Source organism: Zingiber officinale, chromosome 6A (genome assembly GCF_018446385.1).
Source record: "Zingiber officinale cultivar Zhangliang chromosome 6A, Zo_v1.1, whole genome shotgun sequence".
NCBI lineage: Eukaryota > Viridiplantae > Streptophyta > Magnoliopsida > Zingiberales > Zingiberaceae > Zingiber > Zingiber officinale.
The window spans coordinates 111,549,422-111,621,510 of record NC_055997.1 but is presented as its reverse complement, the minus strand read 5'-3'; the positions used below and the strand labels follow the sequence as shown (position 1 = coordinate 111,621,510).

The 72,089-nt window shown below is 39.4% G+C and overlaps 3 protein-coding genes across 3 annotated transcripts; 2 read left to right on the top strand and 1 right to left on the bottom strand.

Moving 5' to 3' along the window:
• Window positions 1–15,891: 15,891 nt before the first annotated feature.
• On the top strand, window positions 15,892–33,774 carry LOC121995158 (endoglucanase 8-like). The gene is made up of 9 exons (XM_042548975.1): window positions 15,892–16,101; window positions 16,193–16,609; window positions 17,134–17,226; window positions 17,547–17,732; window positions 17,866–17,950; window positions 19,034–19,197; window positions 19,311–19,621; window positions 21,020–21,056; window positions 33,709–33,774. Exons 1-9 carry the CDS (start codon window positions 15,892–15,894, stop codon window positions 33,772–33,774), a joined length of 1,569 nt encoding a protein of 522 aa, XP_042404909.1.
• A 1,621-nt stretch (window positions 33,775–35,395) lies between these two features.
• LOC121995157 (subtilisin-like protease 4) lies at window positions 35,396–35,857 on the bottom strand. Its single transcript, XM_042548974.1, has one exon. The coding sequence runs from the start codon at window positions 35,855–35,857 to the stop codon at window positions 35,396–35,398; it is 462 nt and encodes a 153-aa protein (XP_042404908.1).
• Window positions 35,858–51,785: 15,928 nt separating this feature from the next.
• Window positions 51,786–62,332, top strand: LOC121995156 (endoglucanase 8-like; the record flags this gene model as incomplete). Its single annotated transcript, XM_042548973.1, has 8 exons — window positions 51,786–51,989; window positions 52,075–52,491; window positions 52,773–52,865; window positions 52,938–53,120; window positions 53,265–53,349; window positions 53,482–53,645; window positions 53,722–54,033; window positions 62,324–62,332. Coding segments are annotated over exons 1-8 (1,467 nt in total), but the record flags the coding sequence as incomplete, so codon positions are not given.
• Window positions 62,333–72,089: the final 9,757 nt, after the last annotated feature.

Genomic DNA, 72,089 nt, shown 5'->3' with positions numbered 1-72,089 from the left:
TGAAATCACAAGTTGATGATCGTAGATGTGCTCTAGTAAAATTTACTTCAAGCTCAAAATACTTAGATATGATTCTAGGAGCTCAAAGAGGCGTGTACAATAAAGCGGGACTAGGTTTCAAATCTCAAGATAAGGAAGTTAAATTCATGTCCCTAATTAGTAGAAACCATGCTTCAAGGGTTAAGGTTGTTCAAGCTTGGGTACCCAAGCAATTTGTTATTGATGCTACCGGACCCAAAGTGTGGGTACCAAAATATTTGGTTCATCGTGTTTAAACAGGCATGCGCAAAGGGGGAGCATCCAACAACATGGTTCGTAGATAGTGGATGCTCTAAGCATATGACGGGAGACTCATCAAAATTTTCATCATTTAGACACAAAAGTAAAGGTACCGTTTCTTTTGGTAATAGTGGTGAGCTAAAAGTTATAGGAATTGGAGATATTAGAATTTCCGAGAAATTTGTAATAAAAATGTGTTACTAGTAAAAGGCATGGCTTTTAATCTCTTGAGTGTTAGTCAACTATGTGACTCGGGGTATAGAGTTGAGTTCAACTCATCTCAATGCCTAGTCAAACATAGTGAACTAAACACCAATGTTCTCATAGGCCATAGAAAAGAAAATATTTATCAAGTTGAACTATTTGGTGCTACTAATGTGTTTGCTAAGTGTCTCATGTCCAAAGAAGAGGAGACGTGGCTTTGGCACCGGAGACTCGCTCACACCAACATGAAGAATATCAAAAATCTCTCAAGGAAGGAGTTGGTGCACGGATTGCCAAAGTTGAAGTTTCAAAAGGACAAAATATGTGATGCATGTCAAATGGGTAAGCAAACCAAAGCTACTCATAAAGGTAAAAATGTTGTAAGTACTTCAAATGCTTTAGAGCTCATTCACATGGATTTATTTGATAGTAGCAAATATATTTCTTTAAACGGTAGTAGATATTGCTTTGTGATTGTGGATGATTACACTAGATATACATGGGTGTTTTTCTTGAAACATAAGGATCAAACTCTAGATACCTTGATTGCTTTTTGTAATAGAGTAGAAAATGAAAAGGCTCATAAGATAAACAAAATAAGAAGTGATCATGGAGGTGAGTTTGAAAATGATAGATTCACAAGTTTTTGTATGGAAAAAGGCTACAAACATGAGTTTTCAACCCCTAGAACACCTCAACAAAATGAAGTTGTTGAGAGGAAAAATAGGGTGTTACAAGAGGCCGCTAGGAGCATGTTAAATGAATATTCACTACATAGTTTCCTATGGGCCGAAGCAATCAATACGGCTTGTTATGTCCAAAATCGAACTTTAATACATAGGTTTCTAGGAAAAACACCTCATGAATTGTGGTTTGGTAAACAACCTACAATTAAGCATCTTAGAGTATTTGGGTGTAAGGTCTATATTCTAAACACCAAGGATCACTTGGGAAAGTTTTCCGCTAAGGCGGATGAGGGGATTCTTGTAGGATACTCAAGTCATAGCAAGGCATACCGAATTTACAACAAAAGATCAAAACTAGTTGAAGAATCACTAAATGTTGTATTTGAAGAAAATCCCTCTTTAAACGCTATAAGAACAAACAATGAAGGATTACAATTTGAGTTAGAGAAACTAACACTAAATGAGGTAAATCATCAAGGAGAAGAAAATCAAGAAAGTGATGGTGAGAAAAATGAACCTTTGCCACTTGAACCTGAAATTACAACAAATCAAGACTCAAGACCTATTAGGACTCATGTAAATCATCCCTTAGATCAAGTAGTAGGAGACATTACTCAAGGAGTGAGAACTCGATCTTACTTTAGAAATGAAGGAAGTCAAGTTGCCCTAATATCTCAAATAGAACCAAAAACCATTGATGATGCCTTGTTTGATCCGGATTGGATTTTAGCAATGCAAGATGAATTATCTCAATTTGAGAGAAGTCAAGTTTGGGATTTAGTTCCTAGGCCTAACAACAAATCAATTATTGATACAAAATGGGTTTTTAGGAACAAACTTGATGATAAAGGAATAGTGGTGAGAAACAAAGCTAGATTGGTCGCTAGGGGTTTCAATCAAGTAGAAGGGTTGGACTATGATGAAACTTATGCACCCGTAGCAAGATTGGAGTCAATTAGAATGATGCTGGCCTTTGCCGCCCACAAGGGCTTCAAATTGTACCAAATGGATGTAAAATCAGCATTTTTAAATGGTGTGATAAAGGAAGAAGTATATGTTGAGCAACCACCGGGATTTGAAAATTTGGAGTGTCCAACCCATGTATATAAACTTAAAAAGGCCTTATATGGACTAAAACAAGCTCCTCGGGATTGGTATGAACGATTGTCAACATTTCTAGTATCAAAAGGGTTTCATAGAGGCAAAATTGATCCTACTTTATTCTTGAAAAATAATGGTAATGATTTGTTTGTGGCCCAAGTATATGTAGATGACATTATTTGTGGTTCCACAAATAAAGATTTTTTAAATGAATTCATTAATCACATGGAGAGTGAATTCGAAATGAGTTTGGTTGGTGAGTTGACATTTTTCCTAGGATTACAAATTAAGCAAACAAAAGAGGGCATTTACATTCATCAATCCAAATATGTCAAAGAGCTATTTAAGAAATTTGGAATGGAAAATGCAAATGAAATATCTACCCCCATGGCCACAAATACTAAGTTGGATAAAGACATTGAGGGGAAAGAAGTTGACTCCAAAGTGTATCGTAGTGCTATAGGAAGTCTTCTCTATCTCACGGCTAGTAGACCGGATATACTTTTCGCCGTAGGTATATGTGCTAGGTATCAATCTTGTGCCAAGGAGTCACATTTGAGTGCCGTTAAGCGAATTCTTCGTTATCTCAAGGGGACTCAAAATGTTGGTCTTTGGTATCCTAGAACCGAAACTTTTGACCTAGTGGGCTATACCGATTCCGATTATGCCGGATGCAAGTTGGATCGCAAAAGCACTAGTGGTAGTTGTCAATTTCTAGGGTCCTCTTTAGTAAGTTGGTCAAGTAGAAAACAACATTGTGTAGCTCTCTCCACAACCGAAGCGGAATATATTGCCATGGGAGAGTGTGTATCGCAATTATTGTGGATGACTCATACTCTAGAAGACTATAAACTTACCTATAACAATGTTCAAGTACTTTGTGATAATGTGAGTACAATCAATTTAACAAAAAATCCCGTTCATCATTCAAGAACGAAACACATAGAGGTTAAGCATCATTTTATCCGTGATCATGTAACTCGAGGTGATATCATTTTAAATTATGTTGGATCAAAATCTAACTTAGCCGATATCTTCACCAAACCTCTTCCCGAAGTTGAATTTAGCTTTCTTAGAAGAGAATTGGGAATGTGTTATATTGATTAAATCAAATCCTCCATGGTCACTTTATAGATAGAGCCTTTGGGTTCTTCACCTTATTTTTTTTGCCTCTCACAAACACATAGGGTTATCTTCTTTGTGTGATTTAGATGGGGGTGAGAGGTTAGGAACATTTATCTTGGTCATAATGCTTGTTATGATGCATTAAGTTGGCCAAGAAAAATGATTTTCACATGAAACATTCATTTGTCCAATCATAGGGAAAGCAAGTGTACAACTCATGTGCCCGTTGCCCTACGATTATGATTGGAAATTTCCAATTGATCATGTCACAACTCACTTCTGAAACATTGGTTGAAGTGTGTTATTGGATGGGGATTATTATGAAAAAGATAGATACAAACTTCCTCATATCTTTGAAGTTTTCAATAATTTGTGGTTTTGTGTAAGTTTTCACTAAGACGAGTTTATTTTTATTAAAATTTATTTTTCCTTGATAATATGGGACATATATAGTGTCTATGCAAAATTTCGTGATTTTTGGAGTAGTGTACAATTAGTTGTGCTTTTCCAAATCTTGGTTCTGAAAGTTTTTCAGACATGCACAACTATCAGGCTTCCCAATCGATTGGTCAATCGATTGGGAGGCTCGCACTTGGCCTCAGAAGGCACCTGAATCGATCAATGGATCGATTCAGAGTACCTCGATCGATCAATGGATCGATTGAGACGCTCGTCGGTTTTCACAGAAGGCATCTGAATCGATCAATGGATCGATTCAGAGAACCTCAATCGATCAATGGATCGATTGAGACGCCTTTTCGGCTTTCCACAGAAGGCGTCTGAATCGATCTATGGATCGATTCAGACGTTTGTTCGATTTTCACAGAAGCATTGTGAATCGATCGACCGATCGATTCAATTACTCTCAATCGATCGGTCGATCGATCGAAGCCCTAAAACCCGTCTTAAACCTGTGGATCCGAATCGATCCCTTACCTTTTCCTTTTCTCTTTCTCTCTCTCGACGCGGCTTTTGCCCTAGGCGATTTTCCAGGCGACGGCTCTGCCTGTCTCGATCGTCACTCCGGCGTGCTTCTCCGGCGAAGAGGAGCTATCCCACTTCTCTTCCAGTCCTCTCTCGACACACTGGGCAGCTCCTTTCCTCTTCTCCGCGTCCTCACACAAAATGCGGACTCAAAACCCTAAACCTAGGTAAAACTCGTTGCTCTACTCCTTGTTGTTCCTTTTTGCTGCTATTCTTGACCTAATCTGTATTTTTGTATGTCTTTGTGCATTGCATTATCCCTCATTGCACTTATTGCATTACCCTTAAATCTTTGCATTACTGTCAAACCATTCACTGTCCTTTTCTCACGCACTTTGTATTCCTTCCCGTTCACTGTCAACCCTGGGCATCTCGTGCATTTGTTTTCTATCCCACAGAAAGAAACAAAAGGTCCGTGAATCGGGCGAAGGGTCGTCTGTTCCTTCCTCACGCCCTCAACCTCCCACTGACCCTAGGTTTCCAAATGCTGCAATGCAACAATCTTTCACCAAAAACACCTTCAAACTTATTCCCCCTCGATCAGTGAATTTGCAATATTATAGATCTTCTTGTTTTGATACCTATAATAGGTTCAAGCATTATAAACTTGACCCTTTGTTGACTTGTGAGAGGGACATCAATATAGGTCTTGTCTCCGAATTCTATAATAATTTACACACTTCAGATGGTGTAAATTATCGCACTCGTGTTGCCAAACGGAGCCTGGACTTCTCTTATGAGATTCTTCAATCTTATCTCGAATGTCTTCCCTCAAACAATGACTTTGTCTTTTATCCGAATCTTCCCGATGAGTTGCCTCCACCTTTTGAGCATATTAGCATTGACTCCATGCATCAGTTCTTCTTTGGTCGTCCTCGTCCGGATGGGCCAGATGCTCATATCACTAAGTTTTCTTCTCTTGAGTTATCGGCTGAAAATGCCGCTTTGTTTAAAGTGATCATCAACTGTCTTTTCCCCATTGCCTCTCGTGCCCTAGCCATTCTACGACCGCCTCATATGTTTGCTCTTTACGCCATTCGTCATTCCCTTGACATCAACATCACTCTGAATATCTTTCATTGCATCATCCATTTCACCCAGCCCGTGCAGCAGACGATCCATATGCCTTTCGGGCATCTTATCACCGATTGGCTGGCGTCCCAGAAGGTTGATGTCTCCCGGGGACGGCTGGAGCACATGACAGTGGCTTATTCGCGGATTTCTTCCCGCTCTTTCAAGAAGTCGGGTCTGATTGGTGGTCCAGCTGGAGTTCGATGGTTCGATGGCCGTGCTTTTGGGGAGGGACCCCGGGCTCACCAAAGGGGGGATGCACAGGCCTTGGCTCCTGCGGAGGATGAGGCTGAGGAGGAGTTCCACGGGCCAGCTTCTCCGACTCTTGAGGAGACGGTTTCCACTCGTCTTGAGGAGCTGACCTTGGAGGTAGCCAGCCTGCGTACCACGTTGGATACTGTGGTCCAGCAGCAGACTTCGATGCAGGCGACTATGACTTCGATGCAGCGGACTCTGGATACACTGGTGGACTTAGTGGGCTCGTGGGTGACGGTTCACCCGTCTCAGTCTGGTCCATCCCCCGCCCCTGTTCCTCCTGCTGAGGATGCCCCTGATCCTGACTCTGCGGCGGTTCCTGCTCCGGCTACTACGTCTGCTCCAGCTGCTGATCCTGATCCTCCTCCTCCTGGCAACAAGCTTATCGAGTTTTATGTTCCTATATGATATGTTTTTATTTGTTGTATGGATGGTTATTCTGGAGTCCTTTTTGTGAACTCTATTTTATTTTGAATGTATGATATTTTTTTGCTACACTCTCCTTTTGATTCTACATTTCAGTGTTGTTATGTTCTGTTGATATATGTGTTTTAGGGGGAGCATTCCTTGGATGTATCATATTTGCCTTGTGCACTTATTGAGGGGGAGTTATTCGCTTTTGATTTTTGACAAAGGGGGAGATCTATGTTGAAGTTCATGCTTATTGCTTATGCCTATCGTAGTAAATTAAAATCAAGCTTACTGCAATTATGCAATTATTATTTCAGCAAGCTACAATCATTATTTATCGTTGTATTGGAAATTAGCCTAAACTTAAATAGATTGTCAAACATCAAAAAGGGGAAGATTGTTGGTGCAATCATGCCCTGGAAGTTTCAATGTGTTGACATTTATTTAAGTTTAGGTTAATACGGTGGAACTAACATGCATTGTGAGTTTGCAGGGGAAGTTTCTTGCAGGTCGGAAGACCAGATGCAAGAGAAGACCAAGAAGGTCGAGGACCGGATTCTTGGCAAAAGAGTTCTTGCAGGTCAGAAGACCGAATGCAAGGCAAGAGAAGTCCAAGAAGGTCGGTGACCGGATTCTTGGCAAGAGAAACTCCTGCAAGTCACAAGATTATGTGTGATAGGCTCACTTAGCAAGATCGATCGGAAATCAATTCAGACATGGTTGAGGCAAATGCCTCGAATCGATCAGCGATCGATTGGAAGTAAGCCAATCGATCGGCCGATCGATCGGGAAGATTTTTTGCGAAGCACAGAATGCTTCTGGATCGATCAGCCGATCGATTGGGGTAATCCAATCGATCGAGCGATCGATCCAAGAAGGTTCTGTGCGAAGCACAGAATGCTTCTAGATCGATCAACCGATCGATTAGGTGAAGCATAGAATCGTTCTGAATCGATCAGCCGATCGATTCAAGTTATTGAATCGATCGGCCGATCGATTCACGCAACTGCTAAATTCATGAGCAAGCGCTTGAATCGATTCAAACGCTGCCTCCAATCGATCCAAGTCAAATGAAAGAATCTGCACCGTCGATCTTGACGCGATGGCTTCCAACGGATAGTTGTGAATCGATTGGAATATGACCTCAATCGATCCACGGCGACGGCGGCGTGAGAAACGGCTAGTTTTCTCAACGTATAAAGCACGGAAAGAAACGGGAAAACAAATACAACAAAACATATACTGTTCCATTGCTCTCCAAGCCTTTTGAAAGCTCTCAAGTGATAAAGATTCAAAGCAAAGGGTTCAAGCTCCTCTCTACTACGTACTGAAATCTCACCTGCAAAGAAGAAGCTGGTTAAATCTTGTAATCCTTCTCTACTTCTTCTTTGTAGCTTTTGTGATATTTATTTTGAAGAAAAGGGAGAGGTGTATTTCTGTTAAGGTTTCTCCACCTTCGGTGTGATTCCGAGAAGGAGGGTTTTTGATAGTGAAAGAGTGTGAGTGGTGTGGATCCTTGGATTAGTCACCTCCTTGAGGAGGTGGATACCAAGTAAATAACGGTGTTAGCATTGCCTTCAGATTTCCGCTGTGCAAAACAAAGTTAATCAGAAAAAGAAGTGAGCCATTCCCCCCCCCCCCCCTCTAGCTCAACCGATCCTAACATATCCATCCCCCACTGGTCGAACGGACATGAGACGGTAGCTGCTTTCATTTCCTCCGCCGGTCGGTGGGAGAAGTTGTGATACTTCTGGCAAGAAAGGCATGTCGCGAAGGTCCGAGCGGCATCTGCTTGCAAGGTTGACCAGAAGTATCCGGCCAACAGAATCTTCTTAGCCAACGATCGTCCGCCTGGATGCCCTCTGCACGATCCTTGATGCACTTCTTGGAGAATGTACGCCGCGTCTTCCAAGCTCACACATTTTAAAAGCGGACGGGAGAAAGCCTTCTTATAGAGTTGGTCTCCGATGAGCGTGAACCGACCGGCTCTCCTCCTTAATTGCTGGGCCGCTTCCCGATCGAATGGTGTTGCCCCCGATCGAAGAAACTCCATGATGGCTGTTCTCCAATCGCTCGGAAACTCGAGGCCCTCCATCCGATCGACGTGCGCCACCAAAGATACTTGTTCAATTGGCTGCTGGATGACGACCGACGTTATTGAACTTGCAAGTTTGACTAACTCATCTGCCGTCTGGTTTTCTGCTCGGGGTATCTTCTGGATAATGACTTCTCTGAAATTGGCCTTGAGCTTTTCGAAGGCTTCAACGTAGAGTTTGAGCCGAGCATTGTTAATCTCAAAAGTTCCAGCGAGCTGCTGAGCGGCCAACTGAGAATCTGAATGCGGCGTCACCCGACCGGCCCCCACATGCCGGGCGGCCTGTAAGCAGGCTATAAGGGCCTCATACTCCGTTTCGTTGTTTGTGGCTCTGTAATCCAGCCGAACGGACAGATGCATTCGTTCTTCTTGTGGAGAGAGCAATAATACCCCAATTCCGCTTCTGAGCCGAGTAGATGATCCATCCACAAATATTTTCCACATGGCTTCGGGCTCTGGCCTTTGTACTTCGGTGACAAAATCCGCTAAGGACTGCGCCTTTATCACCGAGCGGGGTTGATACTGAATATCAAATTCGCTCAACTCCGTTGTCCATTTGATGAGCCGTCCGGACGCTTCTGGGTTCAGCAGCACTCTTCCCAAAGGGCTATTCGTCCGGACGATGATAGTATGCGCCAAGAAATACGGGCGAAGTCTCCGAGCGGCGAGGACCAAGGCAAAAGCTAGTTTCTCGAGCCCAGTGTAGCGAGATTTAGCGTCTTTTAAAATATGACTTAAGAAATATACGGGTTCTTCTCCGCTCGCCCTCACTAATGCCGAGCCTACTGCTTGCTCAGTTGAAGATAAGTAAATACAGAGCAGCTCCCCCACAACTGGCTTGGCTAGTACAGACAGAGAGTTCAGATATGCCTTCAGTTCTTCGAACGCCCGATCGCACTCTTCATCCCAATGAAATTTGGTAGCCTTGCGCAAGATTTTGAAAAACGGGAGACTCCGGTCGGCGGTCTTCGAGATGAATCTAGACAATGCTGTTATCCGACCGGTCAAACGCTGTACTTCCCTTAAATTTCTTGGGGGCGGCATGTCTTGTAATGCCTTCACCTTGCTGGGATTTACCTCGATGCCCCGCTCGGTCACTATGTAACCCAAGAAACGCCCGCATTTTGCTCCAAACAAACACTTCTGAGGGTTCAGCTTAACTCCATACTTCCTCAGCGTTCGGAAAGTCTCCTCCATGTCTTTAAAGAGATCGTCCGCTCGGACGAACTTGATGAGAATATCATCCACGTATACTTCCAAATTTCTTCCGATCTGCTCCCTGAACACTTTGTTCATCAAGCGTTGGTAAGTTGCTCCCGCATTCTTCAGTCCGAACGGCATCACATTGTAGCAGTACGTGCCGTCGGCTGTAACGAAGCTAACTTTCTCTTGATCTTCTCAGGCGAGCGGTACTTGATGGTATCCCTGATAGGCGTCGAGCATGCATATCAACTCGCAGCCGGCTGTGGAGTCCACCAGTTGATCGATCCGGGGCAGAGGATAAAAATCCTTCGGGCACGCTTTGTTGAGATCCCGGAAATCGATGCACACTCTCCACTTGTTGCCCGACTTGGAAACTAGTAGTACGTTCGCCAGCCAGCTCGGGAATTGAACCTCGCGTATGTGGTCGGCCTCCAGAAGCTTCTCAACCTCCGCTCGGATAATGGTATTTTGCTCGGCGCTGAAGTCCCTCTTCCTTTGCTTCACCGGCCGAGCGTCCGGTCGGACGTGGAGCTCGTGCTGCGCTATACTAGGTGAAATTCCGGGCAGCTCATGCGTCGACGAGACGAAGACATCACAGTTTCTCTCGAGGCATTTGATCACTTCCTTCTTCTGGCTTGCCTCTAGATCGGCCGCAATGAATGTGGTGGCCTCCGATCGGGTCGGGTGAATCTGCACTTCCTCTTTTTCTTCATAAACCAAAGAGGGAGGTTTTTTGGTTATAGCGTTCACCTCGATCCGTGGCGTCTTCTGGGCGGCATTAGCTTCAGCTCGGACCATCTCGACGTAGCATCGCCGAGCCGCCAGCTGGTCTCCTCGTACTTCTCCCACTTTATCTTCCACCGGGAACTTGATTTTCTAGTGGAAGGTGGAGACGGCCGCTCGGAAATTGCTGAGCGCCGGTCGCCCCAAGATCACATTGTACGCTAAGGGAGAATCGACAACGACGAAGTTTGTAGTGCGCGTCCTTCTGAGCGGCTTCTCTCCCAGCGAGATAGCCAGTCGGACCTGTCCGACCGGCAGAACTTCATTGCCCGTAAACCCATAGAGGGGGGTTGTCATGGGCAGCAGCTCAGCTCGATCAATTTGTAGTTGTTCGAAGGCCTTTTTGAATATAATATTGACCAAGCTTCCTGTATCAATGAAAACGTGGTGAATAGTGTAGTTGGCTATTACCGCCTTGATGAGGAGAGCGTCGTCGTGTGGCACTTCGACTCCCTCCAAGTCCCTGGGCCCGAAACTGATTTCGGGACCGCTCGCCCGCTCTTGGCTGCAGCCGACCGCATGGATCTGAAGCTGTCTTACGCTCGCCTTCCTTGCTCTGTTGGAGTCGCCGCCGATCGGCCCGCCAGTAATAATGTTGATCTCCCCTCGGGAAGTGTTGTTTCTATTTTCTTCTTTCCGAGTAGATGGCCTAGGCTGCTCCCTATACCTCCGGGGATTGTCCTCATGCCTCGGAGTATGATGTCGCTCGGGAGTCTGTCTCTGCCGCCTGTCGGATATCATCCGATCGGCTTCACGAGGGCGCTGTCGCCTGTCGGATGATGGCGATTGACGGTGGCCACCCCGGGGCACAGGGTGGGCAATCAGGGGCAGGCTCCGACAGTCTCTTGTATTATGAGTGTCTGTCCGGTGAAATGAGCAAAACATTGGGGTCCATACCTTCTTTTTAGGTTTGGGCCGCTCGGCAGACACTTCTTGAATGGCGTGAGATCTTGCATGTTGCTGGGGGCGAGCTGCTTCAGTTCGTGGTCCTCTAGGCGGCTGATGAGCAGTGTGTGGCTTTCACTCGGAGGGGGGCGCCCGCTCGGTTGGTGTTTCCTTCCTTCGGGCCGCTTGGGCTTCCTCCACATTGATGTATTCATTGGCCCGGTGTAGCATATGATCGTAGTCTCGGGGCGGCTTCCGAATGAGCGAGCGGAAGAAGTCCCCGTCCACGAGGCCTTGCGTAAATGCGTTCATCATTGTCTCGGAGGTGGTCGTTGGAATGTCCATGGCCACCCGGTTGAATCGCTGGATATAATCTCTGAGCGACTCTCTGGGCTCTTGCTTGATGGAGAATAGGCTGACGCTAGTCTTTTGGTAGCGCCGACTACTTGCAAAATGGTGGAGGAAGGCCTTGTGGAAGTCTTTGAAACTTGTGATGGATCCGTCCGGCAGCCTCCGAAACCACCGTTGAGCCGATCCCGAGAGTGTGGTAAGGAAAACCCGACACTTCACTCCATCTGTGTATTGATGAAGGGTAGCTGTGTTGTCGAACTTACCCAAATGATCGTCCGAGTCGGTGGTTCCGTTGTATTCACTGATCGCCGGGGGCACATAGTGCTTTGGCAGAGGGTCCCGCAGGATGGCCTCTGAGAATTGACGGTTGACCCGCTCGGGGGAGGTGTCTGCTCGGGGGGGCCTTGCCTTTTTTGTTGTCCCGTATTGGCACTTCATCCGACGAAGATCCTCGGTCACGATTCACTGCTGCGGCTTCAGGAGGCGTGCGGAATAAGGCCCGATGAAATGGAACCGTGGCATGAGGTGCTTCCGCTCGGCCCCCTGATGCTGATGTTGCTTGTTGCTCAATCCGCTCGGCTTGCGACTTTTGTCTCTGTTCCACAAGCTTAACTGCTCTTGTCTCGATCAAAGCGTCAAGCTCCTCTGTGGAGAGCATCACCGAGTGCGGTCGTCCAGCCTCATCCATTGCTTCCGATCGGATTCAGGAGCGTTCCCACAGACGGCGCCAAATTGATCCTGTCCGAACGCTGAATCAACGGACGCTGGGCACATGGCGCTCTCCTCGTTGCTGACGTAGATCCCCGACCGGTCACACTGAGCTCCGGTGAACCTGCAAAGAAGTCGGGCCGGGAAGGGGTTCCTGGCGACGACCCTTCGACGCTCAAGTCAGGCAAGTGGTCAACAAAGAAGTGCCTACAAATCTTGTAGTATGCGTACCTCCAATGAAGTGTGAGGCTCTTTATATAGAGCTGCGAAGAGGCTCACGCAAACATACCGAGGCGCGTATGTGTCCTCAGCCCATACCTCAGAATGGGCTTGTCAGACGAGCTTACCTGACACCATACTGCTACAGTCCGAGCACGTCTCTGATGGGATAACGGAACCCTCTGTCATAAGATCCTGCTTATGGCCTGCTCGTTGGACATACCCGCTGTCAGAAGATATTTCCTTGTCCTTTTCTCCTTACCCCATGCCGGGTGTCCGACCGGTCAGCAATCCCATTACGTCCGGTCGGTCATATGTGCGGGTCCACTTAGGAGATTCTCGGTAGTATGCTCTGTGAAGACTGCTCGCAGTATTACTACTTTATTCCTTCGGCTGAGCGGGCTACCCGCTCGGCCGTACGATCCTGTTCAACATGAGCGTCGGAACCCTAACTTTCGCCGGGGTGCCTTTGACTTCAGTTAGACACCGGTAGCCAGTCGGTCTGACCTTTTCCGATCAGCCGGTCGGTCCACCCTTCCAACCTTTTCCGGTCGGCCGGTCGACCCACCCTTCTCCGATAGTCCTTTTGACCTCCACGTGGCGTTAACCTCTTGGAACGGGGGTCCCCTGTTCTTACCGCTGGATCAATTACGATTAAGAGCACACACTTTCATAATAACTAAGGTCTTGTTATTTTATTAAGTCAGCACAAAAAAAACTTACCTTAAATTATCCTGTTCAATACACTCAGAGTGTACTAGTGTAATTTTATAGTTAAGATAAACTAATACCAAATTACACTATGACTATTTCAATGGTTTGTTCATATCCATCTTAGTCATGAGCTACTGTTTATAATTTATAAAGAACCGATAACATGATCTTCTGTGTGTTACACCACACACCATGTTATCTAAAATATAAATTAATTGAACAACTACACTTAATCCATTAATCTAATGTCTAATTCGAATTGGACTCAATCCAATGAGTGGGTTCATTTGAGTCTAACTCAATGAGTAACCCAAAAGGCCTAATCATCTCATGATTAGCTCTTAGGGCTAATTACTAACACACTTTGCCAATGAAGATGATTATGTTGGTAAAATTACTTTTAGACTTATGAATAAAGAGTTTCAATGGATGTTTAGTGATTTCAATAATTGTTATGGATTGTCTACTGGTAACTCTTGTAGGTTTGATTCTAGGTTTAATTGGAATCATTTTTAGAGTTCGATCACTGGATTAGAACAACCTTATGAGCCCTCTAGAGCTAAGGCTTCTCACATGCAAAACTCTGTTTTTAGATACCTACATCTGTTGGGGTTGCAAGGTTGCAAACATAGTCCCATATTGGAAACACATGGGAAAGATCATGGGTTTATAAGAGAAAAGATATCTCCATTGACATGAGCCCTTTTGGGTAGAGCCCAAGAGCAAAATCATGAGGGCTTAGGCCCAAAGTGGACAATATCATGTTATTGTGGAGATATCTAAATTCTTTTCGATCCTACAATTGGAAAGTGATTGAGCCATGTGAGTACAATATTGACCTCGAACAAAGAAAGTGGGAGCTCCTATGTTCGGATCAAGAGGACCAGCCACCAAGCAGGAAATCCTAGTAGGTCGAGTGGACCGAGGGGCAGGAAGACCTGGTGGGTCGAGGATTGGACGTGGGAAGCCTATGGTCTTTTGTTTGAGGGGGAGGGAGGAACACATGGGAAAAATCATGGGTTTATAAGAGAAGAGATATCTCCATTGGCATGAGACCTTTTGGGTAGAGCCCAAGAGCAAACCATGAGGGCTTAGGCCCAAAGTGCGTAATATCATGTTATTGTGGAGATATCTAAATTCTTTTCGATCCTACAACATCGAGTTATGAGTAAGACTATTTTTGGTAGAGGGGAAAGTGATGGAGTCATCAAGAAAGTAGAGCTTTATGCTTTGTGGGCTATGTTGCATAAGGTTGATTTTGATTCTGGTTTGTAATGAGCCCTAGACTGTTAGTATATTCCCTGACATGCGATAATTATTCTCTGACAGGTTGTTATGATTCCCTGGCTTAATTATTCTCTGCCGAGGTAAATGTCTCCCTTATGTGTTAGTCACTATTTCAAAGGCTAGTAGCCGCCCGTGATTTATCTTCTCCATGTTGGCCCTGGGACGAATTGACGGAGGCGCTGGGGGCGAGCGTATTCGCCTTTTACCACCACATAGTTATCATATGTTCTCTCTGCTACATCAAGATGATTCATTTTACCTTTGGAGCAAAGCTTTTGTGAGCCAAGGTATCATGGTTATTAACTCTTCAACCTCTTTTCTCTGGTGCCCCCATAGACTGGCGTAGTTGATTTATATATGAGTGTTGTTATCAATAGGTCTGGAGTCGATTCACAGCAGGTACAGAATATCACATTGGTTGCCTTAACCCCTCTTTGCATGTTTTGCTGTTAGTGCGACGATTTATCTCCTTTCCAGATAATGAGGAGCCACCCTAAAAGGGCCGCCAAGGTGATGTTTACCTTTTTACTATTAGGATACACGATGGATATTCGGTCGACCTAATGAATGAAAATGCATAATAATATTCAAACCATGGTTGACAATTTTTTGACGTAGTTTTATAATATATCAAGTTCATTCATAGTAAAAATGATGTTTCTTTGAAAGAAACATAAATATATGTTTCTTCTCGTAGACTATGCAAAGTATTCTATAACATTTTTTGAACATTAACGGTTATGGTGGATTTTAATTTTTTGTGTAAATTCAATCGAGACCAATAATTTAACTTATTATGCAATCGAAACTGAACTAATGAATTAATAAACCAATTTTATCTTGTTTATATCCTCAAAGAATTAATTTAGGCAAGCATATAAGTTAATAAATACCACATATAACAAAATTAAATGACACTCGCCAAAATAATTTAGGTAGATACTTATGTTTGGGTGAAAGGGAGAAAAAGAAGTTATTATTTGAGTTACCAAAAATTAGTGACAAATGGAAACTTGCAAAATAAATAAATAAAATTAAAATTGTGCTTCTTCCTAGCTATTTCTACGTTATATAATTGCTATATATAGATATAGATATAGATATAGATATGGATATGGATATAGACATAGATATAGATATAGATATAGATATAAACTATATTATAATTTTAAGGATGGTTTCATTCCAATTTTTTTTCAAATCTTCACAAAATTAGACATGTAGAATTGTAAGGATGGTTTCTTTCTAAATTAAATGGAATAAATTATTACGATTCAATTCAATATTTCGTTGATTAGATCAAATCATGCATAGTTTCATAATTCATATTTCTGGGACGGGTTGGCGGTGTTTTGCCACCATAATTCAAATAAGGTTTACATTGACTTGATATATATCTATACTTCTTAAGGAAATTTCCCTTAGTTGGCAAGTGAGGGGATAGGTCCAAAATGAAACACTATCATCCATTTCTATAAATACCTATTAAGAAGACCTAAAATTGATGTGAGATTTGAGGAGAAAATGTCGATGGAGAGGATTTGCGTTGTAGTTTGTGGTGTGTTGTTGTTGATGTCAACTGCAATGGCATCGGTTGTATCGGCTCAAAACCCCGATTACAAGCTCGCGCTGAGCAAGAGCTTGTTGTTCTTCGAAGGGCAGCGATCAGGGAAGCTTCCTCCTAACCAACGCCTGACATGGAGGAAGGACTCGGCTCTACGCGATGGCCAAGAGGCTGGTGTAAGACAATTAGCTATACATACACGCCTGCCTATTCTTGTGTCTACGAGGAACTAGCTGTAATTAATCGATGATCTATTTGTTTGTTTAGGTTGATCTGACGGGCGGATACTACGACGCCGGGGACAACGTGAAGTACAGCTTTCCGATGGCGTTCACGGCGACGTTGTTGGCGTGGAGCATCATCGAGTTCGGCGACGGGATGGCCAAGGGAGACGAGTGGATTAATGCTGCGGAAACTCTGAGATGGAACACAGATTTCTTGCTCAAGGCCACGGCCAACTTGCCCAACACCGTCTACGCCATGGTGGGCAACCCCTACAGCGACCACGTATGCTGGGAACGGCCCGAGGACATGGACACCCCGCGCCCCGTGTACGCCGTCAACACCACTCACCCGGGCTCCGAGGTCGCCGGTGAGATCGCCGCCGCGCTGGCTGCTGCCTCAATCGCCTTCAAGACCTACGACGCTGCCTACTCCGGGCGCTTGTTGTCTAAAGCGAAGGGGGTACGTATTTGAAACCCTGAAAATTAATAATAGAAGTGATCATTAGGGCTATATTGGTGGCAAAAGGTATATATGTTCGCCCCCAACGTTTCCATCAATTCGTCCAGGGTCAACACGGAGGAGGTAAATCACGGGTGACTACTATCCTTTGGAATAGTGACTAGCACATAAGGGAGGTATTTATCTCGATTTTATCGAAATTCGAATCCCAGATCTTATTGATGACAACACCTCATGTGCTAACCACTAGACTCATCCGAAGGGACGAAGTGATCATTAGGGCTGTATGAACGGTGTTGTGATAGTAATTTATCGCTATAAAAATGTATATAATTTCAAAGATTTTAGGATTATGTACGTATAAAAGTTCTCCTACACATACAACTAACTTCGACGCTTATTTAAATTCAACACGCACACGCATGCAAAATAGCCTGCACTCAATTATCGATGCTTAATTAATGTTCTAACGCATATAAAAGCATACAATTTAATTTATTTGTTTTTTTATAATTTTTTTGCAGGCGTTTTATTTCGCAAACACCTACCAGGGCTCATACAACAATAGCATTGGCGGCGCAGTCTGCCCATTTTACTGTGATTTCAGTGGCTACCAAGTAATTATAATTAATATTGTTTTAATTAATTTCTTTTATTTCTAGTAAAATATTTATATAATTATTCTATGAACAGTTGTAAATGGCTAGAATACTAGTTAGAATTGACTTTTAAAGAGTTCAAATAATATCATATTTTATTTGTCGTCAATTATATTTTTTTGTATTTATTTTCATATTTAATTTTTAAAAAATATCCCTCCCTATATTAATAACTAATTATATTTTTAAAATAAATATATTATTTAAACACTTATATTTATTTTCTAGCCGGCTAAATTTTAGCCATTAAAATTTGCCCATTATTATATATGTTGCAGGACGAGTTAGCTTGGGCTGCAGCATGGTTAAATAGAGCCACCAACAGCAGAAAATACCAAAAACATGTTGATACAGCCATTCGAAAAATGAAGTTCAAGGCAGAAGTAACTGAGTATTATAACGTTGACACTGAGTTTTCATGGGACAATAAACAAGTAGGAATTTACGTCCTCCTAAGCCAGGTATTAATTAATTTTAATATATCTATTAATGAATATAAATATAAAATAAATATATTTATTTTTTAAAATAATTTTTAAAATTATAAACTGACTTTATTTTTTTTGACTTATGATAAAATTTTTAACAAAATTGCAGATTGGTCAGTACGAAAAAGAAGCTCAAACCTTTGCATGCGCCGTGCTACCAGAATCCCCCACCAGGACCACCAAATTCACACCAGGTTCGTCAATTAATTAATAACTTCTCGTGTTATTAATTATCATTTTCTCGATCGATTAAAAAAATTAATTAAATGACAGAGTGAAATAACTTTCTGGCTAGGGCGCAATCGGTAAAAATAAAATTATCTCCCAGATTGGAAAATATCTTATTATTTTACTAAAAATATTGACTCTAATGTTTTTAATGAAATCTAAAATTAAATTAGTTAAAATAAATTTAAAATTTATTAGTAATTTTTTTATAGTTATTTTTTATATAAAAAATATACATATCATTATTCTCTTTAGTCCCATTTATCTTAGGATTATCAACATCACGAGGAGAAACTTTAATAAATATTTTTGGCTGACAATTTTAGGATATATTTACTTGAGGATTATCCTTGATAACCTTAATTATCCATCCAACATTATCAATTAAAATCTTGTTTGGTTTAGGTAATCAATGATTCCTGAGTAATATTCCATGCACGACAACTCGAAATCGGAAAACTAAGGTTTTTTTTTATTTTACAGTTAATTAATTTTTTAATAAAAATATCCTCTGATAAGAGAAAAATATTAAAAAAATAAAAAAAAAACTTTAAACAAAGAGAAAACACATAAAAGTTTTTTTAAAAAACGTTAAAAAATAATAATAAATAAAAAAACGTAAAAAAATAAAAAAAAATAAAATAAAAAAGGGATTTTTTGAAAACCCATAAATAAAAATTTTTATAAATAAAGTAATATGTATGATTAGTTGTTGTAATTGAGGATAATACAATAAAATATTAATTAGATTATTTATTAAAATTATTAAATAAATAAGTTTTCATTGTATTATCTAGTTGAACTAAATAATATTTGATTATATTTTATTTGATAATCAAATAATTAAGATTATGTATGATAACTTAAACTAAATCTACTTTAAAAAAATATAATATTTAATATAATACTTTAATGAATTAAAGTATTTGATGTTATTAATATAATATTTAATATATAAAATTAAATTAATTTTTTATGAAAAAAAATCTTTTACATATACGTGTCAACGTGTCATAACTAGTATATATAATTCAGTTATTTATGTGCAGGGGGTCTGCTCTTTAAGACCGATGGGTGCAACAATCAATTCGTCGGTGCACTTTCTTTGCTTGCTCTTATCTATGCTAAACATCTCACGCAAGCTAATCAAATCATCACCTGCGGCAACACCCAATTTCCCCCTTTGAAGCTGGTAGAATTTGCAAAAACTCAGGTAATTAATTTACCATAAAAAAACTCAGGGGCCTGAGGGCCGGCATTATCGATCGTCACTTTCTCTGAAAATTTACAAATGTTTGTTTGTTTGTTTGTTTGTTGATGTTATAGGCCGACTACATCTTAGGTACCAATCCAATGGGAATGTCTTACATGGCCGGTTACGGCCCCAAGTTCCCTCAACATGTTCATCACAGAGGGGCCTCCCTCCCGTCCATCAACACGCATCCCTCTTTCATCGCATGCAGAGACGGTTTCTCTTACTTAAACGGACCCAATCCTAATATGAATGAGCTGACTGGAGCTATTGTCGGAGGGCCTAACGATGGAACAGATTATTTTCACGATGACCGACGTCAATCGGCGCTAACTGAGCCCACCACTTATGCCAATGCGGCGTTTGTTGGTGTGTTCGCTTACTTCGTTGATCATAATTAGAAGTAAAATTGTTGAAGCTTGAAATTGAATTGTTATACAAGGAGATCAATAAATGTACGTTCGACATTTTACCAAATGAAGCTATCTTCAAAATTTTCAAAGGCCGGCGTACTATACTTTGGATGTTTGGTTGATGAATTTGAGAATGAGAGAATGAAATAATAATAAAAGATAGTATTTGAACTGTGAGTTTGAGAATGATTTCTATATTTATGAAAATTAACCAACCATCCATATAATTAATTGGAATTTCATTTTCATTTTCATTTTCATTTCATCTTACTATCAAACACATATTCATAATTATTCTCATCATTTAATCAAACATGACTTAATATTACTAAAAGACATATATATATATATATATATATATATATATATATATATATATATATATAGAGGACTGAATCCATAGAAACCTTGGCTTAGTGTCATTACTGTAAGCGGCGGATGATTGGTATGCAGGATCGGTTGCAACGGTTTCACATGAATGTAAATCAAGAGATTGGCGGCTTTCCAACTAGCCATTGTACCTGAGATTGCGATAAGTGCTTCTTCTTCTTTGGAGCTTGTTCTTGGTCCCAAGGGAAATGGGGTGACAAAGAGCAGCTTGCTTCTCCAATTTTGGATCATTGCTCGACTCTATATATATATATATATATATATATATATATATATATATATATATATAGTTTTGATACTGTGCGCGTCTTCTGGTATTTTTTTTTTTAAATCCAAGATTTTCTCATCAAAACAATTTCGCTTTTCTGTTTTTAAAACCTAACTTTTACTCTCCTCGCTCGTCTCCTCGCTCATCCGCCTCCGCCTCCGCCTCCACCTGAACAGAGTCTCTGTCTCCGCCTCCGCCTGAACAGAGTTCAGGACAGGAACATCGTTGTCTTCCTCGCTCGCCTCGGTGTTCCTCGGTTACTCTCCTCGCTCGCCTCGGCGTTCCTCGCCGTTCCGCGGAGTTCCTAGTCTTCGCCTCGGTGTTCCTCGGCCTTCCTCGCTCGCCTCGGTGTTGGAGAAGAAGCTGCGCTTATCGAGAGGACAAAGCTGGAGCGCAGCGTCGAGGCGGCATGGCGCGACGGAAGAACCCGACAGGCTGACGCGGCCGAGGAAGCTGTTGCGATGTTGGGCGGTTGAGTTAAAGTTGGAGTTGTCGTGGTAGACAGAGACCTCGATCGTGCTCTGTGGGAGGTCGAGGGGGTCAGCGACAGGGAAGAGCAGTGTCTCGTCCCAGCAGGGGCTAAGGGAGTAGAGCTTGGTGGCAGTGCGGCGGCGCTTGCCTCGGAATTCCAGCGAGACGAAGGGATTCGCCGATCCATTCCGGGTTTTCGGCTTCAAATCGTCTGCTTTCAAGGTCTCCACGGCCAACGTCATCGATCTCATCCGCTCAAACACTCGCTAAGCATACGAGTTGATCATGAAGGACGACCAATTGAAATCTTGGATTTAAAAAAAAAAAAAAACAGAAGACGTGCACGTGCGCGTATAAGAAGACGCGCATAGTATCAAAATTATATATATATATATATATATATATATATATATATATAGATATATATATATATATAGTCCAGGTCTCAATGGGACGCGCAATCAATTGGTAAATTTCATCCTATCTGTACAGGTACTGCCCCAACCTCTCACAATGAGATGGTGGGACCCACTACTTAAGTGTGGGCCCCATCATCTCATTGTGAGAGGTTGGGACAATGCATGTACAGGTAGGATCGAATTAACCCAATCTGAACCACAATTTAAAAATTGAAAAAGGTTAATAATGGTTCAGTGTACGTAATTAATATCCCATCTCACTTTTATCATTTCCTAAGTTACATCGACCACCACGAAATATTATTAGAATGAATAATTATTATGATAATTTCTTGATATAAATATGGTTATAAACACTTTCTAATGACATTTAATATAAAATTTATTAGAGTATCTATAATGATAATTTTCACAAATATCAATTATTTAACCGTTAAATCTAATTATTATTATTTTTTAAAGATATAACTCAGTTAAAATAATTCAAGATAGCCATAATAATAAGGCAGATGCCAGAAAAAGACATCTTGAATTTTTTCTAAACAGATCAGTTTAATTCCTTTAAAATCACAATTAGCTCGGTGTGTCTCATTGCTTGAGGCAGTGATTAGTTGAAACATATCTTTGAGGACTATCTTACAATCGTCTTCTCCAAGTGATCTTACCCAATTATTGCCACCATTAAGCCCAACCGGTCATGCACAGAAAAGCCGCCTATAGTAACCGTGATCGTAAAATTCGATTTCGATTAAACTGAATTAACCAATTTAATCGATCAAATTTAAAAATTCAATTTGTTTATAATAAACTAATTTATTTTATTCTCTTTTGTAACTATATATCACAGTTGTTAAGAATTTGGATAAGGGATAATATCCAATTTTATGATTTTACATATATATCACGTTACCAAAGTTATCACTAGTAATAAGAAGTAAGTATATATTCTCAAAGTCAACTATTTAAAAAGTTAAAATCAGATAGAAATATATATTATTATTGAAAAGTCTGATTAATTCGATTAAAAATTGAATTAACTTATGATACGGGAATAGGAAAAAACAATTTTAATCCTTTTTATTAATTTTGTTGAGTTAGGTTTTTAATGTTATTTTAATCTTTTGCATATTTAAGATTAGAGTCTATATATTTGACCTGCTTAGTTGTTTTGAAGAATTTTGGTTTAATTATATTTTGAACTGTGGTCTTCTTCTTGGAACAAGTATTTTCTCTATTTTTTGATATTCTCTTTTGAATCAATAAGTTGTAGAAGTATCAATTTTAGTATTCGTGCGCGAATTAAAGGAGTTGATAGTATCCGTTGCGTTAACCAATCAGTTCAATTTGTTTGATTTTTATTAAAAAGTTTGATCAGTTCATATAGTTCAAAAAAAATTCAATTTATTCAGTTTTGATTAAATTGGTTCGATTTGGAATTGATTACTAAGCCTCAACCTATAGTTTGCAATCACTCAATTGGCTAGTAATATTCATCAAATATTCACCACTATCATCCCATAAATTACTCTTAATTATTTGTGGTTGTCATTGAATAGACCCGAGGATCTGTATTAATGGGAGCTTTGTGCACGACCTTTCTTGTGTCATCGGACATAACTAAAATATTGATATGTGTATCAATATCATGCTGATTGGTCATGTTTTAATCATACTTTTATCAATCTTAATCTAAGCATATTATTTTTTATTTATCATATCAACAAATAATAATAACTAGTCGTCATTTAGATGTGTTGCATGTATATTTTAATGCATTAATACACGTAAATTAGTACCTAGACCTATAAATTGGACTTGGTAAGGGTGTGCTAGGCCCATGCTATAGTACAATATAAGGGACGACACTTGAGAATCCCAACAGGAGGCTACTTTTTCATCATGTGTGTGTCCTAGTTTTCACATGACACAAGAGTGATCCGGAGCTATTGACTAGTAGGGGAAACATGTCTGCATGATGATCCACATCTCAACTTGCGTCTTCAAATAATACTCCATCCAACATTTTCAGTATTTGAAATCCTCACTAGAGAAAACAGACAGCGCGTACGATACTGTAGCCTTCTTGATAAGCCATTTAATAATCTTTCACAACAAAAATGAAAAATAATGTATACCAAGACTTGATCTTGGATTAGTAGTACGAGAGTAGAAAAGGCAAAAAACGGTTCAAGTGGTGTTGCACCAATTTCAAAAAAATTTGAAGAATCGATAAATTTATCAAGAGAGGTTAATTATTAGACCAATTTTGACTTACGATGAAAATTTAAAAATGGAAAAAAGTGTATAAAATTATCCTATGGAAAAAAGACTTTTTATCAAGATAGCCTTTTATATTGTTGGTACAAAGCTTACAAAATTATCCATTATTGATGTCTATCAAAAGAGGAATGTGGCCTAAGTTAAACAATCTAGTAACCTTCCCACATTGATAAAACCCTTAAGACCCAAGTTTAACTTAATAAAATTGTCAAATATCAAAAAAGGAGAAATTGTTGGTGTAATCAGCCTCTAGGATTTCAATGTTTGACAATATATCTAAGTTTGGTCAAATTGACCAAGGATTGATCCAAACATAACTTGATGTTTGGAAGAGACAAAGTCTAGTTAGGATGACTAGAAAGGGCAAGTTCTAACTAGAGGTTAGGAAAGACAAAGTCTAGGTAGATTTGTAGAACTGAATGTCTGGCAAGGGCAAGTCCTAACTGGATGTTATGCAAGACAAAGTCCAAGCAGGTTATTAGGACCAGATGTTTGGCATAAACAAGCCCTAACTGGAAGTTAGGTAAGGCAAAATCCAGGCAAGTTTGTGGGATCGAATATCTAGCAAGGGTAAGTCCAAGCAGGTCAAAGCTAACCGGATGTTTGGCACAAGGAAATCCTAGGGGAGTGAACCTTGGGTGGTAAGATCCAAAGGAGTAACTCTTATGTGATAAAGTATTGGATGTAGTCCAAGCATGAAGCCTAATAGGTCGGATAGAATTAAAGGAGTGCACTTGATCCTAAGGGATTAACCCTTAGGAGGTAGACTTGGAGGAGGGACCCTCAAGGAAAAAGTAAGCCTAGTAGGTCAGGTAGACTTACAAGATTAAGGATTAGGTTGCTTGTTTGTTGTTGTATGTGATAGGACCCTTGGGCGGCCGGCTAGAGAGGGGTGAATAGCCTTGCAAAATTAAAACAACCTTTCTCGAACTTTATAAGCTAAATTGCACTAAAACTTGTATATAATAAATAAGACACTAAGAGAAAGAAGAGGCGTAAACGATTTACTTGGTTACAATCAGGGAAGTTATTAATCCAAGGCAGTTGAAGCTCACTATCAAAGTTTTCTTTAGGGGGAGAAGCCTTTTACAACATTAATGGCTCACAATAACAAAGATAGAATCAAGTAGAATCAATTACAAGTGTTTTTCAAGTCATATTTTAGCTTCTGGGACTAGGCTTGTATTTATAGCCCTGGTTAGGGCGCCTGGAAGGGTTCCAGGCATTTAGAGGGGGATAAAACTTTATCTCTGTCATAATAGATCACGTTTGACGCGTCCCGGATAAACATAACCGTTCAGGCGCCCGAAAGGATTACGGGCGCCCGGACCTAAAAGTCAACATTTTGTTGACTTTTAGACCCAGTCTTCCACTCCGATTCTGCTCACTTTGATTCGAGTCTTCTGCTCCGGCTCTGCTCACTTGGGTGATCTCAGCCATACGGAATAGGGATCACTTGAACCCAACTTTCGGCCTTCTCGAGCAACCTTCCGCTCCTTGTTGCTCGTCCCTCAAAATCACCATGTGCTTCCTTCTCATTTACCAGCGTACTCTTCCGCAGCACCTCGTCCCTCAGATGCACCAAGCTCGTCGGCTCTATCCCATGTCGTCCTTTTCGCTGGCTGTGTCTTTTGCTCGTCTCTTCAAGAAACCTTCTGCTCCGGCTTCTCGTCCCTCGGAAACATTACAAGCTCCATTCTCGTCCGCTTGCGTACTCTTCCGCAATATCTCGTCCCTTGGATGCACCAAGCCTATCGGCTCTCTCCCATGCCACCCTTCTCACTAGCTGCATCTTTTGCTTGACTTCCTGTGCTCCTAAGTTTCTGCACACTTAGACACAGGGTTAAAAACCAACAGGATCTAACCTGACTTGGTTGATCACATCAAAGCTGCCTTGGGGTACCAATAATCTCCTCCTTTTTGATATGATCAAACCCAAGTTAAGTTAGGGTAAACAAATAGCAGTTTATAAAAAAGATTTGCAAGTATAAAAAATTTTACAAGTACAAAAATTAAGTGCAAAAATTAAAATTTAAAATTTTATATTACCCTCCCCCTAGACTTAATCTTTACTACTCTCCCTTTTGATCACATTAAAAGTGAGGTATGTTAAACATATTACTTGGAATGTCAAAAAAGTCTAAGGGTTTGAAAAATCTGAAAAAAAAAATCAAGAAGTTTAAGCAATTGAAAATCTAGATTTTTAGACTTGGAGAAAAAAATCCTGAAATTTTTTTATAACAAGTAGAGCAAAAAAAGAAAAAATATATAATGTTCAGCAAAGATAACTTATGTTTTACATAAAGTCAGATCTTAAAAGAATGCTTAAGCATAGTTATTAAAAAAAAATTGAGATATTTTCTGAGAATATATAATAGTAAGTGACTTTGCAAAAATATAAAATTTCAATAATTGACTTTTCGAGAGTTTATAGAAAATTCACCAACAAAAAAGTTCAAAAATGTTTTCTTTCTAAAAAAAAACGAAGTTCTAATTAATGTCTAACATAAATCATGCAAAGATATTTGATTTAACCATGATTTTGGAACCCAATATAGGTTCCTACCTACTTGATTTATCAAGAGTTTTTTAGGAACATGTTTTCTAGATAATTTTATAATTTGCCCCTTGTGAAATTTATAATACCAATTCATCTTTCGATGATATTTGAAATTTCTTTCTGGAGCAAGAGAAACATTTATGCATGAATTATCCTTTTCTAATATTTCTATTTTATCTTTTAATTTCTCAAATTCTTCTTTTAGACATGCAAATTCTTTCTTTGATTTGATATACTTTGTTCTCTTATTATACAATGATTTACTTACCATTTGTACAAATTTATATAATTACTTTAGAGGAAGTTTAATTACATGACTTACCATATCAATTTTTGATGCTCCCCCTGTAGTGATGCTTTCCTCTGACGATGCTCCCTCTTCATTGATGCTTTTGTTGTTCATTGAGGATGAGCTTGCTTCATCTTCTGGTAGGTACTCGGCTATTAGAGTTATTCCGGTGATTTCCTCGATTTCAGATTCTTCTGATGATGACTTGGTGTCCATCGAAGAGTTAGATTCGGCTTCTTTTGGTTCTTCATAGAGCTTCAAGAACTTTTCCTAAAGTTCTTTTGCACTTTGATAGTTGTCGATTTTATCAAGATCTTCAACCGGTAGTACGCTTAAAAGATGAAATTCAGCCTTATCATTTGACGTAAAATGGTTGCGCTACTTTTTGGTCTAGAGGTGTTTTTTAATTTCTTCTCCGTTCGTGTTCTTCGATGCTTCATAATCATATTTCATTATTAATAAAATATTAAAATCTGTTTTAAGAATTACCTCCATTCGTCACTTCCAAAACGCGAACTCCCCCTCGAACGTTGGTGGGTAGATGCTAGCTCTGGCCATTTCTTGTTTGCTTTAGTCGGGGGTTAGTCCTTCTGAGACGTCCTAGCTCTGATACCACTTGATAGGACCCTTGGACGGTCGGCTAGAGGAGGGTGAATAACCCTGCAAAATTAAAAAACCTTTCTCAGACTTTACAAGCTAAATTACACTAATATTTGCATATAATAAATAAGAGACTAAGAGAAAGAAGAGGTGCAAACAATTTACTTGGTTACAACCAGGGAGGTTGTTAATCCAAGGCAGTTGAAGCTCACTATCAAAGTCTCCTTCAGGCCGAGAAGCCTCTTACAATGTTGATGGCTCACAATAACAAAGCTAAAATCAAGTAGAATCAATAACAAGTATTTTTCAAGTCCTATTCTAGCTTCTGGGACCAGGATTGTATTTATAGCTTTGGTCGAGGTGCCTGGAAGGGTTCTAGGTGCCTAGAGGGGAATAAAATTTTATCCCCATCGCAACGGATCTTGTTTGATGCGTTCTGGATAAAAATCATGGTCCGGGCGCCTGGAAGGGTTCCGGGCGCCCCGGACTGGTCCGGGCGCCCCGAACTGGGTCTGGGCACCCAGGACTAAAAAGTCAACATTTTTTTGACTTTCGATCCTGGTCTTCTGCTCTGGTTCCGCTTGTCTTGATCTGGGTCTTCTGCTCTGGCTCCGTTTGCTTGGATGATCTTGGCCATCTGGAATAAGGCTCACCCGAATCCAACTTTCGACCTTCTTGAGCATCCTTCTACTCCTAACTTCTCGTCCCTTGGAATTGTCTCGTGCTTCCTTCTCGTCTGTCGGCATACTCTTCCGTAGCGCCTCATCCCTCAAACGCACTGATCTCGTCGGTGCTCTCCCATGCTGTCCTTCTCGATGGCTGCATCTTTTGCTCGTCTCCTCGAGCGACCTTCCACTCTGGCTTCTCGTCCCTCAGAAACATTGCATGCTCCCTTCTCGTCCGCCCGCGTACTCTTTCGCAACATCTCGTGTTGGTGCAGGAAGCACCAGACGATCGGACATGAGTTTTGATTATGTCAAAGGGTCCAAATTTAAGTTATCTTATGATCTAATAAGGTTGATTGAGCTTGTAGGAAAGTCCTAAGTTGTCTTAGGCGAAAGTCCTAGTGGATTCTAGGCAGGTGGAAAACCCTAGGGGGAGGTAAACCTAGGTCTTAGGAGGCGGTAACTCTAGGTGATGGAAAGTCCTAGATGTAGTTGGCAAGTGGAAAACTCTTGGGGGTGGTAACCCTAGGTCCTACGAGGTTGTAATCTTAGGTTATGGAAAACCCTATGGGGAGGTAACCCTAGGTCTTAGGGGGTGGTAACCCTAGGTTATGAAAAACCCTAGGGGGTGGTAACCCTAGGCGGAAAGTTCAGTCAGTCTGAAGGATTGGTCTGGCAACAAGTAATCTCTCATGAGAGGAGTAGGTGAGGACGTATTCCCCGTTGAGGGAACAATAGGTGTCAGTTCGACCTAGGGTTTCTGGAGGAAATCCGAAGTCAGAATCGGACAGTCCGAAGGTTGTCAAATTAATAATGATTTATATATTATTTGCTATTTTGTCTAAATCTATTTTGCAGGAACCTAATAGTTTTATAAGGTCAGACTTAGCCTTGATCGATCGACTGAACCAAGGATCGGTCGATCGATCGATCGGTCGAACAAACCTCCAAAGCAAACAGATAGATTTCTAGCCAGATGAACGAGTTCGACCGAAGGATCGGTCGACTGAACCTAGGGTTCGGTCGACCAAACAGTGGATATACGATGATCGAAATGAGGCTAGATTGATCAGATCAGACCAGATAAGCCAGCCAGGATAGCGGGATCGGTCGACCGAACGAGGACTCATCCGAAGATGAATCTGGATAGGAAGATGGACCGATTCAAGCAAGATTGGTCAACCAAACCAGGGGATCGGTCGACCGATTAGCAACAAGTCAAAATCGGATCCCGATATCAGTGGATTTGGATCAGGCCTAGCTTTGTTATTTAAGGAGGGCTCGACCAGTTGCTTCAACAACACAATTTCTGAGATCAAGAACGAACAATTGCTTCTTTCTTCAACGTTGCCCTGATAATCGACGAAAGACTTCCAATTCTATTGTTGTCGGTAACTTTGTTATATTGTACTTCAAGTTTTGTAATCTTTATTCAAACTATTAGTGATTGCCCATCGAAAGTGATCAACGATCGTGGGCCTTGGAGTAGGAGTCATCACAGACTCCGAACCAAGTAAAAGAAATTGTGTTAGCATTGCTTTTGTCTTGTTCTTTATTTCGCTGCTTTACTTTGAGTTTTTCGAAATGAATGAATTAGCCACAAGAACTATTCATGCCCTTTAGCACGTCATCGATCCTACATCTCGTCCCTCAGACGCATCGAGTCCACCGACTCTCTCCCGTGCTATCCTTCTCTCTAGCTGCGCCTTTTGCTCGACTTTCTATGCTCCTAAGTTCTTGCACACTTAGACACAGGGTTAAAAATCAATAGTATTGGAACCTCAAGGTTATTTTGATGTGATCAAACAAGTTAAGTTAGGTCCTATTGGTTTTGATCCCTGTGTCTAAGTATGCAGGAACTTAGGAGCATAAGAAGTCGAGTAGAAGACGTAGCTAGCGAGCAGGATGGCACGGAAAGGGAGCCGATGGGCTCAGTACATCCGAGGGACGGAAGGGTTGTGGAAGAGTACACCGATGGACGAGAAGAACGTGTGCGACGTTCGAAGGACGAGAAGCCGAAGCGGAAGCCTGCTCGAGGAGAATGCCAAAATTGGATTCGGGTAAGCCTTATTTTGGTTGGCCAAAATCACCCAAGTGAGCGGAGTCGGGGCGTAAAATATGGATCGAGGCGGGCAGCACCGGTGCATAGAATTCGGATCGAAAAAGTCAACGAGGTTGACTTTGAGGGGCCAGGCGCTCGGACCCATTCCGGGCGACCAAAGTCCAGGCGCCTGGAACCCAACTTTTATCATCATCGATGTGGGCATTGACCATTGCGTCAGGGATAGAAATTTATCTCACTTCAGGCACCTGGAACCCTTCCAGGTGCCCCAACCAAGGCTCTAAATACAACCTTAGTCCAGAATCTTAACAACAAGCAATTTGAGTTCCAACATTTGTGCGCTTCATTTTGTTAGTTTAGCTTTATCTTTTTGTGCTTTCACTACTGTAAGAGGCTTCTTCGTCTAAAAGAGATACTTAGTACGATTCATTTCTTTGGATTAACAACCTCCCTAGTTGTAACTAAGTAAAATCTGTGAGCTTCGTCTTTTAGTTTATTTCTTTATTTTATTTTATGCAAGTGTTCTTTTAAGTCCGAGAAGGGTTCGTTTCTTTTTAATTGTGTAGGGATATTCAACCACCCTTCTAGCCGGCCAACGGGTCCCAACAAGTGGTATCAAAGCCAGGATGCTTCAAGAGGACTAACCACCAATCAAAGCACCGAATCAATGGCCAGACCGAGCATCTATCCACCAAAATTCGAGGGGGAGTTTGCAAGCTGAAAAATGAGAATGGAGGTATTTTTCAAAACTAATTTCGATTTATCATTAATAATAGAATTTGGTTTTGAAGCACCCGAGGGCAAGGAAAAGTATCAATAGATGAAGAAGGAACAAGCTGACTATGTGGCAAACGGTAGGGCAGAGTTTCATCTGCTAAGCGTACTACCACCACAAGAAGTCAACCGGATCGGACCTTATGAGTTCGCAAAGGAGCTCTAGGTGAAATTCCTAGAACTACACGAGGGAACCTCGGAGGCGAAACTTGCGAGACGAGACGTACTTCGCAATCAGTTCACCGACCTCCAATTTGAAGAAAACGAAACCATACCATAGCATACCTTCACTCGAGAGTTAAGGAGCTCATCACCAGACTTTCGAATCTCAGAGAAAAGGTAAGCAACCGAGATTCGCTAAGGTACGCACTTAATGCATTCCCTAGAAATAAGAAATGGGTATCATTAGTAGATGCCTACTATATCTCTAAGGATCTAGAAACTGTTACCTTAGAAGAGTTGTTTTCAACTTTTAAAATTCATGAGTCGAGATGTGTAGATATGAAGAAGGAATCGACGCACAACATTGCCCTTAAGGCAAGGATGGACGAACAAGATTCAAAATCTTCTCTCGAGGATGAAGAAATTAAACAACAATGATGGTAAGACATTTTAAAAAGTTATTTAAATCAAGAAAAACTAACCATCAGCATGGTAGAAAGAAAAGGATGATCAGATGCTACCACTGTAACGAAGAAGGGCACGTCAAAGACAACTGCCCCAAGCTTAGGAACAAGGACAATGACAAAGGAAAGAAGCATGCCCAAACAAACAAGTACAAGATTCTAAAGGTGACGTGGGACGATACGTCGTCTGAATTGGAAGTTGAGGTCTTCTCTAGACTTGCATTAATGGCAAGTCATCAAGAAGATGAACACGAAGTAAGCTTGTCTGAAATGAGCATCGAGAACATCGATGAAATGGGAGCTACGTCGAAAGAAAGTAGCTGTTCAGGGGGAGTTACGGATAATGAAGTCAACAAGGTAAGTTATGTATGATCTCTCCCACCTGACAAGTTGTTTAAATTTATGAAAGTATTAACCAAAGATTATTGCAAATTTGAAAAAGAAATTTAAAATTTAAAATTAATTTTAGCAAAATCTTGTCTATTAGAAGAGTTTGACAAAATAAAATTAGAAAATGATATTTTGTAAAAAGAAATAAGTAACTTGAAAAATTTATGTATGCTCATATAATACAAGTTTTAGAAAATTCAATAACCTAAATTGGTATTTTAGATATCACAAAAGATAAATTAGAAATATTTCAAAGAAATATGCCCCGAAGAAATTCCTAATTAATCCAGTTGGCTGGAACCTATATTGGATTCCAAAGTCTTGTCTAACTTGAACTTTAATTTAGACTTAGCGCTTTCAACAAGAAAATTAAACGTTTAATTTCCTTATGAGACTTTGTCTAGAAGTGATTGATGATCCAATAACCAAGAAGGCATAGTGTCTCACCATAGCTTGGAAGCCAAATATTGAAATAAAATATTTAATTGACTAATTGATGAAGCATTAAAATTGAAATTAGATAATGCTTTGAATAGTTATTCAATTTTTTGAAAAATTCTAAAATTTTCTATACAAATTTTTTAAAATTAAAATTTTTTTCTTGTGTTTTACCAAAATGTATTTTACATGTTGCGCAAATTTTTAACTTAGAATTTTTTTCTCTTAGAAATTTTTTTTACTTAAAGTTTTTTTTTTTAAATTTACTTTACCAAAATTTCTATAAAAATTAATTCTTGAATAATTATTTAACTGAGGAAATTTTTTATTTTTTTGAAAATGTTCTAAAATTATTATATTATTAACGCTATCAAAATTGTTCTCAATATTTCCAAAATCAGAGTTTACTTTGAAAATTTTTAATGGAAATAATTTTTAAAGTTTTCAAAAATTGACAAGTTTTTTTAAAAATTATTTATCAGAATTACCCTTAGATTTTTCTTGATATCCCATTTTTTATGTGATCAAAAGAGAAGAAGGAAAAGATTAAATCTAGGGGGAGGTAGCTTGTAGCTTGGTAGCTTAAAATTAAATTTCCTACTTTTTGTGCTCTATTGCAAAATTTATCTTCGCTTTAATTTTATTTGTTTGCCCTAGCTTAACTTGGGTTGCTTACATCAAAAATGGGAAGATTGTTGGAATCCCAAGGTTGTTTTGATATGATCAAACAAGTTAAGTTAGGTCCTGTTGGTTTTGATCCCTATGTCTAAGTATGCAGGAACTTAGGAGCACAGGAAGTCGAGCAGAAGACGCAGCTAGCGAGAAGAATGACACAGAAAGGGAGCCGACGGACTCGGTGCATCCGAGAGACGGAAGAGCTGTCAAAGAGTACACCGGTGAACGAGAAGAATGTGCACGACGTTCGAGGGATGAGAAGCTGGAGTGGATGCCTGCTCAAGGAGAAGGCCTAAATTAGATTCGGGTGAGCCTTATTTTGGTTGGCCAAAATCACCCAAGCGAGCGGAGTCGGAGCGTAAGATCCGGACCGAGGCGAGCAACATCAGAGCAGAGGGCTCAGACCGAAAAAGTCAACGAGGTTGACTTTGAGGGGTCGGGCGCCCAGAGTCTGGGCGCCCGGAACCCAACTTTTATCATCATTGACGTGGACATTGACCGTTGCATCGGGGATAAAAATCTATCCCACTCTAGGCGCCTGGAAAGGAGGAACTTTTCCAGGCGCCCCAACCAAGGCTATAAATACAACCTTGGTCTATAAGCTTAACAACAACAAGCAATTTGAGTTCCAACACTTGTGCGCTTCACTTTGTTAGTTTAGCTTCATCTTTTTGTGTTTTCACTGCTGTAAGAGGCTTCTCCGCCTGAAAAGGATACTTAGTGCGATTCATTTCCTTGGATTAACAGTCTCCCTAGTTGTAACCAAGTAAAATCTGTGAGCCTTGTCTTTTAGTTTATTTCTTTATTTTTTTTACGCAAGTGTTCTTTTAAGTCCAAGAATGGTTCATTTCTTTTTAATTGTGTAGGGATATTCAACCCCCTTTTAGCCGGCCAACGGGTCCCAACAAATATGACCTAACCTGACTTAGTTGATCACATCAAAACTACCTTGGGGTACCAATAGTATGATTGCTTTGCATGAACTTGGAGCTGAAAGCAAAATAGTAAGTAGACAAATGTAAATGGTTGAACCGGACTTGATTACGATTGAACTAAACTAGTTTAGAAGATCGAACCAGTGGTTCGACAGACCAACTGGGTTCAGTTTAGGATTGCTAAGTTGTAAGAAATGTTGACATGTAATCTGATTAGGTTCAACTTTATTATGTGGATGAGGATAAGGATAACTCAGATTATGTGGATAAAGATAAGGCTTAATCTAGATATGACTTCACCTAGATAGAGCTGATTAAGATATGACTTCATTCAGATAATAGTTGATCTAGATAAAAATCTTATCGAATTCTATAAGATGAGACAAAGGATCTACATTCAAGATAATCGTTCTTCCACTACTCTATCTCCGTGCTTGAAAGAAAAGATATCAAGGTGAAACTCTGCGATTGGGGAAGATCCAGGAGGGATGCGCTACGCTATGCTCAAGACTTCTAGATCGATTGTCAACTAAGTTTGTTTGTATTTACAAGTCATACTTTATCTTACTATCTTTGTGCTTCTCATTTAAATCAATAAGTGGTTTCTCCGTCTCCCGAAAAGTTTTGAAAAAGAGAAAAACTAGTGAACGGAAGTCTCCTGTAGTTAGGCCTTGAACATACTGACCCTGGGGGGTTAGGAACGAAGTAAATCTGTGTATCTCTTTTCGTTCATTATTGTTTTTATTATATTCCACTGGGACTAACCTTGATAGAACGAGCATGATAAAATAAGTAAAATAAAAGTGATGAATCGATATTCATCGCCCCTCTATCGACATCACTGATCCTACAGTTACTTGAGTATCATACAGAAGACCACATGCCAGAGAGGACGACATCGGTGATAAGGAGAGAGATCAGTGAGATAGGGGAAAGGTCAAGCCAGGAAAATTCTAAATTTACAAAATTAGTGACGAAAATTTAATTCCGTTGCTAATTAGAGATGAAATTAAATTTCCATAATAAATTTTGCGATGAAGTTTATTTTTCATCACTAATTTAGCGATAGGATTAAAATTTCATTATTAAATAAGCTCAATTAGCAATGAAAATTTAACGATGAAATATTAATTATGTCGCTAAGTTGCATCCGAAATAATACTCGATAATTAAATTTTCATCATTAAATAAGCGATGTAAACAATTAGTAATGAAAATTTAACGATAAAATATTATTTAGGTCGCTAAGTTGGGTCTAAAATAATCCCTGGTCACTAAAATTCAGATTATTAATTGTAGGTGTTTTTCGTAATATAGTATGTAGACAAACTAGGTAGTTGTGCAAATAAGATATGAGACAAATATATCAAAATGTATTTCCCCACTTGAGTCAGCTAAATACATTGAGATACGAGCCAAATATGCTATGTGATATGTGATTCAACCATTTAAAGTGACAAAGTATGGATGAAAGTTGAAATCAATTAGACCCACAATAGTAGATCAGATAGATTGGGCAACAATTTCTAAGAGTGAGAATGTTAAAGTAAAATAAGTAGCTCAAATTGTAAATTAGATGACCCATTATTCAAGTGGACCAAGAGATATTGTAAAATTATTTTAATATTATAAGAAATAATTATAAATAAAACAGACATGGATTCTAATTTAAATTTAAAAAAAAAAATAAAAAAAGGGATAAATACTTGTCCATGCAATATTCATACATTAAGATGCAGATACGAATATGATAATTAATAGTTATATAAGAAGCTTCCTTTGCTTTATATATATCATCATCACTCCAGAATGATGGTGATTGGACTTCTGACCACAATCCTCACCGGGGAAATACACCTCAATTGCCCTTCGACGGCCGATGACGACGCCCCATAGTCACTCCTTCATTTGAAACTGATCTCGAAGCTCTTCTTTTTATTAACCTTATTGAAGGTTAAGCTTCTCGGAACTACTCGTGCAAAAACCACATCTGGCACGCCCAACTTTGCGTAGTAAGTCACTGCTACCTCGCCGATGTTAGCCACGGTCCTCGTGAAGGTTACTGTCCTTGCCTCGTTTGCCGACAATCGGACGATGGTGGAAGGATAGTTGAGCTCTCCTTCTGGGATGCTCTTGATCGATGGGCAGTTGATTTTCTGGTGGATGATGGACCTCACATCAGAGACATTGTAGACAAAGGCCGCATAGTATGGATAATAGTCCACTGGAGAGATGTCATAGATGAGTTCTGGGTCAAGGACTTTTAGAGGCATGACGTGGCTGGCTCCCACCACGATGAGGTCGGTTGGAAGGTTCCTCTCGTTAGAGATGGGCTTGTTGGTGTTATCTTTTACGTAGGTCGTCATCATTATGGTGGATTTGATAGTTGTGGGTGACCAATCGGGATGGACTTTCTTGATAAGGGTGGCGATGCTGGAGAGATGGGGTCGGACATGGAGGTGCCAGAGATAACGTTGAATTTCTGTGTGTTCCAAGCGGTGAGGACGCTGACACCAGGACCGATGATGTCAGACTTGACTATCCCCGTTGTATTTTGGCTAAGCCCATGGAAGAAGAAGGAAGTTATTGCCGGAGAGTGGGGCACATGGGTAATGGTGCCTTTGAAGACGATGGTGGCCGTCGGGAGGGTGGATGAGTTGATGTAAGCCTTGATCTTAGGTCTAAAGGCGTAGGGAATGTGCAACGCCGGCAGTGCGTGGAGATCGGCAATAGTGCTATAGCCATCTTTTGGTGCATTGATAAGCACTATGCCGGCACCACCGGCTTGCTTGACGACTTCCCCCTACTCGGTCCGCTCGTTGATGCCATGGTCATAGAGCACAATCTTTCCCTTCATGTCGATATCGTTAAGGGAACCATTGAGACATAAGGTGGAAGCGCCACCAGGGAACATGAGAGGATACTTCTTCGATGAGAATCCCTGTGGCTGGTAGATGTTCTCGCCGTGGAACTCATTGCTGTTGTCGAGCTTTATGGTGGCTAAGAACTCATTGTCCATAGTGCTGGCCGCCACCGTGAGTAATTAACCACGACGCGTCATTGGATATGGTGGAATTAAACGGCCCTGAGTTGTCGGCCGAGTAGATAATGAAGACTCCCTTGTGCATGGCGTTAAAACCGCTGATCGCAACTAGGTCAAGGTAGAACAGACCAGGGTCACCACCGAGCGAGACTAAGTGGACACCGTCCTCCACTACAGCGTCCATCCCAGCGAGTATCTCGTGCCCCTAACACTCATCATTCGAGCAAACCTTATAAATGGCGATATGCGCAAAGGGGGACACTCTGATCGCTAGTCTCCTAGCTAGACAGTACACATTAGTGTGCTTCATGAATGTACCAGTGGCGGTGCTAGACGTGAGTACCGTGGTCGTCATTATCAATAGGTGAATTGGTCAATCCATTAACGAAGGACCGGGCGTTGATGAGCTTATTGTTATAGAACTGCACAGCCGACAATGACATATTCCCGAAATCACAATGACCCTTCCACTTGGCTGGAGGAGGCGGCATGCCATGGTCACTATATGAAGGGTGGCCAGGGTGATGCTAGAGTCGAGGACACCTATGATGATGCCTTCCCCCATCTTGGTCACGTTCCACACGTTGAGTGTCGTGGCGCAGTCCTAAAATTAGGGGTGTGTGGGTGGTCAATGGATGGTAAACCAAGCTTAAAACAACGCGCATGAACCAGTCGACCTTCGACATAGCCGCCACATCCTTCTCCCTCAGCCTCACCAAGAAGTCGGTCATAACATTCTAGTAGGAGTGTATAACCCACAATGTCACATCATCTTCTTGGATCTCTAATGTTCTGGCCAGAAGGAAGGTGTAGTAGTCTCCAGAATCATACGCGGAAACATCCGATTAAACTTCAACATGAACAATGTTAACTTTAAGCTCTTCATTGCAGGCCGCCCCTCCGGTGGACAAGACAAAAGAAACAAAGAGAAAGAAGAAAAAGATGGAGGTCATTGGTGCAATAATTGAATGTCACTCTTGTTAGTATTAGTTCTAGTCCAATTATGAGATGATTGATAAGGGTACTCTTGTATCATATTTTAGTTATTAATAAAAAGATAAAGTTGGTTATTATATTTACTTCAATTTAATGTTGAATGAATAAGTATAATAATGTCCTAAAGTAGAAGGTTTTAGTCTACAACATATCAATTGGTTAAATTGATAGTGGGATATTGTGGATATATAAAACGCTACTCTTAACTATTCCTAGTTAAACATTAATATATAAGGACAATATTAATGCGTTGAGACTAACATGTAGGTCAACGGATGACTTAATCTTACAAGTTATGGATATGAGATATCAGGTCTGTAGGACCGTTAGGCCGGCTAGAAGGTGTTGGTGCAATATCCCACAGGTCAAGGTTGACCTGGTTGACCAAACTTGAGTCTTGGTTTGAGTTTCGATATTTGACAATACAAGACTTCGATGATATGGACAAGTGCAGGTGCAGTTGTTCATTTGGGGAGATTGTTTGGTGCAATTCCCCTCTGATCAGGGTCTGATCAGGTTGGTTGAAGAAGAAGTCAAGTAGGTCATGGTTGACCAGATACTTGACTGGGAAGTCCTAACTGGGATGTTAGGCAGAAGGAAAATCCTGGTGAGTGAAGCCAGGTGAAAGTCCTAGTGAGTGAAGCTAGGCAGTTGAAAATCCTAGTGAGTGAAGCCAGGTGAAAGTCCTAGTGAGTGAAGCTAGGCAGTTAGAAATCCTGGTGAGTGAAGCCAGGTGAAAGACCTAGTGAGTGAAGCTAGGCAGATGAAAAGTCCTAGTGAGTGAAGCTAGGCAATGAGAAAATCCTGGTGAGTGAAGCCAGGTGAAAGTCTTAGTGAGTGAAGCTAGGCAGTTGGAAGTCCTGGTGAGTGAAGTCAGGCAGATGAGAAGTCCTGGTGAGTGAAGCCAGGCACGGGGAAAATCCAGATGGGTCAAGGTTGACCAGACATCTGGTAAAAGTCCAAGTAGTTTAAGGGATTGACCGGATACTTGGCACGAGGAGAAAAGTCCAAGTGGGTCAAAGGGATTGACCAAACACTTGGTGAGGGAGTCCTAGCAGGTCAAGGGTGACCAGATGCTAGGCATGATGTACCAACAGGTCAAGGTTGACCGGATGTTGGTTTGAGGGGCTTGGGACTTGGTTTTGGGCAAAAACCAGTAGCTGGATCAATCAACCGATCGATTGGCTGGAGCCCAATCGATCGGCCAATCAATTGGGGAGTCCCCGCAAGAAGCCTTCATCCCAATTGATCAGTGGATTGATTGGGAGGCAGTCGCGAGCGCACAGAAGCCTGCTGGATCGATCAGCCGATCGATCCAGAGGCCCCAATCGATTAGTGGATCGATTGGGAAGCTGTGATTTGTCGCGATAAGCCTTGGATATATCCGTTGATCGATCCAGGCCTTTCCTGAGAGCACAGAGGCGCTCTGGATCGATCAGTGGATCGATCCAAAGCCTCCCCGATCGATTGGATTCCAATCGATCGGGATCCGACCGTTAGCATCGATAAAAGCCGCAGGCGTTCGATTCCTTCGACAGAACTTGAACGATTCATCTCAGATCCTCGATAGCAACTCCACAGCTCTCTCTAAGCTCCAGATCGCTAGTTATTGAAGGTTCTTGGAGGTTCTTCCAAGTCAAGAGGCGGATCAAAAGCAAGAAGAAGAAAGATAGGGTTAGGGTTTCTTGTATTCATTGTAAGCCTTGCTTATACTTTTGTTCCCTTTCCTTTCTTTTTGTATTGAGAGTCTTGTAGGGCTTCTCCGCCTTCGGTAGTTACCGAAAAGGAGTGTTTATTAGTGGAGGTGTATGTGTGTGTGCGTGGATCCTTGGACTAGTCACCTCTTGTGAGGTGGATACCAAGTAAAATTCATTTATTAGTGTTGTATGCATTTGTTTCTTTGTATTTCCGCTGCACATCTTTGAATAAACAAGCAACGAAGCACACAAGCACGCGACGAGCTATTCACCCCCCCTCTAACTACTTTTCGGTCCCAACAGAAGGGGGGTTGAATAGCCCTGTAAAAAATAAACAAAAACCCTTCCCAACTTTTCAAACTAACACTTGTAAAATAATCAAAGCAGTAAATTAAAAGTAGAAAAGAAAGAGGCAACATTGTTTACTTGGTTACAATTGGGGAGGTTGTTAATCCAAGGAAAGGATGAAGTGCATTATCAATCTCCTTCAGGCGGAGAAGCCTCTTACAATGTTGAAGCACAAAAAGAAAGAAGCTAATCTAAACAGTGGAAAGCGCACAAGCGTTGTTACAATTTCTGAACTGATTTTAAGCTTCTAGACCAAGGCTATATTTAAAGCATTGGTCGGGGCGCCTGGAAGGGTTCCGGGCGCCTTGGGGGGATAAATTTTATCCCCCAACGTTCAGATCGAGATTTGACTCGATCTGGTCAAAATTCAATCTCCGGGCGCCCGGAAGGGTTCCGGGCGCCCCGGACCCTAAGTCAACTCCGGTTGACTTTTTTCGCCTCAGTCTGGGTCTTCAACTCCGGTTCTGCTCACTTGGGTGATCTCTGGCATCCGGAAAAGGGCTAACCCGAGCCCAACTTCCGATCTTCTCGAGCGGGCTTCCCTCCGGCTTCTCGTCCCTCGGAATCGCCACGTGTTTCCTTCTCGTCCGTCAGCATACTCATCCGTAGTATTCGTCCCTCGAACGCAACACGTGTCGTCCTTCTCGCTAGCTGCGTCTCTTGCTCCCCGAGTAATCTTCCGCTCCAGCTTTCGTCCCTCGGAACCACCACACGCTTCCTTCTCGTCCCCCGGTGTACTCTTCCGCAGCACCTCGTCCCTCGGACTGTCGTCCTTCTCGCTAGTTGTGTCTTCCACTCGACTACCTGTGCTCCTAAGCTCCTGCACACTTAGACACAAGGTTAGAAATAAACAGGACCTAACTTAACTTGTTGATCACACCAAAACAACCTTCGGGTTCCAACAATCTCCCCCTTTTTGGTGTGAGCAACCCAAATTAAGCTAGAGTAAAAATATACATGAAATAAACTTAACTAAATTTGTATTTAAGTGCAAAAAAATAAAGCAAGTTAAATTTTGGTGTACCTCCCTCTAGACTTATACTAATCCTTCTCCCCCTTTGATAAAAAAAAAATGAGGTTTCAAAAAAAATCTAATGGTTAAAGACTTAGAAAATTTTGAGATCCTTAAAAAATTGCAATAATTTTCACATAAACAGTCTAAAATAAATTAATAAAATTTTCTAAGTGAAATTATAAGAAAAAAATTCTAACTTAAACAATTTTGCAAAAATATTTTTTTAAAAAAAAATATTTTTGACAAAAGATTTTCTTAAATCTTTGAAAAATTTTCTAAGTAATTAAATCTCTAAGTCAATTTCAAAAAGTATTTTTTCTAAGTGTAAAAATATTTTGAGAGAAAAAAGATGTTTGAAAAACTTTGAAAGCATTAATTAATTCTAATTTTAATACTTTGACAGAAAGTTAATTAAACATTTATTTCAATATTTTGGCTTCCAGGTCGTGGCGAGGCACTAGATCTTCTTGGTTATTGGAGCAACAATCACTTCCTTAAACAAAGTCTTATAGAGAAATTCATTGTTTAATTTTCTCACTGGAAAGCGCTAATTTTAATTTTAAAATTTAGACTAAGCAAGATTTAGGAACTCAATAAAGGTTCCAGCCTACTGGATTAACTAACAAATTTTTAGGGACATACTTTCTTGAAATGTTCCTAATTTGTCCCGAGTGATATCTAAAGTACCAATTTAAATTATTGGATCTTCTAAAATTGGTTTTAGATGAACATGCATAATTTTTCAAGTTATCTATTTGAAGTTTCAAATTTTGATTTTCTAGTTTCAATTTTTCACTTTTCAATTTTGATTTGTCTAATTCTTCTAAGGGACAAGATTTAGCCAAAATTATTTTTAAATTTTTTATTTCCTTTCTAATTTACAACAGTCTTTAGTTAATAACTTAACGAACTTAAAAAGTTTATCGGGAGGAAGAGAATGTACCTGACTTACCTTGTCGAGTTCGTTGTCTGTGTCTCCCCATGAACTGCTGCTTTCTTCTGACGAAGCTCCCCCTTCATCGATGCTCTCGATGCTCATCTCGGAAGAGCTTGAATCGCAGTCGTCGTCTTGATGACTCGCCATAAGTGTGAGTCCGGAGAATGCTTCGACTTCCAATTCAGACGACGTATCGTCCCACGTCGCCTTTAGGGCCTTTCGCTTTTGGATAGACTTCTTACCCTTCTCCTTGTCCTTGATCTTCAGCTTGGAGTAGTTGTCCTTGACATGCCCTTCTTCATCGCAGTGGTAGCAGCGGATCATCCTTTTCTTCTTCCCCTGCGGATGGTCAGTAGATCTGGATTTACAAAGTTTCTTGAATCTTCTTACCATCATTACCATTTCCTCGTCGTCGAGAGAAGATTTCGACTCTGGTTCGTCTCTCGAAGCTTTGAGGGCGACGTTATTCTTGGGCTCCTTCATTCCTGCACATCTTGACTCATGCATTTCAAATGTTGAAAAGAAATCTTCTAACGAAATTTTTTCTAAATCCTTAAAAATGTAAAAAGCATCTACTAATGATGCCCATTTGGTATTTCTAGGAAATGAATTCAGTGCGTACCTGAGCGAAACTCGGTTACTTACCTTTTCTCCAAGATTCGAAAGTTCGGTAATGATTTCTTTTATTCGCGAGTGCAGATGCGCGACTGTCTCATCTTCCCCAAGTCGCAGGCTGGTGAGCTGATTGTAAAGCAGATCTCTTCTGAAGAGCTTGGCTTCGGACGTCTCTTCGTGCAGCTCGAGGAACTTCTCCCAAAGTTCCTTTGCCGAGTTGTAGTGCCCGATCCTGTTGACTTCTTTTGGTGGAAGAACGCTTAGCAGATGGTATTCTGCTTTGCCATTCGCCACATATTCAACCTGCTCCTTTTTCATCCATTGACATTTTTCCTTATCTTCTGGAGCTACAAAGCCAGATTCCATTATTAAAACTAATTTGAAATCTGTTGTAAAAAAATACCTACATCAATTTTTTCCAGGTGGCGAAGTCCCCTTCGTATTTCGGCGGGTGGATGCTTGGTCCGGCCATCTCGTTGCTTCGTTCGGCGGTTAGTCCTCCTAAAGCACCTTGACTCTGATACCACTTGTAGGAATGTTTGGCCGGCTAGAAGGGGGGTTGAATAGCCCTGTAAAAAATAAACAAAAACCCTTCCCGACTTTTCAAACTAACACTTGTAAAATAATCAAAGCAGTAAATTAAAAGCAGAAAAGAAAGAGGCACAATTGTTTATTTGGTTATAACCGGGGAGGTTGTTAATCCAAGGAAAGGATGAAGCGCACTATCAATCTCCTTCAGGCGGAGAAGCCTCTTACAGCGTTGAAGCACAAAAAGAAAGAAGCTAATCTAAACAGTGGAAAGCGCACAAGCGTTGTTACAATTTCTGAACTGATTTTAAGCTTCTGGACCAAGGCTATATTTATAGCCTTGGTCGGGGCACCTGGAAGGGTTCCGGGCACCCTGGGGGGATAAATTTTATCCCCCAACGTTCAGATCGAGATTTGACTCGATCTGGTCAAAATTCAATCACCGGGCGCCCGGAAGGGTTCCGGGCGCCCCGGACCCTAAGTCAACTCCGGTTGACTTTTTTCGCCTCGGTCTGGATCTTCAACTCCGGTTCCGCTCGCTTGGGTGATCTCTGCCATCCGGAAAAGGGCTCACCCGAACCCAACTTTTGGTCTTCTCGAGCGGGCTTCCCTCCGGCTTCTCGTCCATCAGAATCGCAGCGTGTTTCCTTCTCATCCACCGGCGTACTCATCCGCAGTCTTCGTCCCTCGGACGCAACGTGTGCCGTCCTTCTTGCTAGCTACGTCTCTTGCTCCCCGAGCAAACTTCCGCTCCGACTTTCGTCCCTCGGAACCATCGCACGCTTCCTTCTCGTCCGCCGGTGTACTCTTCCGCAGCACCTCGTCCCTCGGACTGCCGTCCTTCTCGCTAGCTGCGTCTTCCACTCAACTACCTGTGCTCCTAAGCTCCTGCACACTTAGACACAAGGTTAGAAACAAACAGGACCTAACTTAACTTGTTGATCACACCAAAACAACCTTGGGGTTCCAACAAGGTCAACATATGGATATATATTATAGAATATGTACTGAATAACCCACCATGAGAATGTTTTATGGATTATTATATGAGTATCATAAATATTCTCATAGTGACTATTAGTATGAATAATCCTTAGACTTGAAGTCACTACGGTTCCATATAAGGAGTTGTGTACTTTGGTATTGACAAATATCACCTATAACAAGATGGACAATAAAGTTGATCACTGGATATACAATAAGTTATGCAGAGTGATGTGAATAATGTATATGAGATCTATCCCTTCCATATGATGGAATCGATATCTGTGGGCTCCTTGATTAGTAGGATACAAGAATGCATGACCATGTTTAAATGAGTCAATATACGATATTGAGTTTATTTGATTGAGTGTGTCGACTTAGAGATCAATAAACACAAAGATTGATAAGAGGATGACATGATTTATGCCTCATTAATCAATCTAGATATAAAGGATAGAAAGATTGAGTCATACAAGATAATAAATACAGAAAGGTTAAGTTGGATCTCGATATTCTCATCACTTGAGTAGCAATGATGCCTTACTAGATGTCACTCATTGTTTATGTATCTAAAATAGCTTTAGAGATATTGCCAATGTTACCAAAACATATTGGGTCACACACAAAGAACAAATTGATTTAAAGATGAGTTCATATGATGGATTATTGGATTAAGTCTAATTCAAATTAGACTGATTGAGTTAAACTCAATTTGATCCAACTATTGGATTGAGTCCAATTTGAATTAGAATTATTGAGTCAATTCGGATTGATAATGATTAATGAGTTAAACTTATTGAGTGATTTGATGAATCTAAATTCATTATGAAAGAGGAGTGTTCAATTTAGAATTAATCATGCATTTGATGAAGAGTGGTCAATTTTAAATTGAACATGCATTGGATGAAGACAAATATTAATATCAATTAAGGCAATTGACATTAAGTCAATTTCATGAATGACTACAAAAGGGGGTTTGATTCATTTTCATAAGGAGATTAATTTTGTGTTCTTGCTCTTCTTCTTCTTCTTCTTCTTTTTCCTGTACCTTGGCTGAAACTTCTAAAGAGGTTGCTAGCACAACATTTGGTTGTTTTTCTTCTCCACTTCGTGAGTTCGTGAGATGGGCGGAAGGATTATTTGTGTGAATACCGAAAGAGGCACGAACATGTGATCATGTTGAGATCTAAGCTATCGGGAGTTCGTGTTCACAGACCAAAGGTATAACTCCCTTTAACAAAATTTAGTATATGGTTTTACTTCGCATGGATCTTCTGGAAAGGAACTAATTATTTTTCGCTATGCTTTCTACGTATTTAATGCTTTAGTTCCTTACAACTCTTCTCCTTGTGGATGATTTATAGAAGAGAAGAGGTGATTATTTATAGTATCCAATTAGCAACGATTCAGTGTGTGATTTGTTATTTTCTGTTTAATTGACAACTAATTAAAAAAACTTACTATAATTGCCAAAACTGACGCATTATGATATGCGATTTTGAACGTCACTCTTATCCTTTGGATGATTCACAGAAGAGAAGAGGTGATTATTTATAATTATATATAGCAACCAATTAACTAGCATTTGTTGTAGTTTCTTAGTTATTATATATATTTTACATGTTACATGTTATATATATAATATATTAATCTTATATTTTTTTTTTCTTATTTTTATTTAATTAATATTATTTTGTATGGCTATAAAAATATATATTTGAGTATAAAATTAATATTTATATCCAATAATTTCCTTAATAAAGTTGATCAATTAAATTCCATAAATGTAAGCTAACTAATTAACTAAATCAAACTAAATCTATATATTTAAACTAATAAATTTCTTAATTAAATAGGAATTCTAATTGAATATAATTAATCTAATAAATAACCTTAATTAAATAAATTTGAAATCTAATTAAATTATAATTAATCCAATAAATCCTCTTAATTAAATAAATCTAAATTCTTATTAAATTGTAATTTAATCCAATAAATATCCTTAATGAAATAAGCGGTTTCGGACACTACACTGGCATATTCTGTGTATGATTTGAACAAATAGAGAAATGTTTTGTTCTTTAGTCGTAAGCTAGCCTTAAACATATATCTAGCCTAAAAGTAACTTTCAATTAGGTCAATTACTTTCAGCATAGATATACATCTACCTACACAAAATGTACAAAACCTACATAAAGTATCTTCCTTTGAACTTACACAATAGTTCAATTTAGTAGCACGTATGTAGATAGACCCAAGAAATTCCTAGGAAACTTACTCAAATAGACAATCATTTGATTAATCTTGATAGCTCAAGTTTAGGCTTATCAGTCTATAGATATTATATGGCAATTGATTGACAACAACTAGTCGATTGCACCAATCGACTTGAAAGCCTATTGTATCCAACTTTACAACCATCAATCAATTGATGATGTGTGTCAATCGATTAGTATCATCAATCGATCCCGCTAATCGATCATAGAACCTTCTATATTCAACATCATACTGAGCAATCAATTGTTGATTCATGGCAATCAATTGATGATCGCCAATCGATTCGCTAGTAGATCCAAGAGCCTTCTGTGCTTAACTTTAGAATTGACAATTGATTGTTGAAAATTAGCAATCGATTGCCTCAATTAGGAGTCAATTTGGCTAATTGTTTTAAATTGATTTTGTGTTCGACTTCGAGGCCATGAATTGATCTCCAAGTTTTGTATTTAAGCTGAGACTAAAAAGGTTTGATTCTTCAATTTTAGGAAGAGTGTTGAAATATTCAATAATTTTTTATTATATTTTTAGAAGGTATAATAAAAAAATAATAGTTTAGATATCGCCAATTTAATTTTTAGATAAACCTATTAGTTTTGTTTGAAAAATTTATTAAAAATAATAAATCATGTAAAGAATGTATAAAAGGAGAATATTTGTAGTATCTAGAAGAAATCATTAAGATCCTAAGGCTATGTTTACTCAAGAGTGTGGATGAGGAAAGGAAAGGAATCAACTATGGAAAGTTATCTTTGGAGGAAGAGAAAAGAAATGATGAAGAAATCTTTTCCTTTGCACACTTGTTTACCTTGATAGAGGAAGGTGAATACTTATGATGTAATTTTGTAAATCAAAAAGGGTGCATGCGTCATTTTTTTTGGGTACATAGTGTAATTTTATGAGTTAAAAAGGCTACATGCGTCATTTTTTTTGGTATATGGTGTAATTTTGTGAATGCAAAAGGGGTACATGCGTCATTTTTTTTTTTCCATCCGCTGCTTTCCGTCCGATTTTGAGGTGATCGATTTTGGCTCAAAAATTATCCGCGGATGGATTGCGTTACTTTTCCTTCGGAAAATTTTAATGAAGTAAACGACGGAAACTTTTCCACTGTGGAAACTTTTCCTTAATTTTGCTTTCCACTCTCCCAAGTAAACATAGCCTAAAAGTTCAAAAACACACTAACACAAGGGATTAAGATTTAAACTTAAACAGAACTACCATGCATTGCCACTGATCGAACCCTTGATCATTGTGTTGCAACTCTGCTAATTCCATAAATCAACCCAAAAAATTAAAGATAAAGAAGACATTATTATGGATCCTAACCTTGGATCACATTCTCAGGTCTAAAGCCATCATGAGTAGAAGATCTCACCACAAGAGGATCAAAGCTAAGGATAGCTGCTCATTGATTCAACAATAATGAGCATCCCTTCATGGGCAGTGCATGTCTTCATTAGAACCTCTCCTTCCTCGTGTTCACATAGTTATCAGATGTTCTCTCTGCTACATCAGCGTGGTTCATTTTACCTTTGGAGCAAAGCTCTGGTGAGCCGAGGTATCATGGTTATTAACTCTTCAACCTCATTTCTCTTGTGTCCCCGTGGATTGACATAGTTAATTCATATAGGCCTGAAGTTGATTTATAGCAAGTACGAAGTGTTGGTTGCCTCAACCCCTCCTTACATGTATTGTTGTTAGTAGGTGAAATCCTCGTAATTTATCTCCTTTCTAAATAGTAAGAAGCTACCCTAAAAGGACTATCAAGATAACAATTTCATCTTTTTACTGTTAGGATACACAATGGATATTCTGTCGACCTAATGAATGAAAATGCACAATAATATTCAAACCATGGTTGACAATTTTTTGACGTATTTTTATAATATATCAAGTTCATTCATAGTAAAAAATGATGTTTCTTTGAAAGAAACATAAATATATATTTCTTCTACTATGCAAAGTATTCTATAACATTTTTTGAACATTAACGGTTATGTTGGATTTTAATTTTTTGTGTAAGTTCAATCGAGACCAATAATTTAACTAATTATGCAATCGAAACTAAACTAATGAATTAATAAACCAAATTTATTTTTTTTATATCCTTCAAAAAATTAATTTAGACAATCATATAAGTTAATAAATACCACATATAACAAAATTAAATGACACTCCCAAAATAATTTAGGTATATATAATTATGGGTACATTTCCCGTATATACTAACCAAAAGAATATTCCTAAGTGAAAGGGAGAAAAAGAAGTTAATTTGAGTTACCAAAAATTAGTGACAAATGAAAACTTGTAAAATAAATAAATAAAATTAAAATTTGTGCTTCCTTCCCATTTCTATATTATATACTTACTATTATATATAGAGAGACTGATGCTCATCTGGAATTGAAAAATACACAGTAAGCACCTAAAATTTTATTTATTTTAACTTTTTTTAGCTCGAACACTGTACACTACAAAAAAAGAAGCATTACCGATAACTTATTCCGTCATAATTCTGTCGATGAAGATGTGTACCGATGGAATTACGATGGCGAATAATGTGTTAGTGTAAAATTCGTCGGGAAAATATATTCCAATGGATTCATGTATTCATTAGTAATATTATCGACAGAACAGATATTCCATTGGTAAATTTATCGACCGAAAAATATATTCCGTCGATAGATTTACCAAAGGAATAATATATTTCGTCAGTACCCGTAATTTAATTCAATGCTAATTATTTTAGCAGTTGCTGACGGAATTTTTTCCGTCAAGGATCACTGACAGAATGACACATTCCGTTGCTGATTAATGATGGAATTAGTTATCCCGTCGGTAATCACTAAATGGAATTACCGACAGAATTGAGCATTTCGTCGAAGATTACTAACGGAATAATAATTCCATCGATATTCCGACATAAATAGAAAAAAAATTCATAGATTATCTTCCTATTTAGACCAAACATGTATACAATTTTTATACATAAAGAGTCATCATAAATGATGATATTTTCATATATATAAATGTAATTCACACTCCACAATTAAATTTAACAATCCAAATAGTATCTAAAATAGCAATAGAAAATCCATATCCATCCATATGCATAATAGAAACTTTCTTACAAACAAAATAATATAAAAAAACTACAAAATGTTGCATATATAACTAAATAAGTTTTGATACTGGATAGGTAATATGAGTAAATGATAATCATCAATCATAATAGACCTGAACTTCTGAAATATATAACAATACAAAATTTAAATATTAGTTTAGTAAATTATCAAAACAAAATAAATATATTTTGCATGAATTATATATGATAAAAAAATTAAATTTATAATTGAACATATCTCAAAAAAAAAATTAATTATCATGATTTGATGGATCATAAGTTGATGATTCAGGCATAGTAAAACTTATTAATTCAGGCGCAATAAAAGTTGTGCCAAATGAAAAATCACCAGAAGACCCAATTGATTCATACAAATAAGGTTCTCCGTGACAGTACAAATTATAGTAATTTGGTACAAAATTATTTCTACATATATGTACTTTCACAGTATCCTCATCACGAAAAATTCTATTTTGATATTTTTTTTATGATTGCATGGACATCGTAACTCGGCATCATTCATATATTCTGGACAAATTATTTTACTTCAACAATAAAATTATCTCTAATAAATCATTTTTCTAATCGATTGTACATCTATGTTTTATTCATAGACATTGTCACCTAATAGGAATACAATTTAAAACACTATTAAACTTGTACAATTTAATTTAACCTTAAATAAAGTAATCAAACATAATATGTGAGTAGTTTCAAACACAACATAATAGGTTAGATCAAACATAATGTTCACTTTCTATTGAACATTTAACTTAGTAGACCAAAAGAAACTTAGATTATTTTTTCGTATATTAAACATGTAGTATCTACCAAAACTAAAATCACCATATGACTATATCATCTTATATATCAAGATATTAAATTTAACCTACATCTCTAAAATCAACCATGTAAATTATATATATATATATATATAGTCTGACTGGAGAAGAGCAGCAAATGCAGTATACTGCAATAGAAATAAAATTTAGCTAAAATAAATAGAAAAAATGGCATGCTATGATAAATTCAACAAAATAAGCCGTTGTAAATAAGGCAATCACGTGTTGGTGGCCACTATTGGCGTCGCCAACCGCGTGCTAGCGGAGGGCACAGCTACGTGCTAGCGGAGGGCACAGCTACGCGCTAGCGGCGGGCATAGCCGCCAACCGCATGCTGGCAGAGGGCACACCCGCCAGGTGCGTGCTGGCGGCGGCCACCATGCACATGCAGGCAACGACAGCCAGCCGCATTCTAGCGGCGACACAGCACGCAGCTGGCGTGTTGTGGCGGCGGAGCGGCGTGCTGTGTCGACAGCTAGTCTTCGCTGTCGTCGGGAAGAGATGGGAAGAGGGAGAAAGAGGGGAAACTTACTGAATCACCAAAGCTCAAGAGATCGGAGGAGAAGGCCGCGTGCATGAAGGGAAAAGGTTTGGCCGTGTGCCCTAGATCTAATAGACATTACCGATGGAATTGATATTCCATCGGTAATTCTCAAGGTTACCGACGGAATAACTCAATTCCGTAGGTAATTTTCAAAGTTACCGATGAAATATCAATTCCGTCGATATTTCTATTATCGACGGAATATAAAATCTGTCGGACGTCTTGAGAATTACTGACGGAATATCAATTCCGTTAGTACAACCCTAACATTATCCTTTATCCGACAACCATTTACGACAGAAAGAGTATAACCATCGGTAATTTTCGACCATTATCAACAGAACAAGTTAATTCTATCAGAAAGCCTAAATATACCGACGGAAATAAAAGTTCATCGATAATTCCATCAATAATGCTATTTTTTTTTCTTGTAGTGATAGCCCAACTCTTGAATAAAAAGACAAAATTTTATTAGCTTCCCCCAGTTTAAACAAACTGTTTATCAATTGGGGCCCCAAAATCAGATATGATTTAGGCGTCCAGTCACAGACGGATATATATATATATATACTTATTTTCTTATATCTTACAATAATTAATAAGAATTGGCTGGACTTTACATTTTGGCAAAGTCCCGCTAAGTGAGAATCTAATCAATCAATTATTAAAGACAGAACCCAATTCATAATATGAATGTAAAATAAAGCACCTACTAAATCCATTGCAATAATATCAGTTGCAATACCTACCAATTGGTAGCAACGTAACGGATATTAGTAGCAGCAAAAAATGGAATTTATCATCAACCCATTATTAGTAGCAACGGATATTTTAAGTCTGTCACTAATAGCAACGATAATTAATAAATCTGTCTCTATATAGCTAGAGAAAGAAATTAAACGTGTGTCACTAAATCTGTCGCTAATAGCATATTTATTTTAGTCAACCAAAGAGGAGTTCCTCTAGAGTCATTTCCCCTACTTACTTTCCTCTATATATTTTCAAATTAATGCTCACAAAATTAGACATTTATTATTGTAAGGATGGTTTCTTTCCAAATTAAATGGAATAAACTATTACGAATCAATTCAATATTTCGTTGATTAGATCCTATCATGCATAGTTTTATTATTCAAATAAGGTTTAGCACTGACTTGAAATATATATATATATATATATATATATATAGATAAACTTCTTAAGGAAATTTATTGCCTTATTTGGCAAGTGAGAATGTTGAACAATGGTGTCATGAACCACTATCCTATTAAGATCATCTGTGTCTATAAAATACCGATTAATTGAGATGACAAAGAATTGACTTGAAAGGAAAAGAAAATGTCGATGGAGAGGATTTGCGTTGTTGTTTGTGGTGTGTTGTTGTTGATGTCAACGGCATCGGTTGGATGGGAGCAAAAGCACGATTACAAGCTCGCGCTGAGCAAGAGCTTGTTGTTCTTCGAAGGGCAGCGATCAGGCCATCTCCCTTCTTGGCAGCGCATGACTTGGAGAAAGAACTCGGCTCTACGCGATGGCCAAGAGGCTGGTGTAAGACAATTTAGCTATCTATACATGACTGCCTATTCTTGTGTCTACGAGGAACAACTTGTATAATGTTTCTTAATTTGTTTAGGTTGATCTAACGGGGGGATACTACGACGCGGGGGACAACGTGAAGTACAGCTTTCCGATGGCGTTCACGGCGACGTTGTTGGCGTGGAGCATCATCGAGTTCGGCGACGGGATGGCCATGGGAGACGAGTGGATTAATGCTGCGGAAACTCTGAAATGGAACACGGATTTCTTGCTCAAGGCCACGGCCAACTTGCCCAACACGGTCTACGCCATGGTGGGCAACCCCAACAGTGACCACAACTGCTGGGAACGGCCCGAGGACATGGACACCCCGCGCCCCGTGTACGCCATCAACACCACTCACCCGGGCTCCGAGGTCGCCGGCGAGATCGCCGCCGCGCTGGCTGCTGCCTCAATCGTCTTCAAGATCGCCGACCCTGCCTACTCCTGGCGCTTGTTGTCTAAAGCGAAGGAGGTACGTATTTGAAACCCTGAAATTAATAATAGAAGTGATTAGCGCTATAGGAACGGTATTGTGATAGTATTTTATCACTAGAAAAATGTATATAATTTCAAAGATTTTACAATTATGTACGTATATAAGTTCTCTTATACATACAGAACTAATTTCGATGCTTATTTAAATTCAACACGCACACGCACGCACAATACGCTTGCATTCAATTATCAATTCTTGTAATTTTTTTTTAAAAGTATACAATTTAATTTATTTGTTTTTTTAAAAATTTTTTGCAGGCGTATTATTTCGCAAACACCTACCAGGGCTCATACAACGATAGCATTGGCGACGCAGTCTGCCCATTTTACTGTGATTTCAGTGGCTACCAAGTAATTATAATTAATATTGTTTTAATTAATTGCTTTTATTTCTAGTAAAATATTTATATAATTATGTTGCAGGATGAGTTAGCTTGGGCTGGAGCATGGTTGAATAAAGCCACCGACAGCCAAAAATACCAAAAACATGTTGACGCAGCCATTCGAAAAATCAAACTCATGCAAGAAGTAACTGACTATTCTTCTATTGACACTGAGTTTTCATGGGACAATAAACATGCAGGAATTTACGTCCTCCTAAGCCAGGTATTAATTAATTTTCATATATCTATTAATGAATATAAATATAAAATAAATATATTTACTTTTCAAAATAATTTTTAAAATTATAAACCGGCTTTATTTTTTTACTTAATTATGACAATTTTTTTTAACAAATTAAAATTGCAGATTGGTCAGTACAAAAAAGAAGCTCAAACCTTTGCATGCGGCGTGCTACCAGAATCCCCCACCAGGACCATCAAATACACACCAGGTTCGTCAATTAACTAATAACTTCTCGTGTTATTAATTATCATTTTCTCGATGGAGAAAATTAAATGGCAGAGTGAAAATATTTCTCAAATTAGAGAATATATAATTCATTTAATCATTTATATATGTACAGGGGGTCTGCTCTTTAAGACCGAAGGGTGCAACAATCAAGCCGTCGGTTCACTTTCTTTGCTCGCTCTTATCTATGCTAAACATGTCAGGCTAGCTAGGCAAAGAATCACTTGCGGCAACACCAAATTCCCCGCTTGGAAGCTTGTAGAATTTGCAAAAAATCAGGTAATTAATTTACCATCGAAACTCTATTAATTGCTTTCTCTGAATAGCAATGAATTAATGTTGTTTGTCGATGTAGGCGGACTACATCTTAGGCACCAATCCAATGGGAATGTCTTACATGGTCGGTTTCGGCCCCAAGTTCCCTCAGCACATTCATCACAGGGCGGCCTCCCTCCCGTCCATCGATGCGCATCCCTCTTTCATTCCATGCACAGACGGCTTCTCTTACTTAGACAACCCCAATCCTAATCTAAATGAGCTGACTGGAGCTATTATCGGAGGGCCTAACAATGGAACAGATTACTTCGACGATGATCGACGTCAGGCGGCGCTAACTGAGCCCACCACTTATGTCAATGCTCCATTTGTTGGTGTGTTTGCTTACTTCGTTAATCATAAGAAGTAAAATTGTTGAATTGTTGTACAAGAGATCAATAAATGTAAATAATTTACCAAAGGAAGCACTTAGATCTTCAAAAATCTCAAAGGTGGTGGCACTACTTACCCTTTAATTTTTTTAGTAAATCATGCATGTGTAATATAAATTATGAATATCATGCATGTGTCATAATTATATAACACTGCTACACATGATAAATTAGTTTTAGTGTGAAAAGAAAAAAAATATGTTAATAAATTTTATTTTGGACTTCATCAAAATTAGTTAGTAAAAAATTTAGATTATAAATTAATGCTCCAGACCCATAAATTAATTGTAACGAACTATGTCTCATAACAAATTAATTTAATTTTTTATTTCAGCTAAAAACCCGAGAAAGGTATGCTTTCTAACATCGTTGACCCAAGATATTTATAGAAGTTTCTCTGTTAGCAGAACCATGACATATTTTTTATATAAAAACAATCAAAGAAATTTTTTAATAAATTTTTAGTGCAAAAAAATATTAACTTAATTTTATTTTAGACTTTAACAAAATTAGTTAGTTCTTAATACAGATTCTTAATAAAATAGTAAAATAAATAAATAAATATAGTAAGATAAATAACCATTATAATAATTTCTTGAGATAAATGTGGTTATAAACATTTTCTAATTACATTTAATACAAAATTTATCAGAGTATATAATTTTCACAAATATCAATTATTTCCTTCCTAAACTTGTTAACCTTTAAATCTAATAATAATTATTTTTTAAAGATAGAACACGATTAAAGAAATTCAAGATAGTAATAATAAGCATTCCGTAGGGCAGATTTCAGAAAAAGATCTGCCCAAGGTATTTGATTGTTTGATGCATTGATTAGTTGAAATATATCTTTGAGAACTCATCTTCAAAGATCTAACCGTCTTCTTCAAGTGATCTTTCCCGATTGTTTGCCACCATTAAGCACAACCGGCCATGCACAGTCAAGTAGCCTATAGTTAACTTGCAATAATAATAGCTCAATTGGCTAGTAATCACCAAATATTCACTACTGTCATCCCATAAATTACTCTTAATTATATGTAATTATTATCAAATAGATCCAATAGGGTCCCATCCTCTTTGGCATCAATTAATATTATGGTGATTGACCATATTTTAATCATATTTGTATCAATCTTGATTATCACATTATTTTCTAGTTGATCATATCAACAACATAATAATATATAATAAAAAAAAGAGCAAGAAAAAAAATGAAGGATGGTCGATGTCTTCGATTCCTTCTTCATCTTTTTTACACATGGTCTTTGCGATTATCTTGAAGCATTGTTAATTTGTTTTGGTTGGGGACATTGAATAGACGTTAGCCTACAGAAGATTGATTTTGAAATCAAGGAGAACACTTTGATAAATAAACTCGCTAAAATAGCAATTCAATTGTTTGCTTTATAGTACAAATTCCTTGCATATGCGTGTTCATTTTACAACTCATGGCAACGTAAGGTATCAGAAATTATACTTGACCATTAAGAAATACTAATCATATCAGTATCACTTCTGGGGAGAATGACCTTGCTTGCGGCTCAGGCTGCGTCGTTGTTCACGGCGGCTGCCTAACGAGTGGCTGCCGCATGGAGACAACGAGAGGATGTTGTTCATGTCATTCGAGAAATCCAATGTTGTGCGAGAAAACCTTTGAAGATTGAATTACCTCACACACGAAAGCCTTTGCTTCACTAGAAAAAACATGAATTTAGTGACGAATTTTAATGACGAACAAAATTTGTCACAAATTCATAACAAAATTAACGATAAAAAGGAAATCGTCACTAACGGTAATGAAATTAGTAACAAAAAAAAAAAAAATAGTCACATAATTAGCAACAAAAATTTTCATCACAAAATTCATTACAAATTATCTTCATTGCAAAATTTGCAATGAATATTAATATTCGACGAATTTTGAATTTGTTACTTGATACGGTGCATGATGGTAGGGGCGGATAGCTGACGCGGTCAAAAGTAAAGCTCACGACGCGGTCATAAGTTAAGCCCACATGGCGGTCAGAAGTCAAGCCTATGTGGAGGTCATAAGTCAAGCCTATGTGATGGTCAAAAGTCTGGCTTACGTGGTGGCCAAGGGTCCAGGTTACAGGGGGATCCTGGTCGGGCATAAGTGGCATTCAGGGGTTAAGCCTACATGACGAGTAGGAACTCAGAAGGTAGGACGTACAAGTCGGGATACGCGGACCACAGGTCGGGATATGTGGACCAAAGACGTACAGGTCGAAATTTACAGAACTAGATTCGTAGAACAGGATATACAGAACAAGATGTACAGGTTAGGATAAGCGACATAAGGCTTGCAGGTTTGGATTCACAGGATAAGATAGACAGACCAGGAGACACAGATCGAGACGTACAGGTCGGGATATGTGGACCAAAGACGTACAGGTCGGAATATGCGGACCAAAGACCACAGGTCGGGATATGCGGACCAAAGATGTACAGGTCGGGATATGCGGACCAAAGACCACAGGTCGGGATATGTGGACCAAAGACATACAGATCGGGATACGCAAACCAAAGACGTACAGGTCGGAATACGCGGGCCGAAGGCTTACAGGTCCGGATTCACAAGATAAGACAGACGATCAGGAGACAAAGATCGAGACGTACGGGTCGGGATATATGGACCAGGACATACAGGACAAGACAGGAGGAATAAAACTTACAATTCAAGGTACCCACACAGACTAGGACATACATGACAGGACAGGAGGAGTAAGGCTTATAGTTCAAGGTACACACACGGATCAAGGCGTATAGGACGGTAAGCGCAGGTCTGGATTTACTGGGATCTACCGAATGGCAAATGGAGGGCTGGACATACAGATTTGGATTACAAGGTGACAAACACAAGCCAAGAAATGTACCAGGAAATGCGCCGAGGAATGTAGGTCTATGCCCACAAGTCAAGATTTGCAGGTACGAGGATTCAGTTAAGGGTTAACAGATTGGGGCCGGTGCATACTATACGACAATCGAGCCAGAGAATTGTAACAACTTGTCAGAGAATAATCGCCGCTTGTCAGGGAATATGCTAACAGTCTAGGGCTCATGACACATCGATCCCTCTCTAGACCTATAAGAAGAGGCCACGTGTCATTCATCGCCAGACAAATCCTGACACCCGACATTCCCTGACACTCGTCAAACTCCAGAAGCACCCACTGCCATATAAAAGGGAGGCTTTGTCTCTACGTAGGTACACTCACTTGTCCTTTGATACTCGTGCTTTACTTTTCGTCTTTTCACTGTGCTTCTGGGGGAAAAGTACCTGACTTGAGCATCGGAGGGCTTGACCCGAGGACTTTTTCCCTGGTTTATGGTCTCTAACGACCCGGGTGCTCGTCTGAGTGTGGGCAGGAGATCTCCACCTCGTCGTCCTAGTCATCATTTTTCGTCACCCTCTCACGGCAGTCCTGACCGGAGGTGCAATGTCAGCAACGCATTCGAAAGACCCCCCCCCCTCAACGCCTACGACAACACGGCCAGTCTCTGTCCGACTCAGCTTCCGGACGGGATCAAATTTGGCGTCGTCTGTGGGAATCTCTCACCTGTTCTGGGACATGACGATGGACGATTCTGGATGAATCAACGTGACAATGACCGCTGGAGAATATGAGCTATTCAAGGAGGCCGAAAGGCGGGCGACCTCCGAAAAGCAAGCTACTGTTTCTTGATCACGCAAGGCGCCTGAGGCTTCTAAAGAACCTGTGCATATTTCGGATCGAGGCTCTAAGAGAAAACAACCTGAGGAATTTCCCCCTGCTTTCTACCGAGAGCCCGACCTGGGATACTATCAGCCAGGTCCCTTCGCCCACAGCCTAAAGGAAGAACAATCACCAGTATCTATGGCAGAAAGTTCCCTTCCTCGAGATTCAAGGAAAGAGAAAGCTAAAATTCTTAGGGAAGAGCCCCGTGCTGAACCTGAGGAGAAGGTTCCTTTTTCCTCAGGAATACTAGAAGAAAAGTTACCTAAAGGCTATATACCCCCTGCTATTGGGGAATATGATAGCAGCAAAGATCCCGAAGATCACCTTCGTAAATTTAGGAATGCCGCTCTGTTGCATCAATATAACGATTTTGCCAGGTGTCGGGTATTTCTGAATACCCTATCTGGCTTGGCACAAAAGTGGTTCGATGGATTGCCACACGGGTCCATCCCTTGCTTTCATGATTTCAAAATTGCTTTCCTGCACCACTTCTCTAGTAGCAGGAAATACCAAAAAACAGACCATTGTCTCTTCGCCCTCAAGCAGGGGTCAGCCGAGCCCCTAAGAAGTTACATTAAGCGGTTTAATCAAGTAGCTCAGGATGTTCCATCAGTCACTTCAGAGATATTAATGAGCGTCTTCTCTCACGGATTAGGAGAAGGAGAGTTTTTCAGGGATCTTATCTAAGATCCAGTCAAAAATTTTGATAGCATGTTAGAACGAGCAGCTAGTTACATTAACGTGGAGGAAGCCCAAGCGGCACGAAGGAAGGCTGATCGAGCACCCCCTACCGTTAACAAGTCGGAGAAAAGAGTACCTCCATAACCCGCTCAACCTCTTCCTCGAGCTCGGGAAGTTAGGCCTTTCTTCCCGGCTCTCCGAGTCGTCGCAGTCCAGGCTAACCGGCCTAGCCCCTAGGGCTCGAGGTACTGTACCTACCATCGATCTCATACTCATGCCACCAATGACTGTTTTCAGTTTGCCCGTGATTCCCGACGAGCTGCGGAGCTTGGCTTACCACCTCCTAAGCTAGCCCCCTAGGTACAAAAGATGATAGAAGAGCAACGTGCTGCAGCAAGTCAAGCAGGCCGACCCCGTCCTGACCTGGGTGGGCCAAGTGTTTCGCAACCCGGTCGGGGTGTAGAATAAGGAGAAGCCAGAGAAGTAGAAAATCGCGACAATGCGGCCATTCGAGAGATAGACATGATCTCTGGAGGACCTACTGATGGGTATTCAGGCAGGGCGCGCAAATCCCATGAACGTCGATTGGAGATCCATGCTGTAGGATGCAGTCAGAAGCAAACTGCTGGCCCTGTCATCAATTTTGGGCCACGGGATTTAGAAGGACTGGAGCTGCTGCATGATGATGCCCTCATTATTAAGGTTGTCATAGCCAATAGTCGAGTGGTCAGGGTCTTCGTAGACATTGGAAGCTCAGTCAATGTATTGTTCAGAACTGCATTCGAGGAGATGCAAATTGACGTGAGCGAGCTCCAACCCGTGGCCACTTCTCTATACGGGTTTACAAGCAATGAGGTGAAGTCCATGGGTCAAATCAAATTAGTCATATCCTTAGGCAATGAACCATTAGTGCGGACAAGAAGAAGCACCTTCATCGTGGTAGACTCCCCCTCGTCCTACAATGTCATCTTAGGCAGGTCAGCCTTGCATGAATTATGGGCTGCGGTTTCTACATTTCATCAGAAAATCAAATTCCCGGTCGGGGATCAAGTTGGAGAAGTCAAAGGAGAGCAGCTTGTTTCGCGAAGATGCTATGTAGATATGGTCAAAGTGGAAGCTCGCAATGCATAGAGGATCCAGGATAGGAGTATCCACGCTATTCAAGAGGAGCCTCTCCCCCTGACTGAAGAGCCTATCCCCTGGGTAGACGTTCAGTTGCATCCTGAACGTTCGGAGAGCCTCACCCGCATAGCCAGTGACTTACCTTCGAGCCTTAAGGAAGAACTGATCCAGTGCTTGGTCCACAACCAAGACGTTTTCACCTGGTCTACTGAAGAATTACCAGGGGCAGTCCCGAAATAGTATAGCATAAGCTACATCTCTTGCCTGGCGCCTGACCGGTCAAGCAGAAGAAGAGAAACTTCTCGATTGAGCAGAACAAAATAATCCGAGCCGAAGTAGACCAGCTCAGGAAAGCAGGACACGTCCGAGAAGTACAATTCCCATCCTGACTTTCCAATGTGCTCTTAGTAGCCAAGCTCAATAATAAGTGGAGGGTATGTATTGACTTCAGAGATCTTAACCATGCCAACCCTAAGGATTACTATCATCTTCCTCGGATCGACCAGATGGTAGATTCAATGGCTGGCTGTGAGAGGATCTGTATGCTGAACGCTTATCAAGGGTATCATTAAATACCCTTAGCCCAGGAAGATTAGGAGAATGTTAGCTTTATTACAGCAGATGATACCTTCTGTTATACCATCATGCCTTTCGGTCTCAGGAATGTTGGAGCCACCTATCAGAGGATGATGGACAAGATTTCCCGGGAGTAGATTGGACGCAATGTGGAAGTATATGTCGACGATATACTCATCAAAACCCCTCTTGCGGTGAGCCTGATTACAGATGTGGAGGAAACTTGCAAAACCCTCCGGCAGTATGGGCTGAACCTGAATCCATTGAAGTGCATGTTTGGGGCTAAAGGAGGAAAGTTCTTGGGATATCTGGTAACTGAACGGGAAATTGAAGCCAATCCTGAAAAGGTGCGGGTACTTCGAGATATGCAAATTCCACAGAATCTGAAGGAAACGCAGAAGTTGGTGGGCAGAATAACAACTCTATCTCGATTCATCTCTCGATCAGCAGATCGCGCAGCTCCTTTCTTCAAAGTGCTCAGAAAAGCTGCCAAATTTCAGTGGGACGAAGAATACACCCGAGCTTTCAAAGAACTGAAGATATACTTGGGGACTTTACCTTCCTTATTCAAGCCCATTACGGGAGAACCACTTTGGGTGTATCTATCAGCCACCTCTGAGGCCATGGGGGCAGTATTAGTGAAAGAACAAGATAATGTACAACGACCTGTGTACTTTTTCAGTCATCTATTGAAGGGGGCTGAATCTCGATGTACAACCCTGGAGAAGTTGGTTTATGGACTGGTCCTTATGGCGCGTCATTTGAGGCCTTACTTTTTGGCACACCTTATCACGGTCTTGACTAACAGCACCATGGGTAGGGCCCTTACCAATGTGGAGGTCGTCGGTCGTCTTATCAAATGAGCGACAGAGTTAGGAGAATATGATATAGAATATCAACCTTGCACGGCGATTAAAGCGCAAGCCCTGACAGATTTCTTGACAGAAATTCATTAGACTGATTCCGAAGAGATTTGGAAAATATATGTGGATGGATCAGCTACGCAGCAAGGAAGCGACGTAGGGATTCTCCTGATATCTCCTCAGCAAGACACCTTACAGATAGATGTTCAATTAAACTTCAAAGCTACTAACAACGAAGCGGAGTATGAGGCTCTGTTGGCCGGACTACAGGCAGCCCGACACGTAGGGGCTGCCCGGATAATCATCTATTCAGATTCTCAATTAGTGACCCAGCAAGTAGAGGACAATTTTGAAGTCAATAGTGGTAAGCTACAAGTATATCAAGAAACTTATGCCAGGATGAAGGAGGAGTTTAAAGAGGTCACAGTAACTAAGATTCCTAGAATGGAAAATAGCCGAGCTGATGAGCTAGCTAAAATGTCTAGTTCTTTGACCACATGGGTATTGGATAGGTCAATAGCAAATACCTTCCTCATAGCCCAGATAGATCTTCAGAATAATATGGATGAGCCTATCGATTGGAGAGCACCAATGATCAGCTACCTGCAACGAGGCATCCTGCCGAATGTTACGCTTTCGCAAGTGCACGGATTCGTCGTCAGTAATATATAAGATTGTCAAATCACAGGGACTGTTGATTAAGCATTAGAGATGTCGCAAAGTAAGTTATCTAGACGGTCAAAAGTTGGCTTTGGCGCTTGCAAACTAACGAGAGTGATTTAAGAGAGAAAGAGAAGGATGGGAGAATCAATCTTGGAGGGATTTGACCTTTGGGGAATGGATTCTAGGATTTTGGTTTCATTGTGGTGGAACTTGATGCATCAAGTTCTATCGTTTACCCATTGTCAATCAACATACCTTCGCCGGAAGTTAAAGCTACTATCCTTAAGTATTAATCAGAGAAGACCCCTATGAAATCCTATTACGGTTAACCCCTGTTACTAGGGCGCCTCGGTAGATCACAATAATACAAATCTAATTGGTATCATTAGGGATAGAGATAGGGGTTTGGTTTGGTCTCTTACTTCCTTGTGGAGAAGTTGCCTCTCCTTTCAAGGGAATATCCTAGACGCCCGTGAACGGGTTACCCCTGTCACTAGGGCCCTACGATCTAAAATCTCTCTCTACGAAATTAGTAATTCCCACACAATCAATTAACATGACAAGGCAACAAGTCTCATGCATATCAAATAGAAATGAAGCAAGAGAAATCATCCAACGAGTAAAGACACAAACATGAGTCTTACATCAAACCCTATCCAAAACTACTCCCTACATCTATAGAAAAGGAGATCTACTCCATTGCGAAAGAGGAACAACCCCAAAACATAAAGTAAAGCACACTTACAACCCTTGATGTGAGGAGAAGGGGAAGAAGAGATGCTTGCCGAGGTTTCCGATGTCTTGGTGATGCCTCCTTGCTCTGGAGATGGACGGAACGTCAAGAGATAGTAGCGGATGAAGCTCTAGGGTTTCCCCCGAAGGGGAAAACCCTTTCCCAAGGAGAGGGGGTGAAATCCCCAAACCAAAGATGATCAAGAATAGGGATCTTGACCCTTTTATACCTCCTTCAAACTGCCCAGGAAAACCACAATTACAGGGGTCTGGTAAAACAAGTTTTTCACCCATTAAACCAGGTTTTCTCGTGATTCACCCTGAACTATTGTTGTAGATCTTGAAATTATTTTCAATCTGATACTTGGATAAAGCCCTGGATCCAACCTAACCAAAAGTTATGGCGGTTCGAAGTTTGGTCTGCGGTCTGGGCGGAGGTCCAGTTGAACCCGCGGTTGGGAGGCACGACCATGCCATTTAGTACGGGAAGACAATGCTTTCTCTAGTTGGATCTGAATCAAAGTTGTAGATCTTGAAGTCAGCTACGTTTAGGTATAAAGAACATCCCAAAACTCCAATGGATCACAAAGTTATGGCCAAATTACGAACGGTCTGCAATCTACCCAGAATTCAGCACAGCTCTGTTTTGGCGTGGCACAACCCGTGTTCTTCGTCACACGGCCGTGTGGAATCCACACGGCCTCACACGGCATCCTCTCGGATTGAGTCACATGGCCATGCGAGGTTGCACGGTCGTGGCCTTCTACTTCTCTGTCGAGGTCACACGACCGTGACCTTTCTCTCCTCTGGATCGTTGGCACGGCCGTGTCATTTGGCACGGCCGTGTGTTGCTTGGCCACGGGGATAATGGCACAGCCGTGTGGGGGCACACGACCGTGGCTTTCTTCGCATCGGGTGCTGGCACAACCAAGGCATGATAATGGCGTTTTGCTCCATTTTCACTCCAAATGGCGTCCTGTCAATAAAAACAAGCAAAGAGTAACTTTCCAAACATAATATGATGAAAGTATGATATTATAATGAAATATGGTGCAATAAACATAGATTATACAAGTAGATGTGTGTCAAAGTATATATAAAAGTGTATATAATCTACGCACATCGCACCCCCAGATTTAAACCTTTGCTTGTCCTCAAGCAAAACCCGCAATCTAGACTCATGTGGTTAGATAGTGCATCATAATATCTAGCAAGTCAAACTGATCCTATCAAATGATTTCATTGGTGAGCAAGATACAAAAGTAGTTTAAGTATGACATAAATAGTAGTCCTCCGTGCTCAGTACAATAGTGACCTAACTTTATCAAGTTTCAATCCCTAAGTCTAGTAAAGTCATCATAAAATTGTGTTCCTTATGCTTCCGACGATAGACACTTACCTGCCACACACAAGGTTCATTCCCCACAAAAATGCTATGCATCGTTTACACAAGGTCTCAAAGGAATACTCAGTATCAAAAGAAACATAACATTCATTTCCCCAGTAACCTAACTCGGTCTCAAAGGGGTGAATTACTAGTTTCCACTCATGACAACTATTTTTTTATCCCTTATTATTTTTTTCCTTTCTTTGAATGTTTGCAAAGTATCAAACTTAAACAAACTTTTATTTTTTTTGGGGATTGATTTTTCCAAATGAGCTTACATGATCTGAGTTTATCCAGTAACCAAAATGTAGTTGAGAGATTACCATAGAAGCACAAGTACTAGTCCAAATCTATGAATCATGACTATTTTAGAGTTATCAACCATCAAAAATAGGCATAGTGTATAGAGATCCTAAAATAAGGTCAATACTTAAACTCTTGTAGTAAAAACATTGCTCACTTCATGCTATCATAGATAGAAAAAGATAGATCACTAAACATAATAGCACCATAAGTAGCCAATAAACCACATGGAATCTAGAATAAACGCGCTAGTATTTTACAATAAGGAATAAACAATCATGATGTGATGTAAGATGCAACTAGCAAAAATTTTATTAAGCAAAAACTGAACTAAACTAAATGCATCTAATGCATCCCCCCCAGACTTAAACTTTTCATTGTCCCAATGAAAACTAAAAATAACGTGGAGGAGATAAAAATAAGAGAAGTTACCAAATGATGCGTGCCAAATGCCCATGTCATTAACTTCTCCACTATATAGTTGTCCTCCTCCTAATCTTTGAATCCTATAAAAGAAAGTAGACAACAAAAATTAAGTAGAGGATACATGTTTATTATAAAGAAATGAAACTAGAAAGAACTAAAGACATGAATGAAAATGAACTTGGGTTGCCTCCCAAGAAGCGCTTGTTTAAGGTCATTAGCTCGACCACCTCATTAGATTCATCTAAATCTCGCTCTTGGAGGAGTAAGATATTTCAACACCCTCCTATCAAGGGCTCTTATTATGGAGAGAGTTCTCATCAAAGGAGCTACAGAGTAAAGTATATAACTCTCTCCATCTTCATCTTCTTTGAAGTTCTTTCAGGTGGTCGAAGACGGTTCAGATCGAGCTTCCAATTATAGGCCCCTTGAAAATCTGCACACCCGAAAGAAAAACATACCTCTCCCAAGCATGCTATATTAGATAGAACTAGAACCATATTAGTATGAACTGAATATGTATCAAAAATTGAATCACATCCAACAAAATCAATTATAGGTACCTTTATAAAATTTTCCAAAATATCACTAGAAATACTAACCTTGCATTGCTGAGAGATACCTGAAATCAATTAGTCTTCCCGTGTTTAAGATTACGAATGTCCACTAATTAAGTAAGTTACTGACAACTCACTTAATTAATATCTAGCTCCAAGAGTAGTACCACTCAACTTCATTGTCATGTCGGACTAAGTCCACTTGCAGGGTTTAACATGACAACCATTATGACCTCCTCTTGGGGACATTCTCAACCTACATAATTAGGACACAGATTCCTTCTATAATCAACAACACACACTATAAGTAATATCATTTCCCAACTTATCGGGCATATTGATTTATCGAGCTAAACCTCACCCTTTGATAAGTCAAAGAAATAAATATTAAATATATGTGCTTGTTATTATATTAGGATTAAGAGCACACACTTCCATAATAACTAAGGTCTAGTTCTTTTATTAAGTCAGTACAAAAAGAACTTACCTAAAATGGTCCTACTCAATACATTTAGAGTGTACCAGTATAATTTATTAATCAAGATAAACTAATAGTTAATTACACTACGACTATTCCGATGGTTTGTTCCTTTCCATCTTAGTCGTGAGCAACTGTTTATAATTTATAAAGAACCGACAACAAGAGTGTGACACCACACACCATGTTATCTACTTATATAAATTAATTGAACAATTACATTTAACAAATAAATGTAGATATTGACTAATGTGATTCTTTTATTTCAAAAAAAATGTTTACAAAAGCTAGGCTTTTAGTATACACTCTAACAATATGGATTATGAGATTTGGTAAGTGGATGTCAAGACAGCTTTTCTTAATGGAAGTCTTGAAAAAAGCATCTATATAAAGCAACCAAAGGGGTTCATTGAAAAAGGCAAAGAGTATCTTGTATGAAAGCTCAATCAGTCTATTTATGGACTGAACAAAGCTTCAAGGTCTTCGAACATCCGGATTAATGAAGTAATCCATGCTTATGAATTTATTCAGTATCCAGATGAGTCTTGTGTATACAAAAAGTGTGATGAAAACGTGGTGGTATTTCTTGTACTATACGTAGATGACATTTTTGGTAGTTGGAAACAATATCAAAGTGTTGTCGGAAGTAAGGGTATGGTTGTCCAAGCAATTCAATATGAAGGACTTAGGAGAATGCGCACATATTCTTGGGATCAAAATAATAAGGGATCATAAGAAAAGAATGTTGTGCTTATCCCGAGCTTCATATATCGATACTATCCTAACTCGTTTTAGCATGCAAGACTCCAAGAAAGGTTTTTCTACCTTTTTGGTATGGAGTATCTTTATCTAAAGAGATGTCTTCGAAGACATCAAAAGAGATAGAAGAGATGAATGTAGTTCCTTATGCTTCTACTGTAGGAAGCCTAATATATGCTATGCACGAGATATGATATCTGTTTTGTCGTGGGCAAGGTTAGAAGATATCAAAGTAATCCAAGACCGGGACACTGGACTGCCGTAAAGCATTTATTAAAGTACCTTAGAGGGACTAGAGATTATATGCTAGTTTACAAGGCAAATGATTTGCTCCCTGTGGGTTACACGGATTCATACTTCCAATCAGATAGGGATAATAGTAAGTCAACCTCGGGGTTTTGTGTTTACTTTAGGAGGTGAAGCCATAACAATGGAGGAGTATTAAGCATAGGTGCTTTTCCGGACTCCACTATAGAAGCTGAGTATGTGGTAGCCTCTAAGGCTGCAATAGAAGTTATATGGCTCAGAAACTTCATAATGGACTTAGACATGATTTTTGGTTTGCCCAAAAATTATTACAATTTATTGTAATAATAGTGGTGCAGTAGCAAACTTGAAGAAACCATAAGTCCATAAGGCAAGTAAACACAATAGAGCACAAGTACCACCCAATATGAGACATCGTATAACAAGAAGAAGTTGTTGTCGCCTAGATTGCATCAGGTGATAACCTAGGAGATCCTTTCACTAAGGCCCTTAAGGCAAGAGCTTTTGATGGACATGTTGAAGGGTTGGGAATCAGATGTATGGCAGGGTATATGGCAGCATAGTCTTTTAGTATAAGTGAGAGATTGTTGGAATGTATGCTAAAAGCCTAGCTTTTTGTATAAACATTTACTTAGAAATAAGAATCATATTGGTCAAATATCTACATTTATAAGTTAAGTGTAATTGTTCGATTAATTTATATTGTAGATAACATGGTGCGTGGTGTCACACACAGAAGATCATGTTATCAATTCCTTATAAATTATAAATAGTAGCTCATGACTGAGATGGAAAGGAATAAACCATTGGAATAGTCATAGTGTAATTAGGTATTAGTTTATCTTGACTAATAAATTACACTAGTACATTCTGAGTGTATTGAGCAGGACCATTTAAGGTAAGTTCTTTTTATACTGACTTAATAAAAGAACAAGACCTTAGTTATTATGGAAGTGTGTGCTCTTAATCCTAATATAATAACAATCACATATATTTAGTATTTATTTTTTTGACTTATCAAAAGGTGAGATTTAGCTCGATAAATCAATAGACCTGATAAGTTGGGAAATGATATTACTTATAGTGTGTGTTGTTGATTATAGAAGGAAATTGTGCCCTAGTAATCTAGGTTGATAATGTCCCCAAGAGAAGCTCATAAGAATTGTCATGTTAAACCCTGTAGGTGGACTTAGTCCGACATGACAATAAGGTTAAGTGGTACTACTCTTGGCCTAAGATATTAATTAAAGTGAGTTGTCAGTAACTCAATTAATTAGTGGGCATCTGACATCTTAAACACAGGGAGATCAACACACTCATGATAAGAAGGAGCCCAAAATATAATTTGGGATTGGTGCGGTAGTTCAATAATAATTCTTTAGTGGAATGAATTACTATTGATGAAATTAAGTTGGGTGTTTAGGGCGAACACGGGAAGCTTAATTTCATCGGGAGACCAAAACTAATTCCTCCTCTTGGTCCCTATCATAGTCTCTTGTTTATAAAGTATTATACCCACCAATACCCACCTTTATACCCATCCTAAGGTGGCCGGCCAAGCAAGCTTGGAACCCAAGCTTGGGCCGGCCAAGCAAATAGGATGAGCCAAGTTGTGTGGCCGTCCATAGCTTGAATCCAAGCTTGGTGTGGCCGGCCACATTAAATTAAATAGAATTTTATTTTTTAAAATTTTCTTATGTGGATACCATGGTTTTAAAAGAGAGTTTAAAATTTAAATCTTTCCTTTTATAGCTTTCTACAAAAGATTAAGTGAAAGGTTTGATATCTTTCCTTATTTGTAGTTAAAAGGAAGATTTTAATTTTTGATAAAACTTTCCTTTTATGAAACCATCCTTATGATTTTAAAAGAGAGTTTTAAAATTAAATCTTTCCTTTTATAGTTTCTACAAAAGATTAAGAAAAAATTTGATATCTTTCCTTATTTGTAGATTGAAAGGAAGATTTTAATTTTTGATAAAACTTACCTTTTATGAAACCATGTTCATGATTTTAAAAGAGAGTTTTAAAATTAAATTTTTTCTATTATAGTTTCTACAAAAGATTAAGAAAAGATTTGATATCTTTCCTTATTTGTAGATTGAGAGGAAGATTTTAATTTTAAAAATAACTTTCCTTTTTGGAAATCATCCACATGTTTTAATAAAGATATTTTAATTTATAAAAGTTTCGTTTTATAACCAACCATGAAGGAAATTTTTATAGAGAAATTTTTATTAAAAATTTTCGGAAGCAAAATAGGAAGTTTTAATTCTTGTGTTATTAAAACTTTCCTTGCTTGGAGCTATGAGGTAGCCGCCCACTTTAATTTATGAAAAGGAAATTGTTTTTAATCAATTAAATTTTCCTTTCCATGGCAAAGAAAATAAGGAAGTTTTTATTAAAACTTTCCTTATTTGTCAAGACCAAGGATTATAAAAGAGAGGGAGGAGATGCCTTCATGAGAGATAACTCTCTTCTATTTTTCCTCTCTCTTTTCCTCCTTGGTGGTGGTCGACCCTAGCATCTTCTCCTCCTTTTCTTCTTCCTTTGTGGCCGAACCTCATCAATCTCAAGGAGCTTGTTTTGGTGGCCGGATCTAGCTTGGAGAAGAAGAAGAGAAAGGAGGATTTTGTTTCCTAGTTTTCCTTGGAGCTTGGTTGGTGGCCGAGACTTGTTTTTCTTGGAGAAAGTTGCTTGGCCGAAACTTGGTAGAAGGAAGATGAAGGGCTTGGGTGGTTCTCATCTCGGTAGATCGTCGCTCATGTTGGTTAGTCCTAGGAAAACGTACCGATTCCACTGTACAAAAATTTTTGTACAAGTGTCGAACCTTTCCTTAAATAACCTATTGTGTTCTTTAGAAATTAAATTAGGAATCACAGATGGAACTTAACATCATTGATTCCAAATTTAACTTATCTGTTCTTAATGGTTTAGATTTGAATCGCAAGCGGAACTTAACACTATTGATTCAAATCCACCTATGTTATTAATTCCATTAAATATTAATTTCCAAAATTGGCTTCTAGGACTGCATGGCGAGGCACATGGCCTTCTTGGATATGGGAGCAACCACCACCACCTAGACAAAGCCTTTTAAGGAAAGCTAATATTTAATTTCCTTAAATAACTCTAGGTTAACAAAAAAGAACAATCGAATCACAAATTCGAAAAACAAAACAAAAAGAAACACATCTTCGAAACAAATCCGAAAATATAGAATCTAATGCCTCTTGTGTTTGGAATTCATACAAAAGAAATACAACTAGTATGATGCGGAAATCAATTACTAATTATACCTTCCTTTTGTATGCAACGACCTCTTGATCATCTACCGTATTCCTCTTCTTATCCCGGACGTTGTGTGGTCAATGATCTACCAAGATGAGAATCCACCTAAGCCACCTTCTTCTCCATGCATGATTCGGCCACCACAAATATTCCATGAATAGATGTGGTTCGGCCACCACCACCAAGCTCCAAGGGATGCTTCCTTTCTCTCCTTCTTCTCCATGCTAAAATCCGGCCATCTTTAAGCTCCATGAGATTACAAGGTCCAGCCAATGAAGAAGAAAGAAAAGGAAGAAGGAAAAATAATAGGGCCGGCCACCATCAAGGAAGAAAAGAGAGGAAGAAAAATAATAGAGTCGTTCGCCATGAAGGCACCTCTACCCCCTCTTTTATAATCCTTGGTCTTGGCAAATAAGGAAATTTTAATAAAAACTTTCTTAATTCCTTTGCCATAAAAAGGAAAATTTAATTAATTAAAATTAAAAACCTTTTCTTAAATTACATGGCCGGCCACCTACATAATCCTCAACAAGGAAAGTTTTAATCAAAAATTAAAACTTCCTAATTTGTTTCCGGAAATTTTAAAATAAAAATTTCTTTAACAATTTATGCCTTCATGGTGGTTTGTATAAAGGAAATTTTAAAAACTTTCTTTTTAAACATGTGGATGATTTTTAAAAAGGAAAATTATGACCAAAAACTAAAACTTCCTTTTAAAATATCTCTCCCAAAAAAAAAATATTTTAATAAAATTCCTCTCCTCTTAATTTCATGTGATCATCTTGAAAATTGACAATATTCTCATGTTGACTTTAATTGGCAAGCAATTAAAAACGTGAAAAACTTCTCACGTTGACTTGGTTGGCAAAAAACGTGAGTTGCTTAAACAAAGCTTCTCACATTGACTTGGTTGGCAAACAAAACCGTGAGTTGCTATTCTTGTTTAAACAATCGGCATTTCACAGCAAGCAATTGTTGTTTACGTTGATCACAATAACATGAGGCATCCTTGGATACGCCAATAACATGAACTTGAAGATAGGCTTGAGTGTATACAAGAATTTTATATAGAGGTTACAATAGGGACCTAGAGGAGGAATTGATTTTAGTCTCCCGATGAAATTAAGCTTCCTGTGTTCACCCCGAACACCCAACTTAATTTCATCAATAATAATTCATAGCATTAAAGAATTATTATTGAACTACCGCACCAATCCCAAATTACGTTTTGGGCTTCTTCTTATTATGAGTGTGTTAGTCTCCCTGTGTTTAAGATGTCGAATGCCCACTAATTAAGTAAGTTACTGACAACTCATTTAATTAATATCTTAGTCCAAGAGTAGTACCACTCAACCTTATCGTCATGTCGAACTAAGTCCACCTGCAGGGTTTAACATGACAATCTTTATGAGCTCCTCTTGGGGACATTATCAACCTAGATTACTAGGACACAATTTCCTTCTATAATCAACAACACACACTATAAGTAATATCATTTCCCAACTTATTGGGCTTATTGATTTATCGAGCTAAATCTCACTCATTGATAAGTCAAAGAAATAAATATCAAATATATGTGCTTGTTATTATATTAGGATTAAGAGCACACACTTCCATAATAACTAAGGTCTAGTTCTTTTATCAACTCAGTATAAAAAGAACTTACCTAAAATTGTCCTACTCAATATACTTAGAGTGTACTAGTGTAATTTATTAGTCAAGATAAACTAATACCTAATTACACTACGACTATTCCAATGGTTTGTTCCTTTCCATCTTAGTCGTGAGCAACTGTTTATAATTTATAAAGAACTGATAACATGATCTTCTGTGTGTGACACCACACACCATGTTATCTACAATATAAATTAATTGAACAACTACATTTATCATAAATGTAGACATTTGACCAATGTGATTTTTATTTCTAGATAAATGTTTATACCAAAAGCTAGACTTTTAGTATACATCCTAACAGCTCACACGACGTTCGAGATAAAAAGAGGAATACAATAGAAGACCAAGAGGTTGTTACTTATAAAGAAAAGTATAACTAGTAATTCTATTCCACATCATACTAGTTTTCTTTGTATAGATTTGAAATACCAAACACAAGAGGCTAGAGATTCTAGATTTTTGGATTTGTAATTCGAAGTTGTGTTTCTTTTATTTTAT

What these genes read in the sequence shown, in the direction of transcription:
- LOC121995158 (XM_042548975.1), top strand. Translation starts at nt 15,892, where the DNA reads ATGGAGAGGATTTGCGTTGTAGTTTGTGGTGTGTTGTTGTTGATGTCA. An exon ending in ACGTCCTCCTAAGCCAGGTA is followed by an intron (nt 17,733 to 17,865) that starts TTAATTAATTTT and finishes ACAAAATTGCAG; the next exon opens with ATTGGTCAGTACGAAAAAGA. An exon ending in GTTGGTGTGTTCGCTTACTT is followed by an intron (nt 19,622 to 21,019) that starts CGTTGATCATAA and finishes CGGCCAACGTCA; the next exon opens with TCGATCTCATCCGCTCAAAC.
- LOC121995157 (XM_042548974.1), bottom strand. Translation starts at nt 35,857, where the DNA reads ATGACGACCTACGTAAAAGATAACACCAACAAGCCCATCTCTAACGAG.